Source organism: Dryobates pubescens, chromosome 33 (genome assembly GCF_014839835.1).
Source record: "Dryobates pubescens isolate bDryPub1 chromosome 33, bDryPub1.pri, whole genome shotgun sequence".
In the NCBI taxonomy this organism is placed as follows: Eukaryota; Metazoa; Chordata; class Aves; order Piciformes; family Picidae; genus Dryobates; species Dryobates pubescens.
This window is the reverse complement of record NC_071644.1, coordinates 4,780,698-4,852,513: the sequence shown is the minus strand read 5'-3', so window position 1 is coordinate 4,852,513 and position 71,816 is coordinate 4,780,698. Positions and strand designations below refer to the sequence as shown.

The window sequence follows — 71,816 nt, the reverse complement described above, 5'->3', positions numbered from 1 at the left end:
GACGGGAGAGGGCATTGTGAGGCTTGTTTAATGCTTAGAAAGCACTTTGAGATCTGCAGATAGAAAGCGTTACACGAGAGCCAAGTATTATAATTAAACTTTATATAACCGGGCTTTGTAGAAACCTCGGGGGCAGGAGCAGCAGCTCCGGTACCTGCAGCATCGCGCAGCCTGGTCGCCTGCTGCGCCGGGGGCGCGCCGGGGGCAGGGGCTGCGGCCGGCTTGGGGCGGAAGGCGGCGGGGCCGGCGTGTGCCGGGGGTGGCCGGTGGCAGCCCTCGCCGCTGCCGGGAGCCACAAACCTGCCTTTGTGAGCGGCTCGAACCCCTCCGCGTTCGCTGGAACGGCTGGGGCGGGCAGACCGCGGGCACCGGCGACTGTGCCGACCCGAGCCGAGCCGACCTAAGCCGAGGCGACCTAAACCAAGCCGAGCCAACCTAAGCCGAGGCGACCTAAACCAAGCCGAGCCAACCTAAACCGAGGCGACCCAAACCAAGCCGAGCCGAGCCAGCGGCTCCGGCGTGCCCTGGGCGCCCCCTGCTGCCCGCCAGCCCCGCGCTGCCAGCGGCACAACCCCGCACAGCTCCGCTGCCGGCACCCCAAGACCCGGGGGAGACAGAGGAGAGGGGCTCGCCTGTAGGCGACAGCCAGGACCGGGGACGTGCGCAGGAGTCAGTCTGCGTCTGGCCCGGCTCTCCCCGGGAGCTCTCACCCCGGTTGCACACCCTAGGCTAAGCAAGCAGTGGAGGGAGAGCTGTACTAGAGGAGCCGGTATCTAGGGATGGTTTCATTAAGCCTACCAGAAGCTGAACTGCTGGTACAGAGGAGAGGACAGAAAACCTCAGCCTGGCAAAATCAGCCCCGTGCATGTATGTGAAAAGTTACTATAGCCCAAACTGTTCAGTACAGAATTCACTACCCGTTTAAGGAGCAAACATGCTCAGTGCAGCTCTTCCTGCAGATAAACCTGCAGCTGTAGGAGTCCCCAGACACATCAACCCCAGCATGTTCCCTAAGGATGCAGTATCCCCTCCTATTGCCAGACGCAGAGTTTGGAAAGTGTCCGGAACAGAAGAAATTCGTTCCCTGCAGCTGGTGTGTCCTGCTACCCTGCAAATCCCTATGCTCAGGGCAGGCAACTTCCCCCAGGCAGAAGACAGGAATTAATGCCGTCCTTGCTGCTCTCCATACTCCCAGTGCCACACTTCAGACTGCTAGGAAACAGTATGGGAGCTGAGCCCTCAGTAGGACAGAGGGTTTCGGTCCATCATGCCATAAGCCCCCATGAGCTGCACAGCAGCAGTGCGGGCACAGGGCTTCAGTTGGGCCTGCAGTATGCTCAGGGTGGGGCTCTGGACAAGTGGCTCTGCCCCAGACCACTCACTGACAAACTCTGACAATGACCCATTGAGCACTATGGCCTCAAGAATCATGCTCAGGGCTGTAGAGATCATTCACCTGAAGTCCTCCAGGTGTTGCACAAGGAAATGCCCTGCTCACTGTCTCCGCCTGCAATTTCCTCCCCTGTCATTTACACAGGCGTCAGCCCCAAGTACCAGGGGCAGGACAGAGCTCCAGCTAATGAACAAGCCCAGACGCTCCTCCAGGCTTCCACTGGGTGTCTGTCACTGGAAGCAGGGGATTATACAGGATAGTGGTGGAAAGGTTCTGATCCTAGCCTTTCACATGAGCAGCCTTGGGTCTGGGTCACAGAGGGAGATGGCTTTGCAGTAGCCCATACTCTACAGAAAATCAGCACCCTGTCTGGCAACCCAAGCTAGAGAAAGAGCCAGGACAGGAAGAGCAGGTCCAGGAGATGTGGTGGCAGAGCAGCATGTCTGTGGGAGCTTACATGGTGCATGCCAGCTTCTGGGATGTGTCAGGCCCACACAGAGGGTGATAAGCAGCAATGCCTGGGGCAGCGTGTAGGGCTCAGAATTTCTTTCTCAGGATTTGTGCCAGGCACAGAAATGGGCTCTGAACACAAAGACCTGGTCCTGGGACTTCAAATTAGCTACTGAATTTTCCTAGTGCTTCATAAGCCATGGATGACAAGGAAGGAAGGAAGGCAAGATTGACATTGAAGGTAGAGAACACCTTACAAAGGCCTTGGGTCTCCATAGCTCAAGACCCAAGGGTACAAATCTGCAATCGGCAGGCAAAAAATGACCTACAGTAACAAAATAATGTTGGTCTGGAAGCTTTTCTGCAGCACCATTCTTCCCCCTGCAGACCATGCAGGCAACCCTTAGCAAGGCAACCCTACTGTCCAAAACCAAAGTCCCTGGAAGACCCAGCAAGTGCCCACCACCCAGGGTGAGTCAGGAGGTGGTTCCCAGGCAGCCGCCCTCGCTCGCTGGAGGCACGGCCCCAAAGCCTGTGGATGTGCCTGCTGCCATCAAAGGCAGCCCCACCTTGGGGCTAAGCTTCAGAATGCCTCATCATGGCCCACATCTCCAAGATTAATGACTGCCTACACTAGGACTTCTCCTTTATCCCAAAATGACCCCAATGCATATTTCACATCCACATGCTGCCGAGCTCCATTCCTGCCTACATCCATGAGCTCACGCCTTCCTCACCTGTCTCTACTCCCTGCACCCCACCCAAGCCAACTTTTCTCCTTTTTCTTCTTCTGCCACACCTACCATATGCTTGTCACTACACCAAGAGTGGCATTCTGAGCCAGAGTCCCCAAGCATCTCTGCCATTTCCTAATTGTTCCTGGAACTCCACCTCTCCCAGGAGGCCTGTGTACACGCCATTCCAATAGCAAACTTTCCCACAATTAGTGGAGGTGTCGGCAGCAGGAGCATAATACAAACCACACAGTCGGATAAGCCATCCCTGGAGAAGGCAGGAGAGCAGATGAACCACTGTGGGATGAAGCAAGGTAGTCACATCCCTCTCATCATCCTCCTTTGTTCAATTTTAGAAAGAGACTGGTTGCACCCTGCCTGTCCTTGTCCTCCACAGCAAAGAAAAGTGCTGCTTCCCTTTCTCCTGGAGTGAGGGGCTACATTGGGAGAATTTTCCACACACTTTGCACTGAAGGGAGGAATGACAGTGCAGGATGAACCATGAATGTCCCACACATGCTACTGTCCCCAGTACAGAGAGGTGAACCATGAGACCGAAGTTTGCCCACTAAGCATTCACATCAGAGCTGAAAAGCAGCCTGGGTTCTTAGGGCAGGTACATGGGGCTTCAGGCTGGCTGTGATGGAGTCTAGTGCTGATCCATGAATGCTGAGTATGAAGAAAGCACTACAAAAAGCTCAACATTATGCCAGACAATTAATATGTTTGCCTTCTCCTCACTGCCCCTCTCTAGGGTCCCCCTTAGGTGCTGAGACATCTTCCTGTGGTGTGCAGAGGGAGGGCCACAGGTCTGTCCCAGCATTTCATTGCTGAGGCTGCAGCAGAGCAAAGCAGAGTGATGCATGGGGACAGTGCTCAGTACATGAATAAATAATCACCTCTCCCATGCTCTGCAGAAGAGCGTGACTTCACAGTGATGTGTGTGAATGTCACACAGGCCCCAGGAGAGCTACTGCTTTGACTGCTAGCTTGGTTCTCGAGGGGCCTGCTTCTCCTTTGCTCTCCTTCCTGAGCCAGGGATCAAGGAAAGAAGCTATAGTGGTTGTTACACACAGATGCAGGAGCACTTCACCAGCTAAGACATCTCCACACAGCTGATAATTCTCTGCCATCACACCACAAAGGCTTCTCCACTCATAACTATAGGCTACAGAGAGCCACATTCTCCCCTTTCTGACCCAGGCTTCTTGGTAGATGAAGTCACTGAAGTCACCTGGCATTATAGCCGACTGGCTCCCTGGAGTCCTGATGCCCCAGTCTCCTTGGAACCATTGCCCACACTAACAGAGCAGTGTAGAAAAGGACTGTACCATCTGCATTCATTGCCCTGCCAAATCCAGGAAAAAGAGGATTCTTTTTCCAGGAGGGATGAGGCACAGAAACATTGCTCCCAAATCAGGTATGCCTAAACTGCAGTGTATGCTGGGGTGCCTGGCAGACTGCAGGATCAGTGAGTGGCAGAGGACTGGCCCCTAGGCTGGGTTAGCACCCAAGACTCAAGGCAGTGACAGATGCACATTACGCCTGGGACACCTAGCTGAGACTGACCCCTGTGAACCTTGCAGCAGTTTATCTCGTGCTCTGCCAGACCTCTGCTTAATGTGGTCATTCTTCTCAGCTGAGCCCACACTGACATTACTGCACGGCTTCCCTTCTCCATTCTGTGCTGAGGCAACACTTCCTGCGAGGACCTGGTCCATATGCCACACGCTGAGGGTTCTTCTGAGACAAAACCCTCCAAGCTGGATAAATCATAGCTAAGTGAGAGCCTGAGCTCCATGGTCATCAGCAGATCAGATCAGAAAATGCTTTAAGTTTCCTTTTTATGCTTCCTATGTATCTGACCAAACATTTCTGAGCCCTTGCCCTGCACTGCCCTTTCTGTTATCTCACACCTGTGAGCACTGGTTCTCCTTCACACCCCATCGGCCTCCTCAGCTTCTTGGTAGGGCAAAGGGGAAGGTGGACAGAAAATAAACCTAGTTTGCTGTCTAAGTACTGGGGCAGGCCAGAGAAAGGGCTAGTATGGAAGTGTGAGTGGTGCTGTAAGAAAGGACCAGCTTTGCCCCAGTTCACTATTGTGCCTCACTCATGGTTTAAGGGGTATTTAAGGAGTGAGATTTCCCCTCTATCCTCTACAGGCATCACATCCCTGGCTCACCTCATTTACTCAGCTAGAACATGTTTTATTAATCTGGAGTCTCGACAAGGTTCTTTACTTCTATTAATTTATTAATATTGCTAATTAAATATCATATTCGCAAATGTAAATTTCCTAATAGTGTCCCTTCCATTTTCAAACTTCAAAAAAAAAGAACCAGCAGCAGCAGCTTGTTATGTTAGTCAATTGAAAGCAATTGAGTCTAATCGGAAGAGCAGGGCTGCCTTGCGGCTGCAGCAGAGGGAGGGCCCACTGCTACTTTGCTTTGGGGCAAATCTCCACCTTCTACCATGAGTTCTAAAAAATGGATTTCAGAGCAGGAACAAAATGTGGTGAGTGGAGTAAATGGAAAGGGGTGAAGGAGAAAACAGAGTTTGGTGTATGTGGGAATTAGTACCAGGAAAATACCTTAGCAATTGGCACAGGAGGATTGATGAGGACCAAGGGCACACACAAAGCCAGATCCCAGGGACGGTGTTGGATGTAAGGGAAGGAATAACTTCAAAGGCAGACAGCAAGGCTGGGGAGTGGCTGGTCTGGTGCAGAAAGGGCCATGGAGTGGCCCGCGGTGGAAAGAGATGATGGGAGGGATCCAGCATCTGAATTGTATTTTGTATAGAATCATAGAATGTAAAGGTTGGAAGAGACCTTTGAGATCATCAAGCCCAACTGCTTGCCAATAGAATAGAATAGAATAGAATAGAATAGAATAGAATAGAATAGAATAGAGCTAACAATCCCACCACTACTGCTCAGCCACTGCCACTAAACCATGTGCCTCAGCACCACATCCACACATCTTTTAAAATCCTCCAGGAATGGGGACTCCACCACTGCCCTGGGCAGCCTTTTCCAGGGCTCGATAACCCTTTCTGTGAAGAAATGTTGCATGCTCCCCTGCTGACACTTTTAGCTATGTATTTGTATATATGTTTGAGACGTGATAACCAGAGTGTTGGGATGATTGGGCTGGTGTTGCATTAAGGAAAGTTTTAAAAATACATTATATCATTTTTATTATTAATGGTAATGATAGGGGCCTGCTCGTTATCTTCGCTTTTGTTCTGAGCACTGTAATCTGAGGCTGCTGTGGCAATGTGAAATGGATAATGCACTGGTACTGCTCACTTCAGTTCTGGTTTAAAATTCCATCCTTCTTGATATTTAGGATCAGAACCCAGGAAAATGACATTTTGTTGCCTTTTTTCATAGGGTTTATCCGAAGCAAAGAAACCTTTTCTCTTGGCGCCATTATGCAAACCAGACTGCAATCAAGAGATCCTTAGAGTCATTTTATGGACAGAGAAATAGAGGCACAGAAGGTAAAACACAGATCCTGAGATTACTGCTGAATGTGTCTTCAAATCCCAGCCCTTTCCCTAGGCTTGAATTCTAAACCATTCGCAGGACGGCACAAACCATTATGAGAAATGTGAGTGCCGAACTTGGGCCATCTCCTGCTTTAAATGCGAAAGACTGACCTAGCCCAAAGTATGAAAGCAGTCAGAGGGGTACACATTGATCCCAGGGGAAACAGAGATTGTTGTCTCCCAGCAGGTCATTTTTTTTCTTTACTCAGGAAAGAATTCCCAAATGTAAACCCACAGATGGCAACAAGATCCCTAAATGAGGCACAGTACTGACCAGGGTAAAAGCAGATCTCAATGGTGACTGAGACACATCATTTAGATCTAGGCAGACCTGTGCCTTCTGGGACAAACAGGTGGAAATAAGGTCACAGACCAAGCAGCAGCACTGAATCCCAGCAGCCGTCCATGCTTTCCTGGTGTGTTGCCTGTCCACACACTTAAAGTCTGGTGAAGGAATCTGGTCACAGGGGGCTGTTGTTCCAAGTGAGGTGTAAGCCAGGTGGAGGGCCATGACTGAAGAGGCAGAGAAAGAGAAGGGAAGCAAACAGCCACAACAAAGCCCCTTTTCATTCTCCCACAGAGAACAGAGACAACACAGAAAGCCCCAGCTGAACTGGAAGGAACTGGTTCTTGTCACCTCGCACACACTGGTCTCCAGCTGTTAATGATCTCTGTTGACGTGAACATCATTTCCTCTGCGTCCTGGCATATATAATTGAGTGGGTCTGTGATGAGGAGACAGCTCTGCCAGCTTCCCAGTCAGCAGTTACTGACAGCCTAATCTCAGCTCAAGAAATGTTGCCAAAGTATTGGCTTCTGATGCCATGTTATCTCCCCAGTTTGAGAAAGTAGAAAGCTCACCTCCCCGTGCAGATATAATAGGAGAGGACATCACCTTAATTCCACCTCCATTAGACCTCAGAGAGTCGACTGTGACCCCACTGACCTCATCAATATTCAAAAGCTTAACAAAAAAAGGCTATAACTGGGGAAGTCAGAAATAATGTAATGCAGTATTGATTATTTTATGGTACGATTAGGTGTAATTACATCTCTCAAATTTTATTTTAATGTTACTTTCTACTACTTTTAGCCTTTTAAAATTATCCAAAACATCTCCATTTAATGGAATGAACATGCCTTCAATTTAAATGTGAAACACTCTTTTTCTGCTAAAGTGTGACCTCAATATATTTGAAAACATAAATTACTGCTATGTATAAACCATAAAAAATGAATGATGAATTTAATTCTGGTGAAGCGTGAGGGACTGGGAATGCAATGGGGAAATACTGTTTATCCAGAGGAGAGGGGACAGCCCAGGTGGAGAGGAGGCAAAATGTGACCTTCTCCAACACTGAATGGGATGTGACATGCAAAGGACTTGACTTTGGACTTTCAAAGTAAGGGCAAAAAGCATTTCTTCCTGGATCAAGTCCTCAGCTGGCCTTGATCAGCATAGCTTCATTGCAGTCAAAGGAGTGGTAATGATTTACACCAGCAGAGATTTTAGTCCACTGTATTTGCTTGGTGTTTGACTCCCTCCAGCTCTGTTAGATGAGCAGAGGTGGATGTTACAGCCAGAGACCCATAGGGTAGCCTCCTAACTTTTCATCTTCCAGACCTCTTTGCACTACCAAGCCGGTGCAAAAGGATCTTTGCATAAACAAGAACAGAGCCCTAAGAACCCAACAGAACCCTCCTGTCTCTCATTTGACAGTACCACCTCGCCCATTATTAGAACTAATTACATTCATTACTGTGGGATCTAGGAGCCTTAGTCTTGAACCAGGGCTCCATTACTGAAGAGATGAGACAGCCAAGTGTTCCTATTCAATCTCTGCTACAGAGTCTTCTCTAATACCCCAGTGTTTGGGTCCCTGGGTGTTATCACAAGAGATCTAGTAATAAATAATTATAGCCCAGAACTGCTTCCTCAGTGACCACAAAGAGGGATGATTTTTTTTCCTCTGGGACCTCTGTTTTAAACATAAACTAAACCTGGATTTCAGTTCTATCAAGTCCCGTGAGCACTTACTGTTCAAGGGTGGGTAAGGTAAGGCTCCATGTTCATAGTGTCCTCAACTTCCATCAAACAAATATTTCCCTATTTTACCTCTTAACATGCAGATAGGGAAGAAAGTGTACTCTCATCCATATGTGTGTAGAGTAGTTCAAGTTTCTGCTTGAGGAAAGAAGCAGGGTGGCTAGCAGGGTCACTGATAGTGGTCTTAGAGTTCCTTTGGGCCAGTGTGAGTGACAGACTGTTAAATTAAAGTAATTTTCATATTAGTTCCTTCCCCACCTCCTGCGTCTCACCCACTGAAATCATTTAAGTCTGAGCTTTCTGTATCACTAGGGGGGATAAAGGAGGTGTGTAGGAGGAGAAATTAGAAAGACAGGCAGACAATTGAAATGTAACTGCTGGAGAATCTCAGCTTCTGTGCTAATGTATTCCATACACTATCTGCAAATGGAAGGACTCTACACAATCAAAGTATCAAATACCTGGGCAGAGTTATTCTCCTCTGCATCCCTTATCTATACACTCCGAAGGACATGGCACATGGTGTGCTCTCCCCCTCCAGGTCACAACTGACAGGGCAGATGCAGTTAGCAAGCCACCCTGGCTGGGTGTTCATTGATCCTTGAGGTCAGTGACCAGGAGCTCCTAACAAGCTCCAGATTACAGCTCTACTGTTAGCTGGGTCTTGCCTGAGCTTGGGCTTTCAGGGCTAGCTCAGAATTCTGTAAAACCACACACCAAATGAGAATGAGCACCTCTGGAGGGAAATTAGAAAGACAACAGGTTCTACTACAGGATAAGTTCCAGCTCTACTCTTTTAACCTGCAAGGATAACTTTAGGCAAAAGCCTGTAAATTACTTCAATTGTTAAGAAAATGTGGGAAACAAGAATTTATTCACCGAAAACAATATCATCAGGGGAAGCTCTGCATTGCTGAATGGTTTACTCACTAAACTTCAGAGAAAGGCACTAATATGACAGTAAGTAAGTTATGCATCTGTGTAAGTACTTCATATTCTGCTTCACATTAAAAAATAAAACATCACTGAGCAAGTTCTAGGCTGAGGAGAGCACCAAGCTATGATACACTGCACCACCTCACACAACACCTCAGCAAGATCTTCCATCCTCAAAAGTGCTCATACATTGCTTCATTGCAATGGAAGAAGTGATACTGACTTACACACAGATACAAAAGATGAAGTTTAGCTTCTGCAGCAGCACAAGTCTCAAGTGTTCCCTTATCTGCTTTACTAAAATACCATTTGGGGGAAAAATCAGAAGAGCCTTACAGCAGAGAGCTTACACCAGTTGAGATCCATCTGATAGACTCTTCTGAAGGGACTGCATTTCTGAACACCAAGCTAAGCTGAAATCCACAAACCATTAGGTAAATTTATCAGGTGGGTTTTTCTTAGTATGGTTGGATCAGCTCTGGTCAGATTGTGCAAATTCACTGAGAAGACAAAAGTAGTGATTTTGATTATCTGAACTCAGGCTTCTTGAAACTCAGGTAGCCCATCTTAGCATCTGGTTTCAACTGAAAATACCATGGGCTGTGTGAAGTGGTAATTGCAGGGATCACTCCCAACAGATTTGTAAGGCTGGTCTTTGTTCCATAACTACTAATATGGACTTACCATGAAGGACCTGCCTGTTTAATCCACAGCTTTTCAAAGTACCTGCCAGCAGATCAGTGAATTCAGCAGCCAAACATCCCAGGATGCTCATCAGCTGGACTTGCTGATTTGTTGCTATCCATTCTTTCAAGTGTTCCCTTATCTGCTTTACATCAACAGCTAGGGTGCCAAGATGCTCATTACTTCCTAATGGTCCATATTCCATTTCTATATTTTTCTTCTTAAAGACCAATTAAAAAAAAAAAACAACAAAAAGTTAAGTAGCTCAGCCATTTTAGAACCACCATTGATTCCAGCTCTCTCCTAATTTATTAATGGCCTTACCTTCTCTCTCGTATTTCTTTCCCCCGATATACTTGGAAGAGCTCTCATTATTTATTGTGGCCCTTTGGGCCAACATTAACTCATTCTGTTTCCTACCTACACTGAAAGCTGGAAGGGTTTCTCCATTTGCCTGCTGGCTTCCTCCCCATTGCTGGATGAGTTCAGACAGCTAAAGGTTTTTTAGATGTGAAAAGCGAAGAAAGTTCTGTATCATTCCTATTCAAGTCACACCAACTCCAGCAAGCCTTGGAGATTGAAAATTGCAGAAGTGAGCATGTTCCAGTATCTCAAGAACACAGAAATGATACAGTATTTCAGGAGCAGTCAATCTAATCCAGATTGCATTATCATTACTTGAGAAACAAGTGCTTCAGAGAGAAGCACAAGAAACCTAATAAAATTGGAGCTGAAATAATTTGAATCCACAGAAGCCTCCCTCAGCTCCAACCAGAACAAATACAATATACAGGTTCAGCAGCACAAAACGTCCCTGTCCTGAGGGAGTCAGGCCCTTATTTTCCTTGTTTTGTTTTTCCCTCTGCATTTTGGGAGAATCTGAGCCTGTGAGGATAGGTGCATTAGCTTCCAGGATTTACTGGATTTTCTCTTTTTTCAGGGACAGAATTATTCATAAGGTTGAAGTAGGGAAATCCACTCCTCCCTGGCCACAATCAAGTTTCCCATCAATTAGGCAAATTGACATGAGGTTTAACATTTTCCCACTTATGTTTCCAAAAGTGCTATGAAAACAACCCCACAAATTGATATCCAAGCTAACCTTGCTCTATAAAGCAACTCCAGGAAAAGCTTTAGAAGGTAGAATTGTTAACCAGAAACACAGAAGTGTTATCAGCTGTAGAGATCAGGCTAATACAAGCCAGTCTGTAAGAATAAAGAGGGACTGTCTTCAAGCAAAGTCTGTCACACAGGCAAAAACTGAGGGAACTCACAGGTCAGACATAAGATGAGCATTCACAAGCCTGTGGTAGAAGATTTCAGGTGTATTGTAGAGTCAATGACAAAGGGATGCTTATGAAGGCATGAATAAAAGATCCAGGTGTACACAGGAGAGCATGTATGTTCATCTCTGGACAGTAGAATGTTTCCCTGTAAATCTTCTGCTTTTTTTCTCATTAATTACCACAGTATCACAGTATCACAAAGGCTGGAAGAGACCTCAAAGATCATCGAGTCCAACGTGTCACCACAGACCTCATGACTAGACCATGGCACCAAGTGCCATTCTTCCTCCACACCGCAGATTTGCAGCAGTGACTGAGAAAATGCACTTTCCCACCACTTCACAACTAGTCCTTCTGGCTATATAGACTCTGTTCTTGTCCTGACTCAGATTTAGAGCAAGACCAAATAATAGCTTGCTGCAATCTGAACCTCTCTAGCAGGGGGCTTGGACTCAATGATCTCCAGGGGTCCCTTCCAACCCCTGTCATTCTGTGATTCTGTGTAATTCTGTTTACTCCATTGTTTTCCAAGTTTCATCTGCAGAAGATGATGATTCCTGAAGAGGAATGTAATCAAGTGAGCAGAACTGTTAATTCCAAGGGAATTCCAGTCCCTGGGCATAGCCAAGACCTTGCTTCCTGTTTAAAGAATATGCAGCAACTGGTTAGGCAAATTGTGTGTCTGCATCTCCTATGAATATCCCTGACCATCTATTCCCAGGTCTGTTTTCTATTTAAAGTTGGCATGATGGATGCTCAGAGAGATCCTGGATGCTCATCCCTAACAGAGAGTACCAGTATCAATTCTCCTGAGAGAATTCAATTTATCCATTACCATCATCTGCAGCAGAGTAGCACCTAGACACTATATAATGCTGAATGGACATATACTAAGAGGCAGCTCCTACCCAGTAAAAGAGAAGTCTGAATGAACAAATACACAGAGGAGGAAAAGAGAAGCACAGGGACAGAAAGCTTCCCTCCCCATGACCAGTCACACCCAGCAAGCCAATGGCAGGAATCCTGATTCCCAGTCCAAATTAACAAGTACAATGCAAACAGCTAAAGGCTTGAGCAGCACTCTTTGGGTATACACTCAAAACTCATTATCAAAGAGCATAGATCACCAACTTCCCTTCCTTGATGCTTTTGTTCTTTATTGTATCAGCACTGGATGGCATAGGAACTCCAAATATAGCAGCTCAGAAATCTCTTGCCTATTCCCTACTTGCCGGCAAAAAGGCTTGTGTTGATATTTGCAGGAGTGAATTAATTTGGTATTCCTGATAAAATCTCAGACACACCCCAATGACACTTACACCCACAGCCACAGAGGCTGATAACATCATCAGCTGACTTCTCAGCTCAGCAGCAGTCTTTTTCACCCGTTTCTAGGATTATGAAATACATATTTTGTGTGGCTGGCTAATGCCAAAGTTACAAAATCCATGTAATTAAGATTAATTTAAGAGCTGGATTGGATCAACTTGTGGCATCCACCCATTAATTAAAAGAAACACTTTGAATTTCAAGTGGCTGCCTTAATATTTCACTCTGTGCTGGCACTGTTCACCTCAAATTGGCAAACCAGATGCCAGTGCCCAGGTGCAAGAGGCTGGGGGCCATTGGTTAAGAAGGGCTGGCTGCATCAGAAGGCAGATGCCCTCTCCTGGAAGGTGTGCACACATCTGCACTACTCTGCTTGACTCACTGCTTTTACAAACACACGGACAGGCACTCCTGGCTAGAGCACACCAGCACAAAACCTAGATACACTTGTGTATGACACACATCTTCCCAATGCCACCGCCTGTGCTGTACACAGATGGTTGCCTGTGCCAGTGACACATGGACACGTTTCGTGAATGTTTATGAGTTATCTCAGAAAGCTTGAGCTTTTTACTAGATAGGCACATGGCTATTAGCTCCAGAGAAGAGTCTGTGATGTCCACGTGTGCTAGGTTTTATGAGTCACTCACAGACAATGCTGAAATTGGTATGTGCTCAGAGCTGTAGTGGAAAGCATTCCAACCCAGTGGAAAACACAACCCTTCTGTGCAAGTTTACATGGATGGCTGTGCAGGTTCTTTGAGAGTCCTTCCTGCCCAGCTCATCTCACCTTCCCATAAAATCTGACCACTGTTATTATTTGCGCCGTCCTAGCACCTAAACTCCTCAACAATCTGACATGACCTTTGTGGGATAAATAAGGAAAGGAATCTACTAACTGAAGACCTTAGATCTTATGGTACAGTGTTGAAACCACACTATATGCTGAAATGTAAAACTTCAGGTCCCAAGATTACCTTTCATTTGGAATGGGTCCATTTACCCCTTGGGAACGAAATGAGAAATAACACAGATTTGGAATAACTTAGTTTTTCAATTTGACTATGTTGATCACCTCATGCATATATGGGAATATGAACAAAGACACATCTATGCACCTTGGGACATACTGATGTATATGCATATAAGTACATTAATTCAAAGAGGAAGTTCATTTGGATGAGAGGATGATGCACACATGTACATAAAGGGTGTCAAATGTACAAGAATGTGGAGGTACGTGCAGAGACAGAAGGAGGTTGCTTTTGTATGACCATATGAACATGTCTGTGGAGGTCCTTGAGCAAACTTGCCAGAGAGGACACAGACTGTGTGTAAACAGCTGGAAAAATGCATAAGACCAAATGTTTTTTTCTTACTGTCACAGCACAAAAAAAGTTAAGAATCTCTTCCAAATCCAGATTTTCTCTTGGATTCTACATCTGCTGAGTCTTTTGTTGTATGTATTTTTTATAATCTGAATTGCTTTCATGCAAAGCCATCATTCTAATTCATTTAGAAGAAAATCTCTCCCTCTTCCCTTCATGACAGAGTCACGCCTTCTTTGGGGGGAAAATGGTCCACCCCCACACAGCATGCTGTTCTCCGCAGCACCTCCTGTTGGGTGCAGTTAGACTGGTTCCTTCAAATGCATCCCATCATTTAACCCACAGCCTGTGGCTCAATTAGAGATCAATAAGACCCCTCCTAACAGCTTTTGCTGGTTGAGATGTAAACCAGCCACTGCCTTTCTGCCCCATTCTCCCTGTATCATTCCATCAGCACTCAGTGCTGTCTGAGTATGAGGCTTTGATCAAACTAGTAGTTTCCCTTCCAGACATCATCATGATCCATATCCAAGTATCCTTCAGCAGGGCAGGCTCCAACACCCCTTATTAGTGGCTTTGTATTTGCAGAATTGTGGCAAGTACAGGCTGGATGAGAACTTGCATGTGTTTAATATAATCTAAATAACTGAGCAGGGACTGGGCTGAGTTTAGTTTACAGATTGGTTATTTCCAGTTCTATTACCCTTCTTCATTGCTCTCCTCACACCCTGACAATCCAGTCACATTTCTGACACTAAAGGAAGGCACCAACAAATAAAAGAATCAGATAGAAGGGCAGGTATAGCCTTACCTGTGTAACAGCCACATCTGGAGTGCAGTACAGCAGATGTTCAACAGAGTGTGGCAGAACTGTGGTCCAGTGTGTCTGAAAGGGAAAGGAAGAACTGGATTAACATCTTATCCTGTACCCATGCTAAATCAGTTCACAGATTGCTTTTTATATGGGCATATCTGTATTTTAGCAGTTTAAGGATGAAAGCAGGGTAAGAACTTGTTCAGGGTTATCAGCAAGTGATCCAACAGTAGTTAGAAGTAGAATCTGGAGTTAAGGAGCCACACAGCATTGTCTCTTTTTCCAGCACCTCTGCTCAGTTATGCTTAAGAGTACCATGAGATCTTTAACAACCGGAGATGACCAGAAAGTCACCCAAACGAGCCTGCAGAAGCTGCTGTAACTAATAACCAACACAAGTTTCCATGGTGAGGATTATAGGATAGCCACCCCTTCTGATACCAGCAGATCTCTGCCCTGCTGAGAGACACAAAGCCTACCTGCACCTGAGGCCAGGACACGGCAGCAGGTTTGGAGGTGTCAGTGTACTCTACATGTGTTCTCATTCTTGGGGAAAATGTTCATGATTATTTCATTTTGTGGCAGTAATGGAAAATACATTTTAGTGCTTGTGTTCTGCATTTGCAATTCATGTTCCCATACATGATTACATTAAGTCTGTGTTCTGTCATTTTTGATGAATGTAGCTTGTTTTCTGTAAAAAACAGACTCTGGGATGGAAAGTGACAGAAGTGAAGCCATAACAAAGGATGATCAATTTTTTATGGCCAGCACCAAATGCAGGGTAAGTCCCTGAATGTCTCTCTGAAGCTGGGGACCCTTCAGTCATGGGCTAAAGTATGACCCATTCCTGTCACCATACTGCTTCTGGCAGTCACAGGGCAACAGTGGCTAATACTGCTTCCTTCTTTTGCCAGTGTTGATAAACTAGCTTTCCACTGGCAGGTCAGTGGCTGAGAGCAAACCAGTGTACCCAGGTAACAGGGAAGCAGGGCAAGAAGCAGTGGCTGGGTCTGATTCCGTCGTGAGCACAGGAACATCCACGATCCTCACTTTGTGCTGAATAATGAGCAGAGACACTGGAGCAGAGACTGTCCCTCCCAAAGTCAATAAAACCCAAAGAAACAGGAGAGAAAAATGATGTGGATGAGAAATAATTTAGTCAGAGAGAACTGTTGGAAGCTCCATGGGAGATTATCAGAATAGCTGCACTAAAGGTGACAACCCAAAGGACTTACTCAACTTCCCAGTGACTTCAGACTGGAAAACCAGAGCAATGCAAGTCAGGCATTCTGCTGGAGGTTTTAGCTGATCTTATTCAGACCGAGACCAGAGGTGAGAAAAATTGATCCCACCTATTTGTAGGGACAAAAGGTTCTGCTGATGGCAGCTCCCAAACCTGTGTGTTGTTTTTGTTCAGATGGTCAGGAGCCAGATCTTCATCTCTGAGATTCAAGAGTAACCACCCTAAATTTGGGGAACTGCCACTGGAGTTTTCCTGCTTCCTAAAATCAGAGAATAAGGCCTCTCAACACACAACTCAAGCTTATTCTGCTATTCAAAAGCCTGACTCTCACTAGGGTGGAAGAAGTTATGGGGCTGTTGGATTTGCTTCTGGCCCCCCTCCCCCAGGACATGTGCTCACCATAAGCAGATGGTTTCAGAGATTAAGTTCTAAGGAGGAATTAGCAGGAATATCTGCACACAGCACCCCAGCAGCTGCCTGTGCTCACACCTGTTCTAAGTTTCACAGCTTTCAAAGAATCAGTGTTCAAGGCTTTTTTGCCCTTTCCTTTTTTGGAAAATAGAAGCTTTCAGGGCAAACACAGAGTTGGCTTCTCCAGACACTCAGGGGGTTCTCCCTTTTGCAAACAGATTCCCTGGAGCTGCACCTTGGTCCAGATTTTTGTCTATCACAGCCAGGCTCTAAAGAGAATCAAATCATTTCCCTAATCCAGAAATTGCAGTAACAAAGCAAGCTGTAGCTTGGGTACAATGCAAAAGTCCTTATCACAGGAAAGGGAACCCATAGCAGTTCTTTACCTTTAAATACTAAAAGAATTACTGGATCATGACCGAAAGACTGAGGGATCCACCCTTCACATTTCAGTGTGTTTCTTTGGTCATGTTTCTTCAGATCATCAAATTTAATTCAGATAGATTACCAAGAGATATGGGGGCAGGCAGCATTGGGGGCTATAGCAGTAGTCTCCAGATGCTGAGCATGTGGTCAAAGAATGTAACTGCAGGGTCTGCACTGCTGAGGATGATGTCTTGTGACATGTGATGTCACTAAGCGAAGATGGGGGTGCTGAGCTTGGGTCACTTTTTGAAGGAAACATGAAAAAGGCTCTTCCTTCATAAAAGGAATTTAGGCACAATATCACCTGTCACCTGGAAATGCAGTCTGACTAGACAGATAACCAGAAAAAAAAAGAATCATCAGCAAAGCATTCATGCCAGGATGGCTCCTTGGTTTAACCATACTCTCCAGTTGCTTGCCATCAAAACCCCTGGGTATTTCACAGCCTACTGCAGCATCCAAGTGCCACACAACCCACAGTTAAAAAAATAATTATATATATATATATACACACACACACACATATATACACATACAATAATGAATTCAGTTCATGATTTGATTCATCATTTGATTCATTCATGTGTACCTGATTATGGGAAGCTAATGAGTGGCCATTCTTGAGTGTTCCTAATAAATAAATAGAATTCCTAGTGCACACAAGCATTTATTAGTGCACCTAGCTGAAGTGTTTACGTGCTTGGACAGACGTGCTCACTACTACTGTAGTTTCTACATCAGTCTACAAAGTCCTCTGTGTAGTAGTGCTGCATGGTCTGTCTCCTGTTCTGATAACTGAGGCCTGATAACATTGAAAAACATAGCCTGCTAAGTAGTGATGAGTCTCTATCACCACGTTTGTAATCCAAGATGTTTATCCAAGGTGATCCATAGACCTTTTCCTAGGCCTGCTGTAACCCCCACCTTATTCTGTAGAAGCCAGCAGGAATCCTTAGTCTTTACTTCCTCTTCTACCCAAAATGATCCAGTGAGGTATAAACATGAAAGGGGTGCTAGTAGTAGCCAAAAACATTCCAGGCAAGGGCATGAGCATCAAATAAGAACACGTGGGTAGAAGCAGCAGGCAGAAATGAGACAAAAGAGACCAAGGCAAGCGGAGGAAACCAGAAGGAAAGCAAAGGTTCAGGGAGCAGGTGAACAGATTTAGACTTCACACATCCGGACAAAAGGAGTGAAAACAGAGAGGACAAAGATGGTCAAAGATGTCCCACAGTTGTCCATGGCATTGTGCCACTCTCCCGTCCCACTGGTCCAAGCAGTCCTCGCAGCTCTGCCAGTAGCACTCATTGCCTCTGCAGCACGGTGCCATCTGGCTCCAGCACCGCCCCGCACCACCCTCGGCTATCGGCACGGAGCTGCTGGGGACATCTGTTGGGACGCTCCACAGATACCAGTGGCTTTGCACGGCGAGCACTTGCTTCCAACAATGCTCAGCTGGCACTGGGGTACCGAACTGACCCCGCGCCTGGCCCGGGGGTGCCCGGTGAGGCCCGGTGAGCTATGCTCCCCACCCCGGCAGCGCCCAGGCATGGGCTGCGCCACCGCCCCCCGCGGGGCCACGGCGCCACCTGCAGGCCGCGAGCTTTGACCTCGCTCCGCTCCCGGGGCTGGAGCTTCGCCTCCGCTCCACTCTCGGGCCGGGCCCCGCGTTCTGACCTGCTGCAGCGCCGGGACTTCGCGTTCTGCCCCTGCCACGCCGAGCTTTCAGGGGGCCTGGCCTCCCCAGGGCAAGCAAGCCCACCGAGGTGCCGACCTGCTCGGCCGTGGATTGGAAGAACAAAAACCTGGGTGTTAAAGTGACCCCTTCCATGTGCTGCAGCAGGAGGGTCCTGAAAAGAGAACCATGGCTTTGCAGTGTGAGCCTGGTTGGGGATCTCGGGGGGGCAGCAGGCAAGACAGGATAAGATGCCACGTTTGCTGCCACTTTTTCTTTGGCTACCTGACAGCCTCCTCTCACACTTCTCAGAGAGCTGCTGGGAGTTCTCTGGAATTTGCACCTCCACCAGCAAGTAAAAGAGGTGTGCATTCACCAACAGCTACCACCACACTGAAGTGTTGTAGGCCAGTGGTCCCACAACAATGTGAATACTCCATTCCCATTCCATTCAGATCCAGGTGTTTCCTAACACACTTTCTGTAGATTTGAAGAAGGCATCCACAGAAAATGTGGCAAAATCCATGTGACGACTGCATTCACCATGTGCACACTGTTCACGTAAGGTTTTGATTCTACTCTTTGACACTTTGGAAAATCTCAAAATCAGTCATTTATAGAAAATCCTTAAAACACCAGAAGCACTCACATAATTGCCACAATAATCTTCCCTCCTTTCTTAAGGAGAAATCTGCTATCCCCTCAATCCCTTGCTGGACAACATTTAGTATGAGGCTTACGAACATCTTGCAACCCAATGCAAAAGCGAGACAAGGGAGATCTAGAACTGTTAGAGGAGAGGTGGAAGCGGCTCCTGCCCAGTAAGGGAAGGAATGCTTGTCCTCCCCTCCCACAGCAGTGAACAAACAGACCTTCAAATGAACAGCTACATGACATCTTGGCTAGACTTTTCTACCATTGATTACTCCTAGTTTCTCCATTCATAGGACTTTACAGCTTTGCTTGCGTCCCTGAGGCAGTATGAGCTGATACTTTGCCAGATGAATGAAATGAAAAACTTCTTCCATTGCAACATTAAACGTCTTTAGAAAAACCTTCTAATGAATTTAGGTGAACTATAGAATAGAAGCAAAATCGCAGTCAGATACAGTGTGGTGTGAAGGAGCTCAGGGCACCTGATTAGGAATCACAAAGGTCATCAGTCGCTGCTCCCCTTGGCAGACTTCTGCACTCCCTCCACCCTCAGGGTGTGCACCATGCCATACTTTGATCCCTTGCCAGCTGCAACTCCCATCCCCAAATGCCAGTTTACACACCATGGCTAGAGCGCTCCGTGACACTGCCAGCATCACCTAGTGAAATGGCTACATCCTCCCCATCAGACACCAGAGTGGTGCTTCTCTCATCAGCTATTGACCATTTCCTCACATCTGATAGCAAGGTGTTCAACAGAACTGGCGCTCACCACTCACAGCACCAGCGGAGTCAATACCAGACCAATGCCATCAAAATCAACTGCACTCATCAGATCTCATTAGTGCCATTACTTTAGATTCCGATACTAGATCCTTCTTATCACCTCCATCACAGTCTCTGAGGATGCTGGTGGGAGAGAGAAGATGGCCATATACCTTGGGCAGACGCTCCAGCATTGCAAAACCAAGGACCTGCTCCCAGCTCTGCCACTGTGGCTCTGCCATAACAACTTCACCCACCAGTGCCTCAGTTTCCCCATCTGTCAAATGAGGATAACGATATTGACCTACCTCAGCGGGTGCGGTCTGCAGACGCCTTAGCGACCAGCACTACAGAACCCCCCCCGCCACCACCACACAACCCAGCCTGGCACTGAAGGAACCGAGGGCACCGCATCCTCCCCTCACTGATCCTGCTAAGGAGAAAAGTGCTTGCCCAGAGCTCTCCTGCCTGCGACTGCGCAGACGTCCAGCCAGCTCCATCCTGATCGAACCATCCTGCGTCTATTTGATAAAGACGAATATTGCTTTTTAAATAAATATAAAAACTCCGCTTCCTCCTTGGCGAGTTCATTTTGAGTCATTTTATCTCTTTCCTCCCCCTAGATTTTTCCCCAAATAATGTGATTAAGTGAGTCAGCGTTCTGCTTTCCCTGACAGCCTCTGGATTTAATTCAGTTTGAGGACTGTGACCTTTGACTCCTTTTTACTATACTAACCCAGCTAAGAGAACACTTAGCGATTTCTCCGCTTCCTACTGGGAGAGTATCTGGTGGGGGGCAAGGAGGGGGAGCAGGGTTGGAGGGGGGAGGAAGAGAAACAAACTTTCACATAAAATTATGGTATATGGATAATTGAGAAGTTTAAAAACATGAATCTAATTGTGCTGTCCCTTGAGAAGCAGATATTGAGCCATCCTATAAAAGGCTTGGAGTATCCCAATGGTGATTTATTGCTAAATCCTAGTATTTTTCAATACATTATAGTTTTTAAATTGTGTTTAAATTGAGTGTAGAAGAGCAGAGGCCATTAGGAGATGCAGAAATGATGATTATATTTAAATATTCATGCACGCAGTACCTTATTATTGAATCTGAACACTAACAAAATCAATATTAAGTGCGGTTTGACATGAATTTATTTATGAATTTCGACTTTCTAAGTACTGTATTTTTTCACTCAAAAATTGTGAGTATAATGTAGTAATGATATCAAAACAGAGTGTCAGAGAGCATTAGCTGAGGAGGTTATAAACCTCCGTATTACAGGGCCCCATATCGCCCTCAAAAGTGCTTAGTGCACAAAACCAAAATGTTTTGGTTTGGTTTTTTGTTTTTTTTTTTTCTTTTTGAAACACGTAAATACACACAGAGAGGCACACAGAGACACACACAGCCACACACACAGATACACTCACTCAGAAATAGGAAGGAAATTCTCTGTCGGAAATTGCACTGCAGTGGCTTTGCTCTCTGAACCCGCTTCAGGGACCAGGCAAACTGGGATTTGAAGTCAGAGAAACCTGAATGGAGTGCTACAGGCATGTGGTTTGTGGGGGCACTTTGGTGCTCAGAGGGGAAGCTGGCAAAAAGAGAACAACCCACAAGCACAGGGTGTAGCTGGAATCCCAGCCAGGAGGGAACCAAATCTATCTGTCCGCACCAAGAACCTCCAACTCCTGCCCTGCTCAGCAGTGCTCAGACAATGCCAGACAGAAGTGTTCTCCTTATGTGTCTGATAGTAAATTGTGCTCAGATTGGCTGGTAGGTCTGGTACAAAAGGATGTCCTACTTCCCTTCATGAATGTAACACCAGCAAGGAGAATGGAACCAGACTGGGGGGGGTCTCTTCACGTGCAGTGTGCCATGTGATAGATACCTTGAGCAGTTTCACTCAAAATGGTGCAAAGATGGGGAAAGTGCCTAGAAATCACCCCCTTTGTCCTCTCAAAAAGCAAAGCCCCGAATGCTGTGACTCTGTGATTTTGCATACTTCATTTTAAAGGTGTTAGGATCTCAGGCAGGAGACTTGGTAATCAAGATGGAATTTCCCCAGGACAGAGAATGACAGCTTTTGAAAGCTCAGCACTTGGTGCCACAGTCATTAATGGTAGCACTGCAGCAGCTCAAATTCACTGACTCCTTGTCCTTTCAAATTCAGACACTGCTGCTCTGTCACCATAGCCACCTGTGAACACCTGGTAGACATTCCACAGAGCCATCACTCCCTCTGCTCAAATGACCCAAATTTTCAGCTGTGGAAGATAGAAGCCTTTTTGGTAATGGGTAGGGGAATAGGAATAAAACAAACTAAAGCCTCGTCATAAGGGGACACAGAGGAGAGCTTTGTGCAGATCCATCTACAGAAAAGTGATGCATATTAAAAGCTGCAGCCCTTCCTCCCCCACCAATTAATCTCAAATGTGAGAAGAGTTCTCAAGACGTATTTGCTATTGACAGGAGTCTGGATGGAGCCCTCCACATGCTGTGTTTGCATCCTCCTCGGAGTCCAGCCTTGGTTCAAAATACTGAGCAGCCCAGAGGAGGAGACTCTCACCCCACTTTCCTTCAGCATAGCACACTCCTATCCTAGGGTCACTCCCAATGGAAGGAGCTTTCCTTTCTTTGTGGGAGCCACATACCTATGAGTGTCAGACCACTTAAGTTAAAATAAGACAACACAAGACAAACCAGCTCTCAGTCCAATTCACTGTCAGAAGCCCACGAGGGGCAGCAGTAGATAACTATGGCAGGAGGCTTGTCCTAGTCTTTACTCTCTGTAGAGACTGGCAGAGAAAGAAAAGTCTGATCCAAGAGAAACATCATCTTATTTTTTTCTTTCCTCTCCTACCATAAACAGTAACCAATACTTTCTGAATCCAGTGCAAAGCCATACAGCCATCAGTAATATCAAGGGCTAGATATTTAAAGGGTTAGTACTTAGGAAGGCTCAAGCAGATTTGAATCATATTGAGTCTATTGAAGTAGATTGTCAATGAGCACAACCTAATACACTCATAGTGTTCTGGGGTCTCTAAATATCAGGTGTTGGCAAGCAAGAGTCAGGGATGCCAAGCAAACTGTTCTGTATAGGGGAAAATCTCTTCTGTTAGGAAGTCAGAATGATAAGCTCTTCAGCAAGGTGAACAACAATCTGCAAAGTATGAGCTGAAGACAATACATCCCTGGAAGTCCTTTTTTGGATGCAGAATTTCTGCTCAGATTAATCTTTCCTTCCTCCTTATTCTCAGGCTTGCCTCTCTCTTCTCTGCTCATGCTAGCATTTCCCAGTACAGCCTGCCAGGCTCTTAATGGATTGGCAACGTTCTTCAGGGACTGGAATTGACACAGAAACCCATGTAAAGTATCCCCTCTTGGAAAGGATTTGATCATGGAGCACTGACATGATGGCAGATCACACTGCCTACACAGAGGCCGCACACGACAGGGCAAGCAGCGGCAAAAACATCACTCATTAAAATTAATTCCTTTCTCATTTTCATCTTAAAAGGAATGCTCAGATTTAGTGGTCTCAGCTGAGTCTCTGATGGATAGAGGTCTGCATTAACAGAGCCCAGCATACCCAGTTTAACTTGGTTTACACTCTGTAAGAATGGATTCATTTTGGTGACTTTTCCAGGAGTAAGACTCAGTGGAAAGGCCCAAGACTAGGGGTCAGCATTGGAAGAGATGTTGTGGGTCACTCTCAAGTCCTACATACATATACATTGACTTTAACAAAGAGATGACACAAAGTGAAGCTGTAGGATTCCAGGGAGCACACAGACCCAGGAGCAGCTTACCAACTGGAAGGTTTGAGACCTCTTAGTTTGACAGGGAACCCAGGCAGCAAAAGCAGCTGAGACCTTGATCAAAACCAGAGAATCACAGTACTAAACCCAGTAAAATGTTTGAGAAAGAGATCTCCTTTTCTATTGTGTTTGCAACCCTGCAGAATCAGAAGGTGCTACATGGAGAAAAAAAAGTGGGGGGGGGGGGGGTGGAATGCATTGTGCAATGCACAGAACAAGAAACAAGGGATGTGCCCAAGGTATGTAAAGATTGCAAGAGAGTTTGGAATCAAGACTGGGTAGTATGTGCCAGCATACTGCCTTAACCACAAGATCTTGGTTCTGGACTCAACACATAACCATGGTAAGAGATGCAGTATAAGGGGCAGTCAGGAACATTCAGCACCTAACCTTTGGTAAAAATAGTCAGGTCTTAACCACATTATGGCTACCATCAGTGCTACCTTCTGTGGTTAAAGACAGGACAGTTTAGATGCCTTGGGAGAGGACACCAGACCAAAGTGTCACTGGTCTGACCCAGGTACAGCAATTCCACATTTCTTGTGAAATCCCTTTCCCAGAAATGCTGAATACCATCTTGGAAACTCTGCACACAGGAGATGTCTAATGCTGGCATTATTTCTAACACTAACAACTCGTTAAGTTTTTTCACTATGCATCTGTATCAATATTTTAACACAACTGTTACAAGGAAAATTGCTTTTTTTTTTGTGCGTGTCTGTGTCTCCTCCCTCCCCTACTCTCTCATTAAATCAGCATGACAGATTTTAGCCTGTTCCATAACTAAGTGAATATCTCGGAAATTTAAAATCCCCACAGCACAGTGACAGGTTCTGAAAGCTTCCCAGTGCTGCAGAGTAGGAGCAAACTCAATGGGTCTGATCGTTCCCTCCCCTTATTGTAACCACTTGCAGGCTGCTGTGAGAGTTCAAAAAAAAAGAGGGGGGTCAATCCAAGTCTCCAGGGGAGATAAAGAACCCAGGGGAGATAAAGAACTCACAACCATGAGCAATACGACCACAACAGGACTAATTTCTCAGCTAAGATTATCTGCACCAGTGCGATGCCACCAGCAAGTTTGTGCTGGTAATTCACAGCTGCCTCAACTTGGTTTAAGAGGCAAGGAGAGAAGGGGTGGAACAAGAAGGCATCCATTACTCTAAAATGGAAGTCGAGCATCAGAATATGGATTGTACAATCTATAGATGGAAAAGGAGTAAAAGGGTCCCATCCAGATCAGTTCCCAGTACGTGTGGATCAGCCATTTACTGGTATTTGCAGATATGACTAAAATGCATTAATGAAAGATAATTGCCTCAGATCAGCACGGACAAAATGGTTTGTAGTTGGGGCAACAAGCAGAGTATTCTTAGAGCCAAGAATAAAAAGTCATTGGGGAACTGAAAAGAAAACCCCAGAAAGAAATTGGGAGGTCTTTGATGTGGAATATTCACCAGCATTTTCAAGGGGGGTGGTGAAGAAAGTGCTATCACCAAGGGAAAAAAAAAACACCCAAACCCTCTTTTCCAGTAAATCGATGTATTTTGCTCTAATTTTATTAGGAATATAAAAGGAGCCTTTAGAAAAGTGCTTAGAGAGCAGAAAGAAAAAAAGAAGAGATAGGGAAGGCTAGCAGTGGAAACATTAGTCTGTCTGTATTAGGAATCCCATACTCACATTTTATTGTTACTGTCAGGATGCAAAAGGCAGCGCTTAAAACAAAATAATACATAATGTATTACAGGAGCATAAACATCAGCAGTCATTTTTATTTTAAAAAGAAAATGAAAAAAAAAAAAAGGAGATAGCTTGCAAGAGAGGAATCCAAGGCACAGCATTTATATCTCTGTCCACTGAGATAATCAAAAAGGTATTAGAGCAGTTGATGGAACAGGGTACCACAAAGGACTCCTCAGCAGTTTACCACTGCTCTCATTACAAGGTGGCTCTGGAAGTTTGTTCAGAAAGAAATCATGGGGTCAGTTTTTAGGTTGGGTGGGGATTTAGTTCACCTCTAAAGAGGAGATGGTATTATGGGAAATAAACTCCATGGTTTTGGATGACTGGTAAAGAAAATGGGGTACCTTCGTGCATATTTAAGGAGTGAAAGGGTAGGAAGATGCAGACACAAGAAGCTGCTTATGTTTTCCAGGCACCCCTTTCTCAGCCATTGCTTTTCTGTTGTGTTGACTTTGGCTTTTTCAGAGTAAGCTCTCAGTCTCTGCACAGCACACCCAAACCTCGGGGTCTAAATCCAGCAGCTTTTGTCACTGCCATAATATATGGAGATAAGCTTTATAATAGCTGTCTGGCACAGAAGCAAGCAATGCACGTGCCATCTGTCTTGCTTGATGGGTCTACAAGGGGGAAGGCAGGGTCCTGCTGCAGCAAGGCTGCTCCCTTCCACAGGCTCCACTTCTCTAAGTCCTCTCCTGCATAATGGGCTCTTTAATTGGTCCTCCTTTTTCCTTCAGGTATCTGTCTGCTCACAGGGCTTCTATCTTAGAGTCAACTTTAAGCAGAGACTGTCCCATACTCCATGGGCTGCTTTCCTGCCTCAAGTTCACTACACCCTATTGCTGCCCTGCTTCCATCCCTGATTCAGTCCTGCCATTGCTTGGTCTCTTACCCCACACAAACGTCACAGCGAGCCCCACCTGCCTTCTTCAGCTTCCCGGTTCCATTACTCTGTTCACCAGGAAGGGACTCCTTTTCTCTTAGGAAGTTTCTAGAGCCACATCTGCCTCCAAGAGCAGTCACTAAAGTCAGGAATGCAAAGAACACCATGGGAGTAACAGTGAAAAGTGCAGGTGAGATGCAATGGAACAGCATTGCAAGGGCAATGACTTGGGGGGATGGGAGGGATTTTCAATACAGAAAATATCCCCTTTAAATATTTCATCTGACAGCTGAATCCAGCACCTCCCAGAACAGCTGGATCCTCCCCAGTAAAAAAAACCCACAGCTCTTCCCTCTCATTCCCTGTGATGCTCCACAGGCCTCAGGGGGTGCTTGATCCCCCTCTTTCCCTATCTGGTTGGAACGCTTTTGTCACAGCATACGCAGGCTAACATGGCACAGCCACAGCATGCTGATGGGATGATGGCAAGAGGATGTGAGCACTGGTGGCCTGGATGGGTAGTCCTTTGGAGGACAGGGAAAGGGGAGGGCAGGCAGAACAGCCAGAGGGCTGGGAGGACATGGGCAAGAAATAAGATAGGCAGAAAATAAATACAAGACAAGCAAGTTCAGGAGTGGAACAAGACTAGGGAAAACAGGAATTAGAAAGGCAGTGATCTGGCTTTTTAACTGCCTGTCACAGTAAACCACAATGTATACATTGGCCACAGCTAGTCCCATTTACTCTGCAAGTAAGTGGGGCAAATTACATCTATCACAGAGCAAAACTGGGGGTGTTAAAAAACACTGATCTGGAAAACAAAAGCCTGCCCCAGAAGCCAGGAATTATGACAACCAAAGTTTGGAAGTCCCTTATGGAGGTGATATGCATCAGAAATTGATGAAATAAAGAGTTCTACAGCTCTGAAGGACATGCTCTTGAGAACTGGAGAGGTGTTAACATCCAAACTGGGTTTCATCCCCAGCTATGTTACTTGTCTCACTTCTCAGCACCTGAGATTAGCTCCAGCGCTTCACCAAAATAAATAAGGGTATCTATCTTAAAATGAGGACTCTGGAGATGATCAGCATTAGTGGGACCCAGCAGAGTGTTTATCTTTTGTACAAGCACAAGTGTATGGAATTTGCTGGCTTCAGGTAGTCTTAGAGGATACTAGCTCCTGAAAAGAAAATAATTGCATGCATGCTAGAATCCTCTGCTTGGGAGAGAACTGTGGGTGGTAAATCAGAGCAGAGAAACACTGATGGGACTAGCTGCTGGACAGGACTGCTTTATGAGAAACTGCTTCAGGTCAGGCCTGAAGGGCACAGAGAGCTGTTGAGAGCAGAGCTCATTGTGCACTTGTTTGGATAGCTCTTGCTGTCTCCTTTCTCTTGGTAAAAACTACACTGTTTAAAGGAAAAAAGGAAGAAAAAGAAGGAAATCCCACAGAAGAAATTATGAATTGCACAGCTTGTGAAAATTCTGCCCACAGCCCAGAAAATAATCTTCCCCTCCCTCCCCTCATGCCAGCTCGTCTCTGTGACATCTTTCCACTTCATAAATCTCTTCCTTGATTGAGAGGCAGATCTGGGAAACAGCCCCTGGGGGAAACAGTTCCTGAAAAGCCGGTGTACCACGCCAGGGGCATCTTCTCATTGAGGTGCAAAGCAAGTCAAGGCCTCCTGCTCCTTGCAACTGCACGAGGGTTCCTGGCACCATCTAGTGCCAAGAAAAGAGACTACGGAAACCATGCTGGAGAGGAGAGGAGCTTGGAGCCAACCTGGACAATCTGCTTGGGTAATTAGGGTCAGTTCTGCTAGCACAACTAAATGCTTGCCTATCTCCACGTGCTCTTGTGGCAAACAAGCTAGAGGAGATGCTACATTATTTAGGGAAGGTGTTATGGAATCTCCCTTGGAGGGCATTACCTGCTGTTCTTAGTGGCTACTACAGGTGGGATCTTACAGGCCAATGGCTCAGACCTTCCCTGCTGTCCTGCAGGACAGCCAGTGATGGCTTCCAGAGCACATGCCAGTCTGGAACCCTCCAAGGAATCCTGAAACCCTGAGCTGCAAATGCTGTTGCGTTAAAGGAATAGGGACAATGACATAAGGTAATATGAAGGCCACAGACTGTATGAAATGGGTCTGACAGAGGGTGTAACTATCACTTTATGAGCAAAGTCATTCATCAGGGTGCATTACTCATCCACTTCCCTCCTCTCCTGTACAGTAAGAATAGTAAACAGTTGCCCAAGTTACACAAAACAATCAGCATTTAAAACAAAACAATGCTTCTTGTTTTTCAAGTTTTCTTGGAGCCACCTCCCTTCCTGTCCAGGCACATCATCTTTCACTGTTCCATCATCATCAGGCACATGGACCTGCAATGACACTGAGCCCTGTATGGAGCCTCCAAGAAAGTCATCACCTGCAAAAGGCTACTGGCTCATGATGTTGACAAACTGAGGACTGCCTGCAGTCCTCAGAAAGCAAGGGAAGAAATCAATGAGCTGTCCAGGAGTAATGTTCTCAAATCAACTCAGCCCTTCATCTTTATAAGGGAAGCAAGCCAAGGACCATGCTGAAACCTTAACCACAGGGCCCAGCCACTCTGTGGACACTAAAGATGCCAGGGCAGTTTCCCAAAAAGCAGGTGTTAGCTTGGCATCCTTGGCCAATACTCATGTTCCTCACTGCTGTTACAAAAAGCCTTTCCATGCAGTTAAGAACCAGATCCCCTGGGGAACGTAGGCACCTAATTCCAATTTCATTGGGAATAAGATGTCTCTGTATCTCTGAACCTGGACTACAGTGCTTCAGGATCCCTGACAGGCAAATGCATGTGGGAGAGCTTAAAGCCCATTTCCACCCTGTCCTGAAATTCGTGTTATTGTTCATTCCACATAAAGCAGTTCTGAAAAGCTCCCAAGCCAAAATTCCTCACTTGCACAACAGGGTAATAATTTACATTCAGTTTGCCAGGGTGCAAATGATACCTTGTGGTGCAAGGAAGCAATAGTGATGCGACAGTGCAATGGGAAATCACTGCCATGGCAGTGGAACAGACAGTGTGGGCACAATCCTGCTACCTGCTCTGCTCAGCACTGGAAATGAGCAGCATAGTGCAGCAGCTTCCATTCTGCAGTTCTGTCTCCTTTAAAGACATGGACACATGCAGGTTTAAAGTGCTTTAAGCAGCTAATTAGGGTGTCTTCCCCTCCTTTATCCCACAAGATGATAATTGCATTATAAAAATGAATATGTAACTAAGCAGAAACCACAGGAGCGGTGATGGCAGAAAAGGAGATGGAACCAGCAGCAGCCTCGCTGCAGAGTCGCAGGTGGAAGCCCTCACATTAGAGAGACTGGAGCTCCAGTGCGGTTTCTGTAGCTGTGGGGAGGAAAACCTCGAAAAAGCCCCACATCATTTAGAGTCACAAGAGTCAGCGAATGGTTTAGTGCTTAAACAATCGATGTCAGGAAGAGAGAAGCTCCGTGAGCGTGTCCGCCTCTCGCTCTCCCTGCACAACTCTCCCCAGAATGTCTGCAGTCATCAGGGTAATTTAAAGAGGAAAAAAAAGACAGACTTGGCTTGGCCTAACTGGGGCTATCACTGTAATTGTGGAAGGAAGTGAGAACGTACCAGCAGGGCCCCAGGGAGTCAAGAGCAAAGTGAGGGGAGTGGAGACTGTATTTGTGGGACCCTGTGAAGCTGAAGAAGTGTCACAGAGCAGCACGGTGATGCCTGAGGGTGGAGCAGAGCTGAGGCTGTTAGCTCCTGTGGAAACAGCAAATAGCAAAGTATCTGAGCTGGGAGCACTTGCGTGCTCTTGGGTTCCCTCAGTAGCTACCACCATGGGTGACCACCTGGTAATCATCCAGCTGAGGAGATTCTCTCTACATTTACAAAGAGAGGTATGGTTGTAAACAGCTGCAGGGATGATAAATATCTTTCTGCTTCCAGAGAGGAAAGGGGGAACTCTTCCCACTGCCCCCTGCGGTGCAGAGGCAGCCGGTTCTGCCCGTCCGTTCTCCCACAGCCAGTGCGTTATTATGAACCCTCCAGCACACACAGCTAATTAGGGAAAATATCCTTTCTAGCAATTTAAATGATTTTGGCATTTTCAGGAGGGCACATGTAATATTCAAATTACTTCCACTCTGCGCTGCCTTGTCTTGCCTGGCTCATCTTCCCAGGTGAATTTGTAGTCTCTGAAATGCTCTAATTTCCCACACAAGCCATGTCAAATATAATTTTGGTGCAAAGTTGGTAATTATACGTAACATCAGTCTGATGTTAAAAACACTGAAAAATTTAGCAAGAAGAGACGAATGGAGAGACACAAGTCTGAGACCAAGGCAGGAAAGGCGTGCGGCCCCCTTAGTATTTGTGCTCGTTAATTAATAATAGCATGTTTTCAGGAACTGAAAGGATGTGTTTCCCGAACTGACTGGAATTCACTTATGTCCCAATTACATTGTCTCAGTGAAGAACTTGGGTCAGGTCTCACTGAAGAGCCGCTGCTAAACCAAAAGCAAAATGCAGGCTCCCTGCTGAAGTCCGTCAGAGTTGCAAGGGTGTGTAAAGGAGCAGAAATCTCACCCCTGGGCTCAAACTCAGAGTTGAGATTGTCTCCTCCTCTGCCACCCTCTGCTGCGAACCCCTCTGGAAGGAGTCAAACAGATTTGCATCAGTGAGTCACTAAGTGTATGGATATGTATAAGTGTAATTATAACTGCTGGCCCCAAAGTATTGGGCAAGGCAAGCATTTTAAAAGCCTTGTTCCTTGGCTCCAAAGAGAAGAATTAACATGAAGAGTGAATTATGTGACCCCCATCATCAACTCTTCCCCAAGCACGCCTGCTCTGCCTATTTCAAGAAGCATCCCAACTCAGCTTGCTTTTTGACACCATCATCCCAGCACACTGGCTGCCTGTCAAAACCAGTTGAGATTCCCTGAGTTAACCCATTCTGCTCTAAAATCCAGGCAGACACTAGCTGCTGGGAACCACAGAGCTATTTGCTCTGAAACTGTTGGCTCTTAGTAATCTCTTCGTGGTGTTACTACATTATGGAAGGGAAAAGACGGGTATCTCATGTGAGAACTGTGGCTCATGTAAGAACTTGGACCACAGCTGCTAAGGAAGGCTTGCTTTGTTTTGACCCCCCGAAGGCTTTATGCCAATAGTCAAGGACCATAATAAAAAGCCTGATCACATCAGTAAATTCAGCACAACTAAGCAAGGCTTTGACCCCAAAGGATGAAATGAGAGCCACTGAGTAAAAGCTGTTACCTAAAAGAATGAAGGTTTTTTAAAACAGATGAAGCCTCAAACAATCTTGAAGCTCCTGGCCATATGCAAACCCTGCTTTTATCACGTTAGCTATTGTGTGCTTGCATACAGGAATCCAGGAGCTAGTCTGGAACTCCAGTCTTAGTGTGCAGCATGTCACACCCCCCTCTTTCTTCAATCCCACATTAGAGAAAAGTTAGAGCCCCCTTGTTTTGGAGGATGAACACTCCCTGGCTTTGCAGCTGGCTCCATATACTCCAGTAAAATGAGTTCCAACTTCTCATGCCCTTTTTCACTCTCTAGAGTTTGTGCTTCTCATTTAACAGTGGCTGGCCGTGCATAAACAGAAAATCCATCATGCTCAGACCACATGGCCCAGAGAAACCCAGAAACTTTCACCACAGCTTTATGTGAAGAGATTATAGAGGAAGATCTATGCAGCTCCAAGCAAACAATGAGCAGGGTAGGATTACAGATCCAGAAAGCACAACCCACAGTCCTGTTAAGGGCAGTGTGTGGGTACTTGTGGCAGGGAGAGAGGAGAAGAGAAAAACGGGAAGGTTGGAAGGGGTCTACTGGAGATCAAGGTAGACCCTGAACAGACATATATTGATGTTACCTAGTCAGGAATATGCCAGTCCTGAGGTAAACACTACAGCATTACTGTTGAAGCTTACTGCATTTACAAATGTAGCAGCAAAACAAAGCAACACTGACTTGGAAAGGGGAAGTTTTGGGGGTTTGCCAGACCTGCTGGGATCTCATCTTGAACCACACCCTTCACTAAACATCCACATATTGCTTTATACTAAATGCATAGCTTACATTTGACAAAAAGAGGGCTTGGGTTCTCAGCTAAAAGTTTTAGAAGGCATCTATCTAGTCTCTCAGAACAGCAGGACCTCACTATATGTAGGTGTGTGTGTATATATATATAAAAGTATAATCTGTTGAGATAACTATTTCATAACCAACCTATTGCAACACAATGCTAGACAGAGAATCTCTAATCCTTACCCACTGGCTGGAATGCATCAAGAAGATGCATTTATACACTCATCAGATAATCACACAGGTAAATACAACTGATATTCCGTAGCCACTCATAGACTTGCCTGATCTTGAAAATCTGGTCTTGGCCTTTCTGATTCTTTCACAGGATTCCCATCTCACTGGCCAGTTGCTTGTTCTGCTCACTGACTTATTCTGAGTTTTCCTGGGCTACTTTTGATTCGCTCCTCACTGTCCACAGTTTGCTGACATCATGAAGGCAGTTCAACTGAATATATTGTGGCCATGACACAGTATTCACATAGCTCATCAAATGCCTCCCACTGCTGCCTCAATTTTGCCAAAACACTATTTGTGAGACTACACAGTAAACAGCACCCTAGACTCATCAGAAATAACCCTTTTCCCCAAAATGGATGTACTGTAGCCTGGATAAATGACTTGGCCTGCCCAGTAGTCCCACAAATGTTCTGGAGGAGCAACTGTGAGGGTCAAAAAGGGGCACTAAAAAGTGGAAAATCTTGAGCTTCCCTTACTCCTATGAAAGGGACGTGGAGGTCAGGAAAGGTTCTAGGAACATCTCAAAATCAGGTTGAACATGAAGGATCCAGTTAAGCATTACCATGGTCCTGGTCCAAATGGGTACAGTAGGCTATCATGTCAGTTTAGTATGAAACCCACACTCCATCATGTGGACTTTTAATGTGGCTGTAATGACTGACACTTCATATTAATAGATACTAAATTGGGGTTTTTAGACTGTCAGTCCTTCAGAGCAAGTTCATGACTGCAGTTCTGCACGCACAGAGATACAAAACGGTGTGGGGTTGTGCTTTGTGAAGCTTTTAAGACCCTCAGACAAATGCAGCTCTGAGCATAAGGAATGATTCTGCCCAGATTCTTGGTCTGAAATGATAATGTGCTAGAGGCAGAAGAATAGGAAAAGATGACATTTGACCTCCAATTTCCTGAGTGCTAAGTAGCTTTCCTTGCCATTTTGAATCAAGTCTTGCCTTTGTCTCCAATGGAAGGCCAGGATGTGGTGAGGTAGCTGGATGAATAAATAGTTCCTCTGCTGCCATGGCAATGGTGCAAACAGAGCGGAGCACACGCCAAGGGCAGTTGTCATAAATCACAAGTTGGTCAATTCTGTTTAGTTTTCAAGTAAGGGTTATGCAAACTGGCTGGAAAGTGCCTTACTGAGAAGCCAATTTCCATTTTCTTCAGGAAAGTAAAACATTTTCTCTTCAGTGCACTGCTTTGCAGGTTAGTCAGTCTTCTGTCGATTTCAGACCCTGCTCCTCTTCAGGCCTGACAGACTGATTTCATCATCCCCTAGGCAGCTCAACCTCTACCAGGGTATTAAGAACATAAGGGGTAACATCGGTCCCTGTATTCAGATTTCTTTCATCTGTGACTTAGCAAGGAGTCAAAGAGATCCAACCTGGAGAAACTTTCTGGCATAATCCTCATCAGGAATTATGTAAGGTGAGCAAAGAATGTGGGATACACGGTTTCAGAGACCACCTTCTCCTGTCCCACTGGACCTTCCTGGCGAGGAAAGTGTCTTTACAAATTTTCAGTGCCTCCCATCACCTCACTGATGCACCAGGACAGTGTTGCTAATAGGAGTGTCTGTGATTCATGCCTATAAACTCATTCCTTTGGGGACTGAGACAAAAAGTTGGGGACTTTCTCCCCCTCACACTGGAGAATGAAACTTTTGTGCTATACGTCATGCAGACACCACCAGCAGAATGAAATCCAGCTTATTCTTTGACAGCTATTTTGAGGTTTGGGCTACAACCATTGAAGTGTCTGGAAAAGAGGGAGGAGAAGTTCTGCTCCATCATTTGAAAAGCTGCACCCCTGGCTTGCTTTATAAGGTACCCAGTTGGCAAGACTGTCCCACGCATGGCTGTTACTGCTTGGGATGGCCAGCTAACAAAACTCCACTGTGAACCTTGCTGAGCCCTGTCAACGCCGCATCTCATCTGGGCTAATGCAAACCAGAAACTCACCCTCCAGCCCCGGGAGGGGTCAGATACAGTTGTAAAGCATGGGAGTGCTGACAGGGTCTCCAGCAACATGCTCCTGTTTTATCATTAGGTCCATATTCACTGCATCTCAGGCTCCTCCTGGATGATGCCTGGGTTCATTTTGATGCCAGAGAGATTCTGCAGGTGGACACAGGCTTCATCCCCATTCATCCAACTCCAGTCTGCCCAGTTCCTCCCCTAAACCTCACATTTACACACATGCTAAGAGAGCACAAAACTCTACCTGGTCCAAACAGTGGAACATTTGTCCTTCAGACACCTGATGTTTAGATGACAAAAAGCAAGAAAGAATTTGGCTTCTTCCTGCTCTTACTGATACGCCTTTCTTGATTTACCAGCTGGTATTGGACCAGCTCCATGACTTAGTGGTTCTTTATGAAACATGCCAATCTTCTGCAGGCTCTTCCTCACCCAGGGTAATTCACAAACTAACTGGTCCAACTAACTGGCAGCAGCAGGGAAGCAAATGACTGGACAAGGGATTTTGCCTTTCTGTTACAAATGTCCTGTGGCCTGGCAGAAAATAAAGGACACACTGATCACTGTCTTCAAGGCCTCTGAAAGAATTTAATGCTAAGTGAAGTTAATTCTGGACTCCTTGTTTAGAGAGAGGGGATGAAGGAAGGGAGCGCCAGGGGAGAAGCTGATTTCCCGTCATTTCATTTCATTATTACCAGAATCAAATAAGCAAAAAACTCACGCATCAGGCTTTTATAATCATGAGATCTGAAAATGAATGAATACATTGGATTACTTTGTACTGACTTGACTTCAGAGCCTTTACAGTGATAGAATTTCAGACCTTCTGGAGACTATTGATGTCAGAACTTGCTCTTGACTCATACAAGTAAGAAAAAAACAACATCTCACCTAATCACAGGACTCCACAGCTGCATTCTTAAGCAAAATGTCCACCCAGTTCAATTCTACTCCCATCATTATCTCCTGAGGTTTGAAAATGAATTACCTTTAAGCAAGGGGTCAGAAATACAGACTTGCTGAGCTAAAATCCGGATGCACAGTGGTGTTTTGGTGTTGGTACTTGAAATGGACTCCACAGCACACTTTCCCAAAGTTCTGTGCTTTAATTTTCCTCTGTTTCCCCATCTAAGCAAACCTAAATAATGGAAATAGAGGGTACCTTTGGTGCTTTGTCAAAAGAGAGGATATAGCCTGCAGACTGTGGCCAGGAAGGTTCCAGATCAAAGTCTTGCTGTTGAAGCAGATGATGAGACAGCCAAGATTTGGGATACGTTCCTGGTTTTGACTATACAGCAGTAGAATGGGCTTCTATAAAGTTGTATTGAAACCCAGCTGGCCTGTTACTAGCATGACACAACCCAGCAGCCTCTAATTGGCCTCTGCCACCCTCTGCCTTCCCTCACCCTCAACACTGGCGGATATGTCAAAGCAAAACCATCTCTGCATTTCTGATCTCCCTAGGGTCACATCTGGTTTGAGTCAAGCTTCTCATTTGGTTCCAATCCACCGATTTCCTGCTACTGTCCATGAAAAAGAGAGTGCGACTCTGTGGCTTCCCCTGGGTGTAATGGTCTAATCTGTACCTTGTTGCGCACTGTAGAGGGGAGGGGGAATCAGCTCAACTTGGGAGCAGATTCCTCTTTCCTTATGATTGCATCCTGGTCTTATGCAAAGCACCTTTATTCTTGTTAGCAGTGGCAGCCCCAGATGTCCTGGTGCCCTCTCTGTACATCATCCATACTCCTCTGGCCTCCTAATTGAATCCTTCCCTGGCTGGGACAGGCTTTCCTCATTATGATGAACTGGATCCAATTCTACTCCCTCCCCTCCATCTCCCAGTCTTTCCTTGTGAACACAGGGCAGGCCCCACAGAGCTTCTGTGGGTGGATGACCGCACCAGTGAACTGTTCTTGCAGCTACTGTAATGTTGCTCATGAGGTTAACAGAGCAGGAAAGCCCCAGACAGGTACAAGGTGGTAAAGGCATCTTCTCTGCCAAGAATCTGGCAGCATCAAGATGCAGTTTAATTCTAAGAAATAATACCTAGTTTTTTTTAATCTGTGGCTTTAAAAGCCATTTATCTAAAATATCAGGGTTTTGCAACTGAAGTAGTGTAAGAGTTTTCGTAAGAGCAGTGGCAGAGCCCAAGAGCTGAATGAGTCTTTTACATCCTCATCCCAGAGGATTCTCTCTGTAGGAGATCAGTATACATGAGCAAGGTTTCACTCATCCTCGGAACAAGGCAGGGCAATATAAACAGAATTAATTACCTGGGTTTTTTTGCTTTCATCCACTGAAAATCTCAGTATTGGAGAAAAGAGTTCTCCTTACCCTATTTATCCTTTGGCCTCTTAATCTGAGAAGATTATCCTGTCTTGCAGCACACAATAGACATACAGAGTCCCAGGTTCTCCTGGAATGCTCTCCTTCTGGAAGCAGGAGCAGTGTAGAAGTATTACCACACTTAAGATGACTCTGCCATGAATTAAGCTGCAGGCAGAGCATGACCCTGTATGTTGGGTTTAGAACTGGCTTGTTCAGACCTAGGTAGGGTATTATTAGCTGGACTGCATTAGGGCATGCAGAAACAGCCAGGCTTAGACCAAGGCAAGTAAACTCAGGGAAACCGAGGCACAAATATATTCACCGCATTGACTTCAAGGCAAGCTCTCAAGAGGGTTGGGAGGAGAACCGATACTGCAAATTTCCCAAGTGCCACCACTTCATCTGCTAACCCACACTCTTCTACTGCACTAAGGCCATCTGGATTTCATCAGAGCCCGGATGTTATTTTTAAAAATAACCAAATCTTTAGAAAACAAAACACCAGAAGAAAATCTCTGGTCTAGAGGCTTTTCAGCATCTCACGGAATGAGAGATGCTGCTATTGTTGCTAGAAAGGCTCTAAAGGCAACAGTACAAGGAGTGATCTGTAGGGCTCAAGTATATTTGTTATGAAATAATTTGGATCCACAGAGGAATTCCATATGTGGCTTCCCCTCTGGTGACTAGAGGTTCCCACCTTGGCAGTGATCCTGGAGTCCCATGCCCACAGGCTCGGCAGCATGGAAGGGGAGGGTGGCCGCTGGAGGAGTAATGGGCTCATCAGGCGCTGAGGCTGCTGCTTGGCACGCCGACAATGTTTGTTTGCACCTCTTTGAAGATGAGAGATGAAAGTGGCGCCCACATGGGCTGCCTTTGATTAGCTTCTTATTTTTAACATTGCAGCTGCGATTATTTTTCTTTTTCTTGAAGCATTTCTTCTCCAGCACCAGAAACTCTGAGGTTCCCTTCTCTAGGGAGGCTCAACTTCAAGGAAACATAACAAAGAGAAGTGTGAATGCAAAGGAGACTGGACAACTCTGGGCCAGTGGGGAATTGTGTCATTTGATTTTTAATTTTACTTCCATTTTTCCCCCCAATCCCCCGTCCTCAGCGTGTCTCAGAAAGAAAATACTTGTTTACTTCTTTTTTAATAGGGAAAATAAATGAGTCCTGGGATTGTACAGAGCTGTCATGAAGAGGAAAATGTCTAATGGTTCAATTCCCAGCTCTGTCACTGAACCACTCTGGGACTTGGGGAAAAGTCAGTTCGCCCATCTGTAAAATGGGATTTATAATGCGTTGCTTCTCAGGGGTATTGGAGAAGTATGAGTAGCATTGATGGAATGCTTCATGCACCTTGGATAGAAGGGGCAATAGCCCTGTGAAGTGCTGCCCTTAATAGATACTTAGAGGAGTTTCCTTCACTGTGGTACTTATCTGACCACAGCAGCCGAGTGCCTCGTAGCCACTGATGGATTTTTCTTTCCCTATTACCTCTCTTGCATTGTAGGATTGTTGCACAGGAAATCGAGGCAAATGGCAAATTGAGTGAAATGGACCCAGTCACATAGGAAATGTGTGGTAAAGTCAGGACTAATCCTTTATTTCCTAAACTTCTGCCATATCTGCTAGACTTTCCTCCTAGTCATATGAATGTTGTGATCTGAAGGCATGAGGGAAAGGCACCTTCTCTTCTTCTTACATTGATCAGTCACACTGTGGCTGTCTTCCTACTGCATGAGGAGCAAGTCCTGATGAAAATGGAGTCAGTGTTTGTTGTGTATTGGCTATTTCCTATCATAAGGCTCGAGGTGAAGAGAAAGTTCTTCACCGAGAGAGTCGTTCGTCATTGGAATGTGCTGCCCAGGGAGGTGGTGGAGTCACCGTCCCTGGAGGTATTCAAGAGAGGGATTGGACGTGGCACTTGGTGCCATGGTCTAGTCATGAGGTCCGTGGTGACAGGTTGGACTCGATGATCTTTGAGGTCTCTTCCAACCTTAGTGATACTGTGATACTGTGATAATGTTTTTGGGTTTGATTCTTTCACCTGACAGAACAGTTTTCAGCCAAGAATTCAGTCAGATGATGTCAGAAGAATGTTTAGCCTGCTGTTCCTTATTTTCAGGACCAATTTATGGAAGTGGTAAAGAGCTAAACATACCAGTGATAGCACAGGAAACTGCTGGTAATTGGTACTTCCAAAAAATAGCTTCACAGAGCCCCAACGCTTGTATCAGCTTAACTTCTGTCAGAGAGCCTTGCAAAGGCAGAACCTGACAGCAACAAGGTCAATTAACAAGATGGAAAAACCTGGAGTGAGGATCAGAGGAACAGCCAAGGATAAGAATCAGGTTCTCGATACTCCCACACTTCAAAAGAAAACATACAACTACAGATGTTTATATTTATTCCTCTGTGTTATCTATCAAGACATTTCCCAGCCAAAGAGAAACAGGAGCACATGGCTTGAGAGCAAAACTGCAGCATGCTTACACAAATCCAACCGACTCTGAAAGCAAAATCTCTCACCACCAAACAAAGTACCTGCTAAACCCTCTAGAAGACATTTCAGTCTTGATATGGTCAGTCCAAAAAGCTCATTCTAATCCAGTCAAAATGCACAATTCATCCAGGTTTCCTTGTCTTTATGGCATTTCACCTGCTCGCAGGAAAGGAGGCAGCCACTTGTTCCAGCACAGTGCACCGTTCAGGAAACACCCAATGCCCAAACACCATCCTGCTCAATCCAGCTCCTCCCAAAGGAATAGGCCAGTCTCACAAGCTTCCAAAGAAATCTATTGTACAGGATATCTTATAATATAGACCTACTTCAGATTCATTCCAGAAAAACAACATAGTCCAGCCCCAACTCCATCCAGCCACACAGATTCCAGGACATGAAATTAACTCCCTGCCAAATTTACTGCAAGCCATCTGACCATACCATTTAGCCACAGTAAAGACAAAATCTATACCTAGCTAGTCAGGAAAGCAGGCAACTCTCTTGAAAACCTATTTATATCACTCAAGGAGATCAATGGAGGGCCCAGGCCCGGAGGCCAGTGACCTTGGATTGACACAAAACTTAAAAGGAAAAAATTAATGGTGTCAACTCAAGAGACCACCAAGAGCTTTTATTTCAGAGGATTCAGAAGCTGGCCCTGCAGTTTACTGATCAAGAAAAGGTGCTTCACTGGAGATTCATTTTTTGGAAATAGAGCAAATAGTCTCCCATTGCTGGTACCAGGAGCCACAGAGCTGCTTCTTCAGGACACCCCAATGGCTGTCCATGTCACACAGACTGATCCTTGGTGACAACCAAACCTCCCCAAGTCTGTCCCAGATGTTACTAGGTGTGGTATGACACCAGCAGTGGTGTTTCTGGAGGAGAGAAGTAGTGGCTGCCTAATGGCCTCCTGAACAGCCACCTCAGGCTCACATAGATGTGTTGGGGTGTCTCTGCTGTCTCCAACACCTCTTCTCTTGAACTTAACTGGGTTTAGGAACACAAAATGACAGAGTCTGGAAGGGACCTCTGGAGATCATCTAGTCCAACCCCCCTGTGAGACCAGGGTCATCTAGAGCAGGTTGCACAGGATGGCATCCAAGTGGACATCCTGTTCCAGCCCTCCACCACCCTCAACATAAAGAAGCTCCTCCTCATGTTTAGATGGAATTTCCTATATTCAAGTTTCTGCCCATTACCCCTTGTCCTGCCACTGGGCACCACTGATGGAATCCTGGCCCCATCCTCCTGACACCTACCTTTTATAAGCATTGATAAGATCCCCCCTCAGTTTTCTCTTCTCCAGGCTAAACAGCCACAAGTCCCTCAGGGTTTCTTCATCAGAGAGATGTTCTAGTCCCCTAACCACCTTTGTAGCCCTTTGCTGTACCCTTTCAAGCAGTTCCCTGTCCTTCTTGAACTAGGGAGCCCAGAAATGGGCGCGATACTCCGGATGAGCCCTCACCAGGGCAGAGGAGAGAACATTTTTTGGGTGTATATGTCTGCATTGCAGGACTCTGCTCTCTAATGTGGCCTTGTGGGCTAATGGGATGCAAGCCGTGGCAATGCTGGCCATGATCTGATCTTTAATTTCCTCAGGGACTTTTTTTTTTCCCCCCAATTACTATTATTATTCTTTTTATAATTTTTCTCACAGAGTGAAAGACACAGGAGACTGATCCCCAGCCTAGGACCAGTAGCTCCAACAGTGTCCAACAGCAACCCATCCAGTTCCTGCAGCGGAGCTGGCTGCCACATTGTGGCCCGCTCCCCCAAACGTCACATCTGGCTGATGTAAAACACACATGTTTTGACTGAAGCTTTTTCTTTAAAATGCCAACATTAAAGGAAGGTTTGCTTTGTAAAACTGAAACTGTAAAACTCTTCTGAAACCCAATCTGGGGGATTAAAAGAACCACATGAAAAGGGATAAATATGACCTGGACATTTACTTCCTGTGCAGAAGTTCGCTGAACATGTGCCTCCCAGCCTGTCAATGTGAAAGGAGACCTTCTGCTCTTATTTTCAGAAGGAAAAAAAGAAAGGAAGAAAAAAAAAAAAAAAAAGAAGAGAGGAAGACAGGAAATTTTGTGAACTGACAACTCTTTTCTATCCCATAACTAGCACCAGAAATACTGCTTTCGTTACAGAGGCATCTCATACACCTTAAAACCAGAAAGACACACAACTAGTAATAAGAAATTTAGTCTTTGTAGGCAAACTGTTCTTCTTAATACTGTATGGTAAAATATGGGTCCATCCATTTTTAACTGGGAGTCAGTGGATTTCAGTGGGAATAAGATCAGACCTAAAGATATGATGGACCGAGTCCAAGGATTCTCTGATGGTGTACAGAAGAAACACATGGATAGACAAACAGACCTTCAGTCAGTCAGAAAATGGCTCGCTTTCAAACAAATACAAGATGTCTATTTCAGTACTGCCCATTTCAACTATTAAAATTCATAGCTGGGTTCCAAAAAAACAACTTAACTTAAATATGATGAGACTTGAAAGGAAAGATAAGAAATCAGTTATGAGTTCTCTGTATTTCTTTCCTAGGTTTTGAATCTTTGAGGACATATAACATGTTTTCTGAGTTTCTTTACTAATAGTGAAATGCCAGAAGAATCCCAGAATGGCTTAGGTTGGAAGGGACCCGAGAGATCATCTACTCTAACCTCCCCACCATGAGCAGGGACACTTCTCAACTAGACTCAGCTGCTCTTGTTTATTTGTTTTTAATGTTTTAATTGATTAAGCCTGGATTGCTATTGGCATTCTTGGATAAGGCTTCATGTCCCTTCTGTGTGATGCAGACACTCAATGGCTCCACACTATGGTACATTTTTTCCAGATTCACTCTCTTCTTATCTAGGTTTGATCTTTGAGATGGAAAGTTCATCTATTCTGCTTGAGACTGTGGTGTTTTAATTCTCACTGAAGCCTTTCACCTCTGTTATTGCACAGAGCTGGTAAAAAAAAACCCAACCTTTCTTCTTTCTGCCTAGTCTTGGCCAAATTTCAAATACCACTTTTACAGTTTCAAGCCAGAATCAAGCATAAAATAAATAGGTGTTTCAGTGTCATTGTTCAATGGAGAAAGACCATTTCCCAAGTCCTTTCCCAGTCAAAAGTGGACAGTTCCTCAGTCATTTCCAATCCGGAAAGAGGCCATTTTATGAGGCAGAAAGCATCCATTTTCTGCCTCAGTCCTGAGCCAGAGAGGCTAGTGCCTGAGTCAGTTCCAGGGGGGAATGTCTGGCACCTTTCCAAGCTTGGGAGTGTTGCTATCACAGCAATTGTTTGGTGATGCCATCCCAATAAAGCTTCATTATGGTGTTCCTCTTTCTATAAACTTCAGTGCCCTCCAGTGTCCCCAGCAATCACTTATCTAATATTAGGATATTAAAAAATATGGAAAGATTTTAAAGAGACTTATTAAAATGCAATTAGCAGCATGTACGACTTAAGCAGCGAGATTATTTAAAAAAACCACTTGATTGTGTGGAATGCCACGCACCTTACAGAGATAATAAAGCTGCCAATCAAGTCCATTTTCAAATTAGGAAATTTTCATTCTTTTTTTACAGCCCCCTAAGTGAATATTAAAACTGATTATTAACCTCAGAGTACAGCAGCGGCCCCTAAGCTTGCAAGCTCTAACAGGGAGGTTTCATAACTGTTGGTAGCCTGGGCTCCGTTCCCCATTTGGACTGAGATCTCTGTGCTTTTTCTTTTTAAAGGGACAGTGCTCACCCTTTGAATAAAGAAATCTGAAAAGCCTGGATGGGTCCCTGGTCTAGAAGGGGGCAAAGCTCCAGATCTTGACATCGCAACTTGGGAGGCCAAAGCAAACTGCTTGCTCTGACCTGCCCCAGCACTCCGCAGCAGTTTCTCCCGCAGTAAACTGCAGGTAAGCCTGCCCCCTCATGTCCAATCTGTGAAACCTCACCAGCTGCCAACTCCCTGCCGCACAACCTTGCCTTTGTCCAAGATAAAACGTGTAGGTTCAAGGAATGTTTCTGCGGGAACACATACCTTTGTCACACTCAGGCTGCTGGCTTCAGATTCTCAGTATATGTTATTACTCTCAGTTTATGTTATTGCTTCCCTTGCTAAATGTAAACCCATGTCATTTCCCTTGCCTTCCTTTCATTTATTTCTTGAACTACGGAGAGACAATCAAGGGTGGCACTTCCTGCTATCTGAATTTGCTGGCATTTTAATTTTGTCTATAAAAAGGATTTTTGTCTGAGAAATTAAGTTGCATTACCTTGACAGGTTACTCCTTTTGCAGCATTTTGCTTTGCTGTCGAAGTGGATTTATTGATGCTTCCTGGATTCCTCTCCTCAAGCTTGCAAACTGGAAATGATGAATTCTCTGGAAGGCAGCAAGTTAATTCTTGACTTGAATGCTTTATTTGGGGGTAAATGCAATAAGTCAAAGGGAGTTGCTTAGGAGGGGGTAATCACTGATTCTGACTCCAAAGCAAGAGTGTATTTTAGTATGTGCTTAAATTTACCTTTGCTGATCTCTCTGGGACCACACAGAGGCCTGGAGATATGTATTAGGCTCTTTGCCATGTTGGTGCCAGGCTGCTTCACAGCAATGAGAGTCCAGGCAATATCTAAACAGGGGGAAAGAATTTTGAATCCTCTAGGAGAGAAGTTATTTTACCAGCACATGTATCTCATGACGACAGCTCCCTCTGGAATCTAGCTATGGCACCTGGATCTACTTATGCTTCGCATGGAAGCTATCTACACATCTTTTCAAAGTAAATAATCTGCCTGGGTTGGATAATGGGGGTTAGAAGGATGACAAATTGGGTTAATAAAATGTCAGCAAGAGCCAGGTTTTAAGTCTGGAATGAGTCACAAGTGAAACAAGTTTAGTGGCCAGGGTTCACCCTTGATCTTGAGTTGGTATTTGCCTACATCACTGGATAGCCACAAGAGATCCAGTGTAATTCAGCATCACTGACAATCCAGTATCAGCAATATTCCTGGGGTGGAGGAGAGAGGAAGATGTCACTGCCTCTTTAGAGCCATGCCACACTTAATGAGAAGTGCTGAATGCACAAAGGTGGCATTAGGCTTCCCAGGTCTCTGTGCTGAGAAGCTCCTCCAGCACACCAAATGTCTTGTGCTGTTACTGGAGCTGGCAAATGTGCCTCCCCAAACTGGAGTGAGTATTTTCATGGCTCACCCATTAAGCTGGTCTGGGTGGGGAATGGATGGAGCATAGTATGCTCATCAGGATGAACTGAATGGCAGTGATGTTTGAGGAGTTGAAGGCTATGAGGGAAAGATACACAGCTGGTCAGTGTTGAGGTACACCAGTGAGGACATGTGGAGCCCTGGGGAGGAGCACTGCAAGTTGATTAGTAGCTCTGCATATAAGAGTTCTGAAAATAACTGGGGGTTGTTGGGGTTTTGTTGGGTTTTGGCTGCTTCTTTCCCCTCCTCTCCAACCCCCCCATAAACAACTAATCACTGCTAAGCAAAGTTTATGATGATTGGAACCACACTGGCAATCACAAAGAGAATTAGAGAAATGTAATGGACATATAATCTCTGAGTTTGTGAGATACTAAGTGTATGGTAATGCCAGCACAGTAAATAACTCAGTTATTAGCATATTCTAAAATTAGAGCAAGCAAAAACAGCATTCACAAATACTGAGACAATTCCTGGCAGAGAGGAGAGATTACTGAAAAGGTTTGAGTGAGTGCTATAGATGGGTGCTTGCCAGGCTGGAAAGCAAACTTCCAAAAGCATGAAGACTTTGTCCCAGAAGCTGCCTCACGTTCCTTGATTAGGATCAGCTTCAAGAAAAGCCTCACCGTGGGTGCTAGCAGAGCCAGACACGAAAAGAACAAGTTCTACCTAACACCAAACCTTCCAGCTGCAGCTTTGACAGCAGGAACTGTCCTGCGAGTGTGCTCCAGAAACTCACAGCAGTTACACGAACAGCAAAGCAGCAGGAAGTCTGATCAGCAGCAGTTCAAATACATGAGACAAGCCAGCTGAAAAAATAACCTGGCATTACGTGTAGCAGCTTATTGAGCAAGGTGGGTTTTGATCTAACTACTCCTGAACACAGAAGCAGCAAATAACCAGATGACAGTTTGCTTCTGTGCTCTTCTCCACTCCTGAAATCAGACATGGAAAATCTGAAATAGGAATATGGATTCTTCTTTGTTGTGGGAAGAATATCTAAAGCACCCCTTCACTAGAAGAGAGCAGCTCCCAAATCAGGGATCTTGCCAGCTGATCTCTGACCTTTCCTACCTCGAGCTGTGTTGCAGAACCCCTACCTAACTCCTCGCCTCCCCCGCTGCAGCTCAGCAGTCCCCTCCAGGTGTCAGCCTTGCACTTCGCATAAGGTTTTGTTCCCTCCACCACATCTGGACTGAAGGGCTGCGTTCGCTGGAGATTGCTGACAAGAGTTCTTCCAAGGTCTTAAAATAGTAAATGCATTGCCTAATTTAATTGCAGGAAAAATGCTGAAATATCATAGCCAGGCCTCTCTCGAAACTGTAAACCTGATACCGTTGTGTGAGGGAGGGGATCTAAACGGGGCCATTAGCTTTCTGCAGCACCTGCCAAGAGAGCTGTGAGAATCTGCCAGCCCAGAAACAGTTCAGGAGCCAGGACTTTCACTTGAGTTTTCTTTTTTTGGGATGCAATTGACATGGCTGTCCTTTCTTTGGCTTCAATTCCTAACTACTTCCCAAGATACTAAAAGCTTCTGCCCTCCTCTGCACTTCTGCACATAAATCAGAACAACACTGAGATTTTCTCAATTGAATCTCATCGTGGTGGAGCCACTGGAAGCTGGAATGAAGGCAAGCAGATGCAGGCTCACCACATCACCTACCCCTGCTCTGATTTCAGGGTTAAGATTGTTGGCAGTGCTTTGCTTGGTTGAGGACTAGTACTGCAGGAAAGACAGCAAATGGAGATAAATGGGCATTGTCAGACACACATGTAGCTGCAGGACTGGACAGAGAGCCTGGATGGCAGGAGTAAGATTTCCCTTAGGACGATGCTGTAGTTTATTATGCTGCTCAGCATTGCACAAATCTTGAGGCAGGTCAATTTTTGGATGATTCTAAACTCCAAGCATGAGCATGAGATTGTGAAAAGAGTGAATCCTTTGACAAAGAGGGGAGGCAGTTGTGTCAAGGCTGAGATACGTAGTGTACGTGGGGGGAGTTTACAAAAATTACAATGTTTGGCTAAGACTTAACTGTCTTTCAAACTCCTGAGTAGAAATTGAGTCTCAGCAAGGTCTGACTCAGCATGTTTTGAGCTGACATCCATGGATGAGAAACAGGAGTTTGGATATTTAATTCTTGTAGCATAGGCCACTAAAGAGCTGTTGAGGAGCAACAATTTTCAGTAACTACTGAGCTGGGAAAGCTTATGATACAGGCTATTGATGGGTCCAAAGGTCTGTATGCCATTAGCTACCCTAAGACAACTGGCAAACATAACAATGAATGCAGTCTTCCACAAGGTTTTTCAAGAAGTCTGAGTGTTGTAAGATTTTTATAGCTGTTAGGAGAAAGTCTGTCATGAAAGCACAATTCTGGGTGGCAGGTGTCACCAGTTTTTCACCATGAGCTTTCAGAATGACCTTGAGGAACCTGGCTTACCCCAATACCTCAGTTTTCCGACTGGTTGCCTACAACATTAACTGGCCAGAGCTGGATTAATTGCATTATAAATGTAAGGGCACTAAGAAGACATGAAAAAATTCAGGAAGAGAAAGATAGAAGTCGATCACCTCTGGCAGTTTCAACTGCACAAAAAGTCCATTTAGTCACATCTGGTTGATCAGTAGCTCTCACCACTCTCATCAAGAATGACTTTCTGTTCTGTGAGTATTACTTCTCCCATCTCTGCAGCTGTCAACTATTTCTCATGTAAAGGTCTTGCTCCTCTTTCAAAATTACCTGTATTAAGGCAAATTATGTGTTCTCTTCCTTTCCTTGTTGAAAGTCATTTACATGAAGAATCACAGAACTGAGATTAGAGATACTGGGGGAGGGAATGCAGAAATGTAGCTAAGACTGGAAATTTGGGTGGGCTTCAATTTATGGTGGACAGCCAAAGAACAAATGTCTGATGTTATAGTAAATCATTTATATTGCAAATGATTTAAAATAATGAAAACCCATATGCATTAAATTTTGCCCTGTACATCCATTTGACATATTTTAAGTAGACAAAAGATAGATTTTACATAAATCTTCAGTAAATGTACTTGGGAAAAATATCACCAAGCAGTAAAACCTAACCATTTTTAAAACACTCTTTGTCTTCTACTTGAGCTTCAGTGTTCATCTCTCAAATCCAGAAGAAAACTACCCTAGGCTGTCTGCCCACTCCTTGAAAGGAAAAAAAAAAACAAAGAAGGAAAACTAGCCAAAATGGCTTTTGAACAGACACTGCCAAAGTTGTCCTTCACACTGTTCCTTGTCTCACAGGAATAGCTGCTACCTCTTACCCAAGCCTCTGGTGCCTGTGCCTTTGAGGGAGCCTATCCCCAACCTCCAGCTGGATCTCTAGCAGGGCTCCCAGTCTGTGGCTTTTGCCCTTTGGGTGATGACAATTTGTGCTCACAGAAGTTCATGCTTTTTTATGTTGGGATTACAACACAACCCAGCAAAGGGAGTCTCTGAATCCTAGCTCCAGTACATTGTAAGAGGCAATAGATTCTTCTGGAAGATGCCTGGCACATCTTCACCAGGAACTCAGCTCTGGGAACTAACTAGATACCTCTGAGAATCACAGGCAGGAATTCTTCCCAGGCTTTGCTGTGGATGGTCCAGAAAGGCAAGGGAGGTGACTTGCAGATGGTTTGATGTGATTCTGCCAAACAAAACAAAATGTAGTTTTGCATTCTCTGTGTACCAGATGCAAACATTTGACAGTTCCCACAGGTACCAATCAAACAAGAGGGTGGAGATGTCAGATACTACCCACTGCTGTGCTTTGAACCCTGGTGGAACACCTGCCAAACAACGGTAGCAGTCAGCACCCAATTGCCAGCAGCAGCCACGGTGCTCAGAGGGGGCCTGTTGTCAACACTGTTGAAATTCCAAGTCCTGTGTCAGTGAGGGAAATAGAAGCACGTACTAGGGCTAAAAGGATCCAGACTGATCGGAACCAAGTGCTCCCAGGTCTTTACAAGAGCCAAGCCTGTAAACAAATCTAACTTTGGTTGTGTTTGCTGAGATTAAAAACCACATCACCCATTCTAATCAGCTTTGGAAGAGTAAAGGGAATAAGGACATAAACCAAAAGGAACATGGAAACTCTGCCCCTTTAAGGAACAGCACTAAACCATCTCAGGTGGATTAAAACTGAAACTGAGGTAATTGAAATCATGGCATTATAGGGTGATGGGGAAACTGCCTGAAATATTCCAGGCACTATAAGGAAGTTTTGGATGCTGTTTCAACTAAGGGGATTAGGTGGAGTATTGCTGTGAGAACCATGGACTAAGTGATCTTTTGGGGTGCTTTATATGGGTGGAAGCTGCTTAGTTTGTTTAAGGGAAGCTTTTCTGTAGTAGTTGTTTCTAAACTGCTAGGTATTAGTGAGTTTTTATGTTGGCAACTTGTTTATGAATGGAAAGCTGTTTATGGAAGGTATTGCTGGAAGCAAATGACCCTGTAGCTGTGAAAGCCCCTTCAAAGGGGGAAAATAAGTACTGCAAAACACTACTTTTACTGTGTGTGAATGGGTAGCTAGGAAGAAAGAAATGCCACTGATCTTGTTCCTTCAAGGGAACACCAACTCCTTTTCTATGATACTGCACCTGCTTAATTAACCCTTCAAATGGCTTTAAGTTACAAGTAGAAATAAACTAAGAGGTGTCCTGCTCCTTCAGGCAACTGCATTCAAGGTGGGCTTTATTTGGTGTACCTGGCAGAGAAGATTGTGTTTAGGTATGAAAGAGAAGGACAAGACTATCAATAGGATGCAGAGCATGTAAGGGCATAGTCTGAGGGACATGGTGATAATGGTCTGTTGGGATTTTTTTCATTGCTAAATATATTTAGAATGAGAATCACCACAGAGAATCAGATATTCCTATTTCTTAGTTTTCTGAAGAGAACATTTGTTTCATGCCAAGAGAGGGGAAACTCTGTTCATCCTCCTTATGCTCAGAATAGAGCAGGAGAAACCTGATGTTGAAAAAGAAAGACTTCCACTGAGTAAGGGTGCAAAGCAGGACTTGTTAACTCTTGGCAGCATCAGGCCAGATTTTGATTACACTGACTAGCTATCACTCACTCATGCTCTTCACTGCTCTGTAATCAGAAACAGGACCAAGCACTCCATGTTTTGCAGTACCCAAAGCTGTTGGTGTGGGGTTTTTTAACCTGAGTTTATATTTAGATGCCCACTGATGTTGTTTTTCATCCCCAGTGCTTTTGGGAAGGTGAACAGCCGATGGTTACACTGAGTTTGCTTGTACCCATGAGCACACTTAACCTAGAGCAGCAAACAGTTATTGTATTGCATTTTGTTTTGTGCCTGTGGGCACGCTTAAGTCAATATCCATGATGGCTAGCACCACAGTATTGCTTTTGTCTGCACCCCTGGGCACTCCGAATTGCCAGTGTCTGGGAATTGGTGAATTAACTAGCTGTATGCCCACTGGGGCAGTTACTTCAAGAGCAAGGCTGTTAATTGCTTCACCTTAATCATAATGCAAAATAACTGAAGGGAAGTGCTGCAAAAATCCCAGTTCTTCCAGAAAATGGATAGTAACACTTGCTTAATTCTCAGCTGCTAAAACTGAGGAACAAGCTCTTGGGGCAGAAATCTCTGTTGTGGATAATTGCCCTTCTTTCCCTGCCTGTTTTACAGCCAGCAAGCTGCATGGAGCTCATTGCTCTCTCTAAGCTTTTACCTGTATGAAACCTAGTTGAGGGCTGATGCTTACTCTGCTCATTAGTGAAATTACCACCAGATGCTTTGGTAGATAGAGGTCACTCTGGCTGAATGCCACGACAACCTCTTCAAATAGCCTGATTGCTTAACTATAGCTTTGACTCAAAATGGTGCAGTAGGTAATGTTGACACACTGCAATTACTGCTTGGTCCTCACAGCGTGTTCAAACAATGCTGACTACCTCAGTGCTGACTTGGCAACCCCAGAACTGGATTTGGGATGTGTATTGTGGATGACTAGAAAATGTAGGAATTTCAAGAGAATGCCTATGTGGTGCATTAGCTTATCTTGCTAGCCTGTGCCTAGTCAGGTCCTCTCAGTACTCTGCTGAAAAATGCTAATTAAATAAGGCTGAATTTAAAGTTACATAGGCATGGATAGGATGGGTTTCACTGGAGCTGGAAGCCAGCTTTCACAGCTGAAGAGATCTTAAGTGGGAATCTTAAATACTCACTAGAGGACATTAATACAAGGGAGTGGATTAGTCTTTCCTAGCAGTAGGGTCATCTTTCTTTACTGAAAAGACGTGGTTTTACTCGTTTTTAGGCGAGCAGTGCAAGGAAGGTCAAGCTAGATGGGCACCGGGAACAGGGCCCACACACGGACTGCGCAAGAGTCACAAAGGCAGAAAGGAGGAGAAAGGAGGGGGGAAGAAGGTACAAGGATTCTTTTCCTTACAATAGCATGGTACAGCACACTGGTTAAGTCAGAGCTGAGCTGGTCAAAGAAAGCTCTGCAGTGCACTTCTCCTCCCTGGGATGATGGCAGGCAGGACTTTACAGCTCTGTTAATGACAACCCTGTGTGGCTTCCTGTTCAAACACAGCTTGTAATGAAAACTGATTGTATTACAGATGTCTCTGGTGTGACTTGCAACTAATGTGACTGTGATTGATGGACCAGATAAGCTTATTATTAAAGTATCTGAATAAAATAACCTGGAGATGTGGAATGGCAATTACCCAGATATGAAGTGATTGATTTAAACTGTACAACCATTACTAATTTATAGCTTTATAGTATTATCACTGCAAAGAAACCTGGACTGTTATGCAGATGGTTAACCTTATAAAATGAACCAGACCAGGTGGAATACCGTGTTCCTGCCACTGTTGTTCTCTGCATGGTTCTTTTGTTCACAGAATTGTGTAAGTACATGAGTGGAGAAGGCTCAGCACAGTAGCCTCACTAGCAGCTCTTCCTGTGGCTGCAGCTTAGGAGTCTGTGTGTAGATGGGCTCATGTGAATGTGTCTGGTTTTGAATCAGAAAAGTGGCAGCAAGAACACAAGTGTCCCTTAGCCATAATAGCTTTGGAGTTCAGAACTTTGTAATGCTGTATAATGAGATTTAACCAGTAAGTCTCTCCATTAAGTAAAGGGAGATTTGGTCTAGAGAGGATTAAGCCATGTTACAGCAAACATTTAGTAGGTATTAAAGGACATGGCTACAGCTACCAGCTTTTTTTAACATCTAGTACTCCTAAAAAAAAAAAAAAAAAAAGTATAAAGTCAGAGCAGGGGAGGGAATGAAGACATGAAAAAATCCCCCATCAAACATCCAGAAGAATGAAGACCTGAGTTTTAGGTGATGAACCAGTTACTGGGGAAGGAGGGTGTCAAGACACTAAATGTGATATACAGAACTGAGCTTCCATGAAACTGTCTGCATTAGTCAGCCTGGTTAATCTAGTTCTTCTCAAGGTCCTCAGGGAATGGCTGCAGATGGAGACATGTGGGATCAACCCATCCTACCAAGCAAAGAATGGTGCTGTTCAAGTGGTAACATGCCTGAACTGCACTCACTCATTCTTTTGGCAAGAGGTTTGCCTCCTGCACTAGTGTTACCGATAACCTTAATTGCAGGCACTTTCAGCCTGATGCTCAAGATACTGCAGAGACTGCTCTCCTCAGCATCTCAACGTCATCATGTCAAAAGGGATTTTAAAGTGCATGTGGTGTCTCCTGCTGCCCAACTGAAGGAGCTCTCGAACACTCAACGATCACTCATAGCAGACTTCTCTCCAGTGAGGGAGAACCCTCATCTCCCCGAGTACAGCTTCAGTGCTTAGGGTTGTTATGAGTGCGGGGAAACTGTTTAAGTCTTTTTTGGACTACAAACCAAGTGCGCTCCTTCTTGCCTTGCTGGTAGCGGAGATGGGAGAGGGTTCGCTGCCCTGACAGACTTTTTGCACATCGGGCAGTCCCCCTCTGCCGCACACTCCTCCACAGATCCCTTCTCAGACGTTTCCCTAGGGGTGCCCCGGAGGCATTGGGCTTCCCAGGCGGGGCCACCGGTACAGCCGTAGGGTCCCTCACAAACCCCAGCGCTCACCTCAAGCGACGGCCGCTGGCGGGAAAGCGAAAGCGGGCCCTCACACCGGCCCGCGCCTCTGCGCTGCCGACCCCCGGCCTGGGCAGGGGGCTCCTCTGGGCCGGACCGGGCCGCAGGGCGGTTTAGGACTCTGCCGTTATCTACCGGGAACAACCGGCTCAGCCCACGAGGCAGTGTTACGGCAGCGCTAACCCAGGACTACTGCCACCCCCACACCTTGTCATGGGTGGGTGAACTCCCACCCCTCCTCCTGTGGGGACGCCTCCAGCTCCACACCACACACCAGAGCCGCCCCGCCACTCCTTCCCAGCAGCTCCCGCGCTCGCCGCGCGCCTGGCGCAGGTAGGGCTGCACCACCGGCCCCGCCGCGGGTGGGAAGGGGGGGCAGGGAGCGGGCCCTTCCCCGGCCGCTGCCACATCCTGAGCACACAGCCTGCCGCTCCCGATGAACACGGACGATGCGTTTCCAACGTGCGGCCGGGGCCCACCGTGCTCCGCGTAGCCTGAAGCTCTCCGCTACCCCCCCTCCCTGCCTCTGGGAATGGTTCGTCCCGCGGCCCGGCTCGGCCTCTGAGGGGGACAGCGGCCGCCATTTTGTGCGGCGCCAGCGGAGGGCAGGAGGCCGGCGCGCGGCCGAGGCGGTGAGGGTCTCCCAGAGGCACCGCTCCCTTCCCCGGCCGGTGAGCGGGACGTGGCGATTGCGCTTGGGGCCCGGGCCCATAGCGGTGCTGGGTACGGGGGGCTGCGCCGCGTCCGGCGGTGGCGGGCTTGGCCAGGCCCCGGCACGTGGTGGAGCCGAGGCAGCTCTCCTCCGTCTGTCACCGGTCCCGGCCCTGCTGGGACAGGCCGTTGCGGCTTTGGGGAATACCACTGTGCTTCGGGGAGCCGTCGCTGCCAGGCCCTCCGCACGCTGCGGGACGGGCCGAGGCGTTGGTCCGTGATGTCGTTATGGCAGGGCCTGGGGCTTTAATGTCAGTGAATAACGTATCTCGGTGTACTAAACAGAGATGGGCTGAAACTTAAAGGCTAGAAAGGTGAAAACCAAGTCAAGGGAAACTAGCAGTCGCACATGTCCTCATTTCCTCCTCTTCTGTACTTCAGTAACTTCCAGCAAAGATGTCGGAGTATATCCGGGTGACAGAGGACGAGAACGATGAGCCCATCGAGATCCCCTCAGAGGACGACGGCACCGTTCTGCTGTCCACAGTGACGGCCCAGTTCCCCGGGGCATGTGGGCTGCGCTACAGGAACCCAGTGTCACAGTGCATGAGGGGGGTCCGGCTGGTGGAAGGCATTCTGCACGCCCCCGAGGCCGGTTGGGGAAACCTGGTCTATGTGGTTAATTATCCCAAAGGTTTGTCTGTGTTCCTTAGACTTTTTCGTACAAGCTGGCGTTTTCAGGCAGGAGGTCTGAGAGGCTGCTCATTGAACATGGCATCAGCATTGCTCTTAAACCTCTACTGTACAGAAGCTCAGTGATTTGACTCATTTGTCTGTTCTACAGAGTAGATTCGATTCCATTGAATTTTCAGATGTGCAGTAAGATTTGTAACTCTCTACTCATACAGCACTGCAGTGACAAAGTCTGGGTTATCCTTGGACTGGTGTAATAGGATCTCTGTGTACTCCCAGATGCTTCTGAAGTCATGGTTTGGACAGAGCTGCCATTAAAAAGGAAAAGAGAAGTCTAACCGCCCTGTGTTCCCACCCACCCCCCCAAAAAAAACCCAAACCCCTAAAAATGGAAGGAAGTAAATTGCTAATTAAATATTCTTACAAATTTCTGCCTTCTGCATATCCTTAGAGGACTGTGAATGTAACTGGATAATACTTTACTAAGTAAACTGCAGAACTAAGTCTGTCAAACTGCATTTTGGAGGAGAACCTAACTGTAGATTGCTCTTCTCTCCTTATACTTTTTACACAGTTGCATTTGTAATACAATGCGTTCCCAGCAGCTGGTATTTCTGTAGTCTCTACTTTTTCTTGTCATTGTCTTGGATTTTATACTATGTGGTTCATAGTCAGTGGAAGCAGTTCCCAGAGGTGAGGATGATGTCTAATGTGTTTCTCTATATTCAGATAACAAGAGAAAAATGGATGAAACAGATGCATCATCAGCTGTCAAAGTGAAACGAGCAGTACAGAAGACTTCAGATTTAATAGTGTTGGGTCTTCCCTGGAAAACCACTGAACAAGACTTAAAAGAATATTTCAGTACATTTGGAGAAGTTCTGATGGTGCAGGTAAAATCCTTTTGTAGCTCAAGCAAGGAGGGATGTTGGGGACAAACCAGTCTTCTGACAGAGCCACTTAAACAAAAACAAGATCTGAAGCTGTCTCTTGGTTGTGTTTTGTTGCCTGAGCTTTGTAGCTGCAGGCTTGTGTAGGTGCAGATGGCCAGGGATATTTGGGAGTGCTAATTCATGCAGACCAGCTTAGTTTACATTACTGTTACTAGTTATTGCAACTGAATGTGTGTTAATGAATTAAGAGATAGCTGTGATGGGAGTGCTTACTAGGTTGATAACTCTAGAACTTCACTCAATTCATGAACAGCATGCTTCGTGCCAGCACTTACGTCTGTGTGGTCATTGCTTATACCAGACAGTTGATCCATAATGTATCCTGTGTCATTTGTGTGTATGTGACACCTTGAACTGTGTGGCTAGTGTAGATGCCCAGGAACTTGGTGGCCTGGGCTACTGTGGATGCCTAGCCAGGCATAAAGGCTCTTCGGTGGCAGAGGTCAGAAGACAAACCTACTTTGGTTTTCTTCTGTCTTCATGTGTGATATTCTCCCAGTAGGGGCTGTGCCTGGGTCCTGGCACACTTGGCTTCTCCTTTATCTTCTATTACTTGTGTGCCTGCTGTGTGCAGCTACACCTGCTTGCCCCTTTTGGTGGTCACGGTGCTTATGCAGCTGATCTGGCTGTGCCATCACAGTTAATTTCTGTAGGCAAAGGTAGGCGTACAGTGGGGGTACTCAAACCCACCTTGACACTCTGCTTTCTTTACATCTTAGGTTAAGAAGGACATTAAAACTGGCCACTCCAAAGGCTTTGGCTTTGTTCGGTTTACGGATTATGAAACCCAGGTGAAAGTCATGTCTCAGCGGCACATGATAGATGGAAGGTGGTGTGACTGTAAACTGCCCAATTCTAAGGTATGTCTGTATTTAATACTAGTTTTGTTTTTATCACACACTTAAAGGGCACTCCTTTAGCAGCTGTGTTAGGTTAGCAGATAAACAGACCCCTTTGGATGCGACTTCAATCTGTGAATGGGCAGGACAAGTGAAAGCAGGGAAGGAAAAGAGAGAGGAGGTGGTGAGCAGGAAATGAAGAAGTGCTGGGAAAATAGCTGGTTAGATGGGGGAATGAAGTACAGATGGAAATCTGAAAATCATGTGTTTTACTGTCCAGCAGTACCTGCTAAACTTGTCTACTGCATGAATAAAGGGGGGGAACAAAGCAGGAGAAATAATGAACCTGGGGAGGATCAAGATCTTTGACTCCCAAACTGAACCTGAAGGTCCTTTTTATTTCCATGTGAAAAGTGGCTTTGATCAAGATGTAACTGCTCTGAAGGACAGTTGTGGTTTTATCTCTTTAACTCTCCAGCAAAGTCCCGACGAGCCCTTGCGCAGCAGGAAGGTGTTTGTTGGGCGCTGCACTGAGGACATGACGGCAGATGAACTCCGGCAGTTCTTTGCCCAGTATGGGGAAGTGGTAGATGTCTTCATTCCTAAACCCTTCCGAGCTTTCGCTTTTGTTACGTTTGCAGATGATCAGGTATGACTTCAAATGTTTCAACTTCTTGTTTAGACAGCCTGTGTTTCAGTAGTTTGATAAAGCATAATTTCTAGACTACACGTGGAACACTTGGTGTTCCACTCTGTTGAGCATTCCAGTGGCATTAGCTTGATTTGCTGGATTAGATTGTCCAAGGTTATGCTTCTCGGATGCCACTCTGTAGATGGGTTTCTGTACTGCAGTTAGTGTAGCAGTGAATGCCAAGATAAACCCCTTCCAGTTGGATCATGTGTATGCATGTGCTTCTTTGCAAGGTAAAGACCTGCTCAGAATTGGGAATTTTTTTGTATTGCACTGCTAGCATTTTAAAAAACCCAACTCTGCCACACATTTAATCAATCCCTTATTTCTTATAGGTTGCCCAGTCTCTTTGTGGAGAGGACTTGATCATTAAAGGAATCAGCGTACATATATCCAATGCTGAACCTAAGCACAATAGCAATAGACAGTTAGAGAGAGGTGGAAGGTTTGGTGGTAATCCAGGGGGCTTTGGGAACCAGGGGGGGTTTGGCAACAGCAGAGGAGGTGGGGGAGGCCTGGGTAACAACCAGGGCAGCAACATGGGTGGAGGAATGAACTTTGGGGCCTTTAGCATCAACCCTGCCATGATGGCAGCGGCGCAGGCAGCGCTGCAGAGCAGCTGGGGCATGATGGGCATGCTGGCCAGTCAGCAGAACCAGTCGGGGCCGTCGGGGAACAACCAGCCGCAAGGCAACATGCAGCGGGAGCAGAACCAGGGCTTTAGTTCAGGCAGTAACTCCTATGGTGGCTCCAACTCGGGGGCAGCCATAGGCTGGGGCTCAGCCTCCAACGCAGGCTCCAGCAGCGGGTTTAACGGAGGCTTTGGCTCCAGCATGGATTCCAAGTCGTCAGGCTGGGGAATGTAGACGCAGTGGGCTCTGATACTGAGTCTATGGTGGGAAATGAAATTTTTCTAACTCCTGGTAAGTATCCTGTAAATTACATATATACTACAGTTTCCAAATCCCTTTGTTCAGTGTGCACTATAGTCAGCAGTATTTTTGACATTTTTCTTTTTTAAAAAAAATAAGGAAGATTTAAAAAAAAAAATGAAATATAAAAGGAGTTTTATAGGTTTTGTTACATTTCTTGTTGGGATACTGAATGTTTGGAAGTGGACTGCTGTTTGCCCCCTAGGTGAACTAACACTACAGTCAATAGGAAAGGTTTCTCTTGTAATACTTTATCCTTTGTTTCCTGGCTACCTGAATTCTTTGCATGTTCAAAATGGAAACCATTGGTCAGAAACAGCATTCTCTCCCTCTTGTTTTTACTTTGATCCCACCATAAGACTCTCCAAGTGCCCCAGCTGGAGAACATAGTGTCGTTTTTGTTCTGTTTGTGTTTTGGTTTGTTTTGTTTGTGTTTTTTTTTTAACACTGTCTCCCCTCCATACTAAAGTACGATATGAAGGCTTCATTTAATCTCCGCAGTTCATCTCATTTCAAATGTGTATGGAAGAAGCACTTCATTGAAAGCAGTGCTGTAAATATTCTGCCTTAGGAATACTTCTGTCTACATGCTTTCTCATCCAAGAATACTTCATCACACCGCACATGCTGCGTCTTAGACGGTGGGTGTTCCATTTTTATCCGCTACTCTTTATTTCATGGAGTCGTATCAACGCTGTGAACGCAAGGCTGTGAGATGGAACCAGAAGGCTGTTTGAACTTTTGAAACCTTGTGTGGGATTGCTGGTGGTGCCGAGGCATGAGAGGGCTGGTATGTGCGAGGTAAAGGAGAGAGCGCATGCAGAGACCTGGTGGTGCGTTCTGGGGTTTTATTTTCCTTGGCGAGATGTCTCTCAATCCTGTGGCTTTGATGCGAGAGTGTGGAGAGCAATGATAGCAAATCAAGTACGAGTGTTTCTGGCATTCGAAGGACATCCAGATGTGGAAGACTTTCAGTGGGTTTTATACCTAGTTAACCGATTAGTTGAATGTGTTATGTGAAATGAATCTTTGTATTTTTTTTCCCTTATGTCAACTGCTGTGAATGCTGTATGGTGTGTGTTTTTTTTCTGTTAATGATCTGTAAGTGTGGTAATGTGAACTGAAGATGATGGGGTTGGTGATGAGAACATTGAGCTTGTGGTGTGCTTTGCAGTAGCTCTTGGAGCAGAGATCACTAGCGAGCTCAGTGTTGCCTCTTCAGGGTGGAAGTTCCACTGTCTGTAAGATATCCATAAGAATGCTGTTTGCTGCAGTTTCGTGTTTGGATGCTTTTTATAAGATTTGTCACTGTAGGAAATTCTTAAATAAAACTGGTTTAAGTAATATGTGTCTTTGTTTTGCAGCCCTGAATGCAAAGAATTCATAGCAGTTAATTAATTTTTACCCTTTTGAGAGGAACTTCTGTAAAGCTTTTTGCAGTAACTGGTTTGTTTCAGATAAGCATGCTCTAAAAGGTGACAAGTCAAACGGAGCCACCGCTCAGCACGTGACCCCCCCACCTTTACCCCACTGTGTTTTTGCAGTGTTCAGTGACTCCCATTTACCTAAAATCCAGTTCCCACACCTAGAATGGTAAGCAGCTCCCTCCAAATTGCATCTGCACTGAGGAACGTTACTTATTCTTGTGGGAGTCAAGTTCCTCATCCAGAAGCGGGTTGGGGGACACAAACAGTATCAAGATCTGTTGCTGCCCACAGCCTCCCCTCTGGGGATGTGTGCTTTTAATCTGTTTTTAGGCCAGTCCACCCACGGGAAGCAGGGTTCTGCAACACTTGTCAGCCCAGGAGAAGCTATAAACTCATGCTAAAGCTAGTCCCAGGAAAGACTTTTCAGCTGAATAAAGCATTAGTCAGTGTACAGAGACTCTGGTTGAAGTCTTAATCTGGAAAACCTAAGTGTATTGGAGGTGCTGAAGTGTCAGCTAACAGGCAGCTTTTAACAAAGCAGGATGTTCCTGCAGAAACTCGTGGAAGATTTATTTCCACTGGCAGTAGGAGCTTGAGGAATTGTGTAATCTGTTTGAGCTCAAAACCCACCAAAGCACGATGTATGTTTTTTATACACCATACTATGAGGTGCTAAAGTTGTGATATTTGGATATTTCCCAGTTTTAGCCCATTAAACTTCACAAGTGTTAGCTTCACTTACTGCACGTTACACTGAGGTGTTTGTGAGCAGGGAGACCATCCCAACAGCAGATAAAACTGCGCTGCTGTGAGTTTTCATTAACAAATTGGCTCTCAATGTACATCTTGAGAGGTTCTAAATCCTCAGGCTGAGAAGTAATCCCACATTTTTGTTGTTCATATCCCACTGCAAAAAGTTGCTTAGATTTTTCTTTTCTGCACCAAAGTCAGAATAACCTCCAAACTCTGTACCATCTGTGAATTTTGCATTTTAGCACTTGCACTATTACCAGCTACTTCTGCTGAGTAACACTTAAAAATGGTATTCTTGGACCTCCAAAGACTAACTGTGACCCCCTGCAAGAAGCCTCATGGTAAGTTTTTGTAATTAGCATGGCTTTAATTTTGTTTCAATTGTTCAGGTTTAGGTTTTAACAGGCTGGTTGGCAGCACTGAGTAGTCTTTGCTAATTATTTGACCCTTATTTCACCCTCAAAACAAAATCCCTAGCAATTGGAGAGTAATTTTCAAGTTTCAGTAGTATTTTCTAACTGCTTTGCATACCACCGTGTTTATAAATAAGTAAATAAACTACTGTTAAAAATATACTGAAGTGTTGGAGTCTTGTTTTAAAGATACTTCATTTTCAGTTCCTTTAGAAAGTGAAATCCTATAAAGTGAGAGATGCAAGATGCAAGAAAGAGGAAGCTTATGTAACTAAGGCAACAGAGTAGGGATTTATAACATTGCTTCTCCTGACTTTTGAGAGTTCATGTTCAGAAAAGTCATAGAGGTAACTGCAGTGCACAGTATTGAACAAAAATGCCCCTAATCCAGCATGGTGCTGCTGGGATGCTCCACATACCAACATATGCCAGGGAGTGCTGGGAGGTATCTTGATGCTCTGCCTGCTTTTCACTGGGTGTGTTCATTCATCAGCTCCTATCTGACAGGAATCCACTGCTCTAGCTAGAAGAAAACAAAATGTATTTTACTAAGAAAAGAATGGTGCTGCCTTCAGGCAGGTGGCAATTTTGTACACCTCCAGGTCTGTAACAGCTGCTGGGACACTTCTTCCCCACCCTGCCAGAGCCACCCCACCAATTTGTTTGAAATAGATCTCTCATTCCTGGTAAACAAATGGGAGTGATGGTACTGACACTTGATGTGCCAGTCTAACCAATGCAATACTGCTGTCAAAGTTGGCAAGATAATTTTTATAACCTTTGGGAATAAAAAAATCTTTCTGCCTGGGCTTTCAGGGCTTGATCAAAATCCTCACTTTATTCCTCACAGCTGAGGCATTTCTTTGATCAGCTACACCATAAGCAGCTGTTAGAACCCCACTGTCACACAAAAGTAAACTACCTCATTCTGCAGTTGACCATCACAGGGATGTTCTTCCTCTGCAGACAGGCTCCACAGCTCCACAAACTGCAAAACAATGGAGGCAGCAATAACTGTTAAACATTGTAAGATTTGGGCACTGAATTATTATGCTTGTATGGAGTAAATTAAGTTAATGATGCTAAATGTAATTCCCGGATTGTTCTGGAATGGTGGAATTGCTCGCAAATGAATATTTGATTTAGAGAACAATTTTCATTAGTTGGTATTGCATCCATCCTCTGGAAAAGTTCTGTAATCAAGAGAGATGTTTGGGGCACTGAGAAATAAGTGTATTTGTTCTAAATGTAAATTAAGGTAATTGGAATCTATGGATATTCTAATCTAAGAGATAAAAGGAACAATTATGCTTTCACATTGTGTAATGTTCCTCTCAAAACTCAAGTCTTGGATCTTGAGTAATTTTACAGAGCAGCAGCAATTCAAGCACTGAAACAACAACATCCACAACCCCATCCTCTGCAGTGGGGGCACTCGGTGGCTTTCCCTACCTCACAAACACTTCTGGAGCATGCTTCAATTTCCACAGCAGAAGCACTTGAAAAGCAACAGCAGTTTGGCTATTGCTCAAGCTGCATTCTCCAAAAGAGCTGGTATGAACTAAAGGGTCAACTTTTTTTCTCTTCAATGGAGCAGAGTTTCTGGCACTAATTTGTAGTGTTAGCAGCGACAGGGAGCCTCAGGCTGACAAATTTAGAGCAGTAACAGCACTGTTGGGTCAGTGTGAATAACCCCAGGAATGCAGGGCACACTGCACGATTATCACATCTCCTATCTAACAGTCTTGTTACTGTTCCTGTTACACAGCAACTGCAGCACCTGCTGTCCAGAACATCAGTGAGACGTGAAGTGGCGGGCTGGCTGGCTCTGATAGGAACATTCTGCACTGACCTGGGTCTGCCTCACCAGCTGAAAGGAGCTGAAGACAACCAAGGCAAGCCAGACTGTGACACCTGGTGTTAAATTCCTGAGGCAAACAAGGGCAGAGTCCAGCCCAGCAGCTCCCATAGCCTGGCATTGGTGCTTCACTGCAGAGGGTGTAGTTAGAAACCAGCTTTAGGGGATCGAGCCTGGCTTTTTTCTATCTGAAACTTCTAAAGCTCCACCTGAGGTCTACCTATGTGCCCTGCTTCAGAGCAGCTGTGTCCTGCACCGCCTATGGCCAGTCTGCATCACTAACAGCCTGACCAGGGTCCAGCAAGGGCTGGTTTCTACATAAACAGTAAATGTGTGCAGCTATCAAATCAGCCAGACTACAAACTGGCTGCTGAGGTAAGCCTGTGTCTTACTGAAACACAACCACCTACCTGTGACTTCAAAATCCTCCTGCAAACACACAGGGGCTAGAGGGTCTTGCTAAGCTCTCTGCTGGGAAGCAGGATGTCACCAAGAAATGCATCTGAAATGCAGCATTCATCAGGAATGACCGAGTATTCCAGTCTGAACTTCCCTGGAGAGATGTAGTAACAAATGAGAGAACATTAAAAGTCCTTGCTATACTGATCCTGTGAAATCTTTTGTCAAATCACTCTTTTCTTCCAACGTAATTACAAGAAAATCTCCACGCAGCAGCATTCAGAGAGCATCATCACAGGCATGCAGACACAGAAACAGAACTCTTTTGGGAGGACACAAAGAAAGACCAATTGCTGACAAAAATCAGTGTACTGAATATACCTCAAAAATACAATGTGTGAGCAAGAGAAACTGGTAATGAGGACTGCACCCCACATGTCTGACTGCTGAGCAACGAAGCCCAGCAAGGCTGACAGTGCCGCGGCTCACCCCCTCACATGCCCCAGGAGAGCCATGGTCACCCAGAAGGTACCGCGCTTGCACTGCTGCGATGTGACCATGGGGTGGTGCTTCAGGACTGGGACACAGCAAACCCGCAGAGCATCAGAAGCAGAATATTCCCCTTCTGATCGAACTCGTTACTCCTAGAAGCTCTTGGGGGAAAACCCATCCCCTTCTGGGCTCTCTCTCTGCCCTTTTTCACTCAGATGGAGCTACAACTGCTGAGAATAAAAGGAAAAAGTGTGCTGGACTTTCTGTGATGCTCCCACATCAAAAGTGTGCAGTGACCTACCCAGAGCCAGGCTCCACTACCAGCACTAGTCCAGCATGTCTGGCTAAACATGGACCTTCTAACTCTTGGCAGGCTGGGAAAATTGTTCCCTAAAATAAGATCACCCAGTTCAGTTCCATGTGTCTGGTGAACTCCTGCCCTGGAAGTGATGCAGGAAGGACACCAGGAAAGCACCACTTAAGACAGTCCCAGGGATGGAGGTCAGAAATGAGTATGATAGCTGGAAGCTCACCAGAAACATTCCAAGATGTCAAATTTGCACCTTGTCTACTGCACCAGAGTGTGTAGAGTGGTGCAGGATAACTATCAGCTCCTCAATTCCAGAAGCCTCTCAATGCAGCTCTTTCTTTTTAATGCTTTTGTTGCCAGACATTTAGAATGTAATCATATTCTCTGAGCAAAACCAGCTGTGCCTCTCGCCGGCACAATTGGAGGCACAAATGCTCCCTGTTGAAGAGAAGCAAGAAGGAACAGCCACAAGTGCCCTGAGGATCTCTGCTTGTTGACAGCATCTGATCACTGTAAAGTGGTGCTTTGATCAGCTGGGAACAAAGGCTTTATGGTACTCTGCAAAGGCTGTATGAGCAATCCTTTAATTGACGAGGAATGCTGGACTGCCTGATAACACACGCATGTTTTTGCACTGAATTAATTATAAGAGGGAAATCGTTTGACTTTGAATTGTATCCTTAAATGCACCATGCTAACCTCCACCAACAAAAATGCCATTATCCAGTCCCTAATTACAGATTATCACCTCAAACAGACTTTACAGTTTAAGGTTGCCATTTAAATGGAAGGCGACCAAGTTGTGAATGAGAAAATGAATGTTATTGTCCTTTAACTAACCATGGATTTCATTAGCCAAGATTCTAAGCTCCTTTTACTTCAAAGAATGAATCTTTCACCCTGCACCTACCCAGCAGCCCTACTTGCTGCTGTAGGAGGCATTGGGATACAAGCATTTACCTGGAAAGGGAGGCAGGAATGAGTGAAAGGATTATCCCTGTTTTATGTCCGTGTGGCTCTTAGCACAGCTACCATAGCACAACAGAAGGAACAATGCACTTGGGTACCAAGTGTTTCTTTCAGCACAAGCTATAATTTCAGAACAACCTTTCCCTGTCCATCTTCCCAGGAAGTTAGGAGCAGCTGCTTTTACCTGACACAAACCTATCCATCACCACAGTGACTGAGCACCTCTGTGTGCTCTACTCTGTTGTCCTAGGTTTTCAAACAGGTACCTAACAGAGTAAACCAGTTAAGAACTACCTAGAAATGCCTATTCTGTGGCAAAGGAGAGCCTCCCTGGTTTTCAAGCTTGTTTGAAATGCCTCTCCTGGTCCCGAGAAGCAGAAAAAACTTGGCTAATTCACCTGGAGGTTCTGGCTGCCTCTGAATGCAGCCTAACAACACACAGCTTTGCACCAGCAGATACCAGCTGAGCTACAATGCAAATTAAATCTTTTCCTTTCATGCTGTACTTGCAGAGGATTATCAGCAAGTGTTTGGTTGGGTTTTTTCCCCTGAATTGTTATTACCTCATTCTTTCCAACTAAATGCACGATTCTGTAATTCCACTGATTGTGCCTCAAACTACAGAACCATTTGATGGCTATGTAAGAATAAAGCAGGTTCTCTACCATGCTCTCCTGAACTGATTAAAACCCTGCCAGTGACAGAATCCCCAGGCTTTAAGGTCCCACTGTAACACTTCCTTCCACCTGCTGCAAGCCCAGGTTAAGAAATCCCCAACACCAAACCCCACTTGATATGCAGCTCTAGCAGTATACTGCTCACTGCCATGTAAGTGTAAAATGATCAGCTCCTCAAAAACTGAAATTTCCTCATGCTGCTTTTATCTGTTCCAGCTTTACAGCCCCTACAGGAGTAGTCTGGAGGCAACTGTAGGAAGAGATAGGAAAACATGAAATCCTTGGGTGTGAAAAAGACTCAGTGGGAAGTCTTACCCTAAGCATACAAGCCACAGTATGATGAGCACTATCTTTACACCCCTAACTCCCTACTGAAATCATCACGAAGTTAGGATCTCAAACTTTCCTGCTAGTGCTGCATCAGAATCGTTCCCTATTACCTACAAACTGATTTCTCCCAGGCATGGGATCTACTGTGTAAAGAAGGGATATTCAAGCTGGTGAGCTTAAATTCTCCCTAAGAGCCTCACAGCTAGAAGACAGTAACACCTTGGTCTATTTAATGTAATGATCATCTCATCTTCTTTCCTTCAAGTATGTTTAAAGGAATACTAGGCTACAGCTCAGCATAAAAACAGAATCCCAGGTTGGAAGGGACCCCAAGGATCATCTGGCCCATAAAAACATGTAAGAGAGAAGCAGTGGAGGAAAGAGCACTGTGTGGTGACATACACACAGAGACAGAACAACACTGCATATAACCAAACACTAGAGTTTCTGAAAACTGTTTACTTTCTCTAGTGGTAAAAGGGCAAAGGGACACATGATGAGATCAAAGGCCAAATCCCACAAATCTCATACAAAGCCAGATCAAGAAATAGCATATAATTAATCTGTGCAATGTGCTGTCAAACAAAATTTAAGGCAAACTTTTGCCTGAAGTTCATCTTAATCTAAGCAGCACAGACAGCACAGGATCAGACTCCTGCCCAGGAGCCTACATTCAATTAATCACCTACTGACCTGTACCTTCCACTGAAGCATAAGATGCTGGCCAGTACCAGACAGGAGGGTGGGCTCAGCGATCCTTAGCCCAGATCCATCCGAGCAATGCAATTCCAGACTTCCGAGCTGCTCCGATGTTCAGAGGCTTTTCTGGGCAGTGGTTGCTCTGTGCTCAGGTAGCTAAACCCAGCAGCAGACCTCTGCACAGAGCTGAGATCCCCCTGTCCCCTTACAGACCAAACAACACTGCTCCATTAACACCCCACTAATTCAGACAACTGTCCCTCCCCCTGTTTTGAAGGGCTAAAGGAGAGAGATGGAGACTAACAGCTCGTTATGCTTCATTATGTCTCCTCCAAACTCACTTCCCTAATTTTGATGTGAGATTTCCCTAATAGTTTGGAAAAATATGAGTCATTATCAATAAACTCTTCTGAGTTGTGCTCTCAGGAGTAGGCAGAAGTAGCTGACCCAACAGGAGATACTCTGCTACTCCAACAGAATTTGTAGCTTGAAGATGAAAAAGCTTAGCCTGGACCTTACTTTTCTCCTAGTATCTCCTGGATGTGGCCACTGGGACTTCCCCTTGTCAGGGCAGTATTTTTTTCCATAAGTCTGCAAGCAAGAAAGTCATAAACTAGCCAGCACAAAAAGGATCAAATAATTTTTTAAACATCTGCCAGCAGAAATGCTGTCCCTTGACTTCTCAGCCCAAGCTTTAGAGCTGTCCAGAGAGTGCTCAATTATGCTTAGGCCATATTTTTATTAGAATCACAGTGAGCTGTTTGCCAGAGGCTTGAACTCTGAAAAATGAGCCCCTCAAACCCTGCAAGTCCATTGACAGTGGCTCATTAGGTCTCCAATGAAAGATGGGTCATAAATTGTATCATCAAGCCATGACAAAATTCCAAACTGCTTTGATCACAATTCACTGTGACCATGAAAGAGCTTCTCAACACGATTAAATACAGCAGAAGTAAGCCCTGGTAACTGCTGGTACAGCCACTCTGCCTCCAGGTCAGTTCCCTGCAGCATCTACCCTCTACCACATTTGCTAAGCTCTTCCCAGCAAGTCCAGACAGGGATGGTACCTCTCTTTTTGCAGAGGAGTGCTGGTATCAAGTGTCTGGCCCAAGGTAACACAGAAGTCTGGAAATGCAGTAACCTGAAATGAGTCAAATGTCTCAACTAAAACACTCTCCATCTCCTCCTACGCTCACTGGGAAAAGAGCTCCTTCCCCATTTACTCCAAGATGGAGATGGGGTTGGAGAAACTGAGCCTCATAAATTATCATTATAAGCACTTCTGCTAAACTGCAGAAATAAGGAAATGCTGATGGACTAATGTCTCAAGCTTTGTACACAAAGACTTGGTTTATCTTCAGCACTTCAACTCAGCTGCTCAGCAATGACTTGTTACTCCTGCAAGAACTATCACGTTTCCTCCAGAGCTGGGGAGCTCTAGCCACCGACAAGTATGGAGCACAGCACTTCTCCAACATGCTTCAGGAAGATGGTGCCTGCCCAAGGAGGGTAGAGTCTGAAGGGACAGCAAATGGATATTAACGTAGAGCAGTGAGAGGCACTGTAAGGGACTGGGACAGTACCAACCAACTGCACTGCAGAAGAGCATTATTTGTCTTGCATCTGTTATGGGGAAGTCACTGCTGCCCTCCCCTGTATGAAGACACCCAAGATGCCTTGGTGACATTTGTATTACCTTACCAAACTCCTGGAACTGAGGCTTTGCTGACCAGAAGACATTTTGGCCATAAAGCTGGGTTCCCAGTAGGAGATATGGCCAGAGTCACAAAATGTGGAAAGTAAGTAATTCAAACCCTTGCAAAGAGTGAGTGGGCTTTCAACAGAAACAGCTTCAATCTGCAAGACTGGGTGCAGACAAGAGCATAGCTGAAAGGAACATTAGGGAACAAATGTGTGGTTCTGTTCTTGTTGCATTTTAAGAACTATGGAAGGTCAAGCAACAAGAGCTGGACAAGAAGGTCAAGCATCTTCAGGTAGCTGTGATGCTCAGGGGACTTTCACAATGCTTTCTCTCTTATCAGCTCCTGCCTTATCTACCTTCTTTTTTCCCTAGTGACACATGGAAAATACAAGAAAATGAATGCCCCAGAGGCTGCCAGCAGCTTTCAACAAGGAACAGCCTCTTTATTGTCTGCAGGAGACAGGTCTGAAAGGCAAGGAACCAAGGTACAGAAGTCACCAAGCAAGAGAAGCCTGCAGCACTTGGGCAGACTGCAACAGGCAGGTCAGGAGGGAGGGCAAACGAGCTCTTCCCAGCACATCTGTCTCCATCTCTGCCTAAGCGAGGAGAAGTTTAATTATCTCATGCTGGAAAATAAAGGAGAGAAAAGAGCCTGTCAATATCAGCCTGCTCAGACAGGAACCCAAAAATCAGAGGGGCAGCTTCTGCCCTCATCTCAAGAAGGCGATCCACAGAGACCTTCACAACTCAGTTAGCTTTTTCCACTCATCTACTAGCTCATGTCCAGAATATGCCACATCTCAGTACTCTGGGAGCAAGATACACTCAGACTGGCAGTGTCTGCAGTGGGCAATGTATGATAACTTCTGTGTCTCTCCCTGCAGTCTGTCTAAAGCTGAACACAGGTGGACGCCACCTAAGAGCAACCAAACCCAACTGCCAGTGCACCTTTTTACTGTGACACAACATTGCTGTCCCCAACAGCAGCCCACAGACACTCTGTAAAACAGGGCCTCTGCTCACAGCCTTAACGATACCTTCAGGTGTGTGAGAATACTGAAAACAACAACAAAATCCCCAGCTTTCTTCTCAACAGTTGTGTCAGGACTGGATTTCAGTGGGTGTTGTAGGTATGGAAATATCTCCTGATCTAGCAAGAGCTTACCTATGCACGTCCTCTGGTTTTCATGCAGTGTGTAACCAATCCGACAGCTGCAGTAGTAGCCCCCCACGTAGTTGTGACAGTGATGATTGCAGAGGGGCTCCCCATCAAACAGCTGCTTGCACTCATCAGTATCTAATGGGTGAAGCACAGAATTAGGCAACCAACATCCTTCAACAACACTTTGTCTTAGTTTGAGCCACTCTGTCCTGTAAGGCTGGCTTGTTTGCCTTTGGTTGCTCTGTTGTTTTCTATCTGCCTCTGTACCATGGCCTTCTCCCACCTCCCACCAGCAGGCAATCTGTGAGAATACAGGGAAACACCAACCCCACTGCAGCTGTGCCTCTGCCACCTCCAAGAGGGGCTGGTGTCTTACCTTCAGCAGCATAAAAGGCCTCAAAGCCTGTGAATGGTTTCTCATTGGAGTAATCAGACCGGAACACAACCATGAGGTTGTTGTCAGCAGAGACGTATATCTTGTTGCCTGGAGCCTCCTCAGTGTCTGTACTATCCTTTCCACACAGCCTAGCCAACGTCCTCCCACCAGAGCTCAGCTGCAAAATGGGCAGACAAATCCACCAGATGAGCACAGAGCTTTGCTCTTCCCAGCCTGCTGCAAGCCATTTCCAAAGGCTTGGAAAGGATCTGTTTAATGGTGTGAAAAAAGAGGCTCAGATGCTCTCAAAAGGCACTTCTGCAGGTCAGTCCAGACAAGTTTTCCCCTGTTTTCTGAGATTTAAGCCAATAATTTTTTCTCCCTTTTTCCTTTCAGAAGCCCACATAAAGCTGTCATGCCAGACTGGGTTATCAGCACCATGCTTTGTTCATGATGCTCCTGGTAACTTGACACTTAGTGACAGTCAGGTGCTGGTAAAGCCAGAGACAACTGGGACAAAAAGGTTTCATACACTGACAAATTCAAATGTACAGCAAAAGGTCTCTGTGAACTATGGACTCACTTGCTGTGTGAGTCACTTACAGTTCCAGCTCTTCACACACCTACCAGAAAGGAGTGCTCTGTCCTGCCCAAAGGAAATTGTACAAAGAGCCATGTGGATTTGGGGAATAGGAGAAATTTTCCTTACGGAACCATGGAAATCAGGTCTGCTTGCCTGGGAACAAGGCTGCCTGATTGTGTTCCATCAGATTCAAAAGTACTGCTGATGGGATTTACAGAACCACTGAATGGCAGGGGTTGGAAGGGACCTCTGGAGATCGATCATCCAGTCCAACCTCCCAGCCAAGGCAGATTCACCTAGAGAAGGTCCCACAGAAACACATCCAGGTTGGTTTTGAATGTCACCAGAGATGGAAACTCCACCACCTCTCTGAGCAGCCTGCTCCAGTTCTCTGTCACCTGTAAATCAAAGCAGTTTGCATACCCCAAGTGTATACAACTCCCTCTGTAATGTGTATCAGCTCCACACAATCAGCAAAACAAGCGCAGAAGTCACTCGGCCTCAAGTTGGCGACAGGGCTGCTTGCCTGCAGCACAGGCTGTTACAGGGAGCACAGATCTGCCAGGGACACCACAGATCACCCAAACACTGCCCAAAGACAGGATCTTTCTTTCCTGAGGTGGTTTCTCTCATTAGCCAGCAAACACAGCATTGCAAGTGCAGGTTTAGACAAGCTGGCAGTATCTTGTTTAGCCTATCACTTACACGTTTACAGTCTCCCATTACCCTCTGTGTAAAGCACCATTTGTTAATTTCAAACACACACACTGTAACTTCAGCTAAATGGAGCTCAAATGTTGTTCTGGGCAACAATTCAAGCCTTTTGCTTCATGAGAGGGGAACATCAGAATTTTCTGAGCACAAACAACTCAAGTTTCAGATATTCCAACATGACAACCAGTTCCACTTCTGGTCCCATGGGCCTCAATAAACACATCATTTAGAAATCAGCTGAGACTGACCTTCATTAGCAGACTAGAATCCAGTTCTTAAACCAGTTGTGTTGGTCCTGCCTGTGTCCAGTATCACTTACACTCAGTTTTTAACGACTTACCCTGCTACACATCAACCTGCCCTGCACATACCTTCACATAATCATATTCACACAGGTAGGACAGCTCCAGGTTGAAATGGGTGAAGTAGATACGGACAGAATATCCCTTGGGGACAGTAATATTCCAGATTCTCTCCTTGTGATTTGGGTAGACATTCGGGAAGTTGGGGGATGTGATTCTCCCATACATCTTCTGCAGCACAATGCTACTGCTCACTCCACTGTGGAGCACAGCTAGCAAGACAAACAGCCTGTGTCAAAGGAACAGAGATTAACTGAGGAGTGAGCATCAACTCTGATCACACCCCAAAAGTCACGTATCCCAAAAGTCACCAGTTGCCTGTCTTGATACCAAACCAGATATTTCAGTGCTAGCTGAAAGCCTCCTGCCCAACACCCTTCTCACTTGACAATGGAAGAAACCAGCAGCTATCAGTGGAATCATCCTGTTGTAACAGCTAAACAAGATAATAATCACACTGATGCCTTCTAAGGCCTGCATAAAGACAAGTGGCAGGAGCAGCCGGGGAGGTCCCTGCAATGACACTCACCTCATGGTGTTGCTCTCTTGCCTGAGCCTGCTCTGCTCAGAGCCCTGGAGAAGGAATCTCTTCTGATGTATTTGCATTTGGGGGTGGATGTATTTATTGTGTGCGCTCTGCTGTGTTTGTCTGGATGTTGAACTCTGATGTTTATCTCCCTTCCACCCCCTTCAGCCTGCTGAGTTCTGGGAACAACAATGACTCAAACCCAGGCTTGTATTCAGCACATGAGGCCTCAGTGGATGGCAGGGAAAGGCAGACAGAGATGGAGGATGGATGAGGAATGCTGCAGGCTCTTGGAGGGATCCATGGTGTGGAGTATTGCAGCTCTGCAGGAAGACAGGCAGTGGGAGGAGGTACAGAGTGGCTCCAGACTGTGTCTGCATGGGGAACTGAGGGGAGCCAGGCAATGCTCTTCCTTCCAGCCGATCTACAATTACTCCTACAGCAAGCAGCATGTCACTGGATGTATAGTTCCTTTTGCTGTCAGGGCAGCAAAGTGTTGACAACAAAATAATGGAGAATTTGATGGGATTTCAGAATAGTGAGTTTGGTTAGATGGTTGTGTGTAGTGAGACAGGAATACTCAGGCAACACAACATTGCAGCACACACAGGTACAAGTTCCA

General features: G+C 45.6%; 2 protein-coding genes across 2 annotated transcripts; one reads left to right on the top strand and one right to left on the bottom strand.

The window, feature by feature from the left end:
• Positions 1-53,243: 53,243 nt before the first annotated feature.
• Positions 53,244-59,696, top strand: TARDBP (TAR DNA binding protein). Its single transcript, XM_054175708.1, has 6 exons — positions 53,244-53,354; positions 53,776-54,028; positions 54,757-54,920; positions 55,700-55,840; positions 56,298-56,468; positions 56,846-59,696. The coding sequence occupies exons 2-6, from the start codon at positions 53,791-53,793 to the stop codon at positions 57,374-57,376; spliced, it is 1,245 nt and encodes a 414-aa protein (XP_054031683.1). The 5' UTR covers positions 53,244-53,354; positions 53,776-53,790; the 3' UTR covers positions 57,377-59,696.
• Positions 59,697-60,554: 858 nt separating this feature from the next.
• Positions 60,555-71,273, bottom strand: MASP2 (MBL associated serine protease 2). Its single transcript, XM_054175687.1, is given in 11 exon segments — positions 60,555-60,558; positions 60,691-60,748; positions 60,751-60,957; positions 62,304-62,322; positions 62,674-62,884; positions 64,018-64,054; positions 67,471-67,522; positions 68,509-68,768; positions 69,010-69,187; positions 70,678-70,897; positions 71,198-71,273. Coding segments are annotated over 11 exon segments (1,251 nt in total). The 5' UTR covers positions 71,203-71,273.
• Positions 71,274-71,816: the final 543 nt, after the last annotated feature.

Coding starts and splice junctions, on each gene's coding strand:
- TARDBP (XM_054175708.1), top strand. CDS start 53,791: ATGTCGGAGTATATCCGGGTGACAGAGGACGAGAACGATGAGCCCATC. Junction 54,029..54,756: donor TGTGGTTAATTATCCCAAAG/GTTTGTCTGTGT, acceptor CTCTATATTCAG/ATAACAAGAGAAAAATGGAT. Junction 56,469..56,845: donor TTACGTTTGCAGATGATCAG/GTATGACTTCAA, acceptor TATTTCTTATAG/GTTGCCCAGTCTCTTTGTGG.